Source organism: Leptodactylus fuscus, chromosome 3 (genome assembly GCF_031893055.1).
Source record: "Leptodactylus fuscus isolate aLepFus1 chromosome 3, aLepFus1.hap2, whole genome shotgun sequence".
NCBI lineage: Eukaryota > Metazoa > Chordata > Amphibia > Anura > Leptodactylidae > Leptodactylus > Leptodactylus fuscus.
In genome coordinates this window covers 20,035,273-20,107,361 of record NC_134267.1, presented here as the reverse complement: position 1 = coordinate 20,107,361, position 72,089 = coordinate 20,035,273, and the positions used below count along the sequence as shown (strand labels likewise).

Below are 72,089 nucleotides of genomic sequence, written 5' to 3'. Positions count from 1 at the left end.
TATTATTTGCTTCCCATTCGTTTTTTTGGCAACCTTGTGCAGATTCTCTACTCTGTTCCATTTAGTACATGGTGTCTGTTTATACAAGGAATTCACAACTACGTGTAATGATTTTTATGTCACCATAAAAGATGTGATGGCGTCAAATGAAGCAGATATGGCTTCTCGTTCACTCATGTGTGGACAGAAACCGCTCAATAATTGGCAACTTTTGCTGCATTTTTTTTAGCCCAGGACAAGAGTGGCTTCAAAAAGATAGGGAAGTACAGTCCTCAACACTGAAATTGTAACACCAAGGAAGAGTCTTGGAGGTTTGGAAATCCCAGAATGGATAGACATGATAATGGTATGCAAATGATAAAACAACTGAAACAAAATCTGTAGACTGGAGACTCTGCAGCCATGGTAGCACATTTAGGCTACACAGGCCGCTCACAGTAACACAAGAGGTAAGCAACCCTATACTGTCCTGGTGAAAATGTCTCCTGGGACATGGCTGTGCCGCTAGTTCAACAAACAAATCAATGTATAACACTGAGCTGTTGGTCTCACTGAAATCTAGACTAGAGGGGTCCGACTACTGCACATTAAACCATCCCACACCATAATCCCAGGAGTAGAACTGAGGTGATGTTCCATCATGAAAGCCTCTTCATGTCGATGCCTATGTGGTCTCTAGCTATCATTGCATTTGAGACAAAAGTGGGACTCACCACTGAAGAGGATAGACCTCCATTCCTGGGCTCATCACTGAAGAGGATAGGCCTCCATTCCAGGACTCATCAATGAAGAGGATAGACCTCCATTCCACGACTCATCCCTGAAGAGGATAGACCTCCATTCCAGTACACATCACTATAGAGGATAGACCTCCATTTTAGGACTCATCACTGCGGAGGATAGACCTCCATTCCAGGACTCATCACAGAAGAGGATAGACCTCCATTCCAAGACTCATCACTGAAGAGGATAGACCTCCACTTCAGGACTCACCACTGATGAGGATAAACTTCCATTCTAGAACTCACCACTAAAGAGGACAGACCTCCATTCTAGGACTCACCACTTAAGAGGATAGACCTCCATTCCAGGACTCATCACTGAAGAGGATAGACCTCCATTCCAGGACTCATCACTATAAAGGATAGACCTCCATTCCAGGACTCATCACTGAAGAGGATAGACTACCATTCAAGGACTAATTGCTATCATAGTGACACCAGCTACTTCAATTTATATTACCTTACAGCTTATCCTTCTTTTCTTGCAATTTCAATGTAGTGGACTGTAGAAAGGAAGCTTCTTACTTCTCCCTTCTGTTACATTCACTCCGAGTCCTGGATTTGGCTTCTGCATTCTTTGAGCACAGCCTATAAGTATCACTGAAGAATTATCGACACGTTTAGTCATTGGGAAGACGTCAGCTGTGGGCTTCATAAACAATTATTCTCATTGGATATGATGTGGAAGTTTCTGTTCAAATCAATGTGGAACCTAATAGTAATAATCGAATTATAGGGGAAATGATAAGGCGAAGAAATTCCCTGGAACTAGGTTTGATGATCAGGGATGGTGAAGATACAGAGATATCCTGGAGGGCTGCGTGAAACATAAACTTTCCAGTACTTGCCCTGTAGAAAGTGTAAAAAGAATACAAGCGCTGTTTACGGGAAACTGTATACTTTCTACACACTGTACACACAGGCTGTCATTGTGCCTTCGCTGCCACAGTCTGACATTGGCCACAGTCTGAGAGGCCATTGTTTTGCTTGTGGAGTGAAGACCAGTTAGGAATTGTCTATAAAATGGTTTCTGTAATCTTCTCTTGTACTTTTGTACCATTAGACGTTTGTGCTACATATAGTAGAGCTCCAGATACATCGGGGTAGAGTTTGTCGACAAACACATCCAGCATGTTAAAGGGATCCTATCACTCACACACTATTTTTTCTAGGTACCACGTCGGAATAGCCTTAAGAAAGGCTATTCGTCTCCTACCTTTCGTTGTCTTCTCAGTGCCGCCATTCGCCTACTATCCCGGTTCTTGTCGGTATGTAAATTAGCTCTCTCACAGACAGAGAACTCTCTCCAGTGCCACCTCCATCTTCGTCAGGAGAGTCCTCTTCAGCGTCTTCTTCCGGCGGTGGCTTGTAACTTCTAGGCCTCGGGCCTTGGGCAGAGCAGGCTGCGCATGGCCACAGGCCACGGGAAAATGGCCGCTTGCACAGTATTGTAAGCGGTCAAGTGGGTGGTGTCAGGCAGGAACAGGTAAGGGGGTATGATTCTGAGCTCTGACACTCCCCACGTCTGATTGGAGCTCTGAGCCACACCCTCTTGCTTGCTCCTGCCACCACCCACTTGACATTAGGGAGTCTAGTTATCATATTGAGCACCAAAATTTTCAGCCCCAATTGCTCAGGAACGGTGGGGGCTAAAGAAAAAATTCTAATAGTCCGGGAATCAGAGGAGAGGCAGCTATTGGTGGTGAAAGGTCCTCTCTAATGGCCCTTGTGTTAGACCAGTTAAATAGCAGAACATGTCATTCCTTGGCTGGCTTTCACAGATCCGTCAATAGACTCAAGTCTATAAGGGATCCGTGAAAACAGATTACAGAATGTATGTACTGAAATGTACTTCTTCACGGCCCGGGTGCGTGAATATGCCCATATATATATATATATATATATATATATATATATATATATTATCATATTTCTTTAATCAAATCAAATGTGCTAAAATCTACCACTTAAGAACCAGATGGAGCCTTTACTGCACGTGTGAACAGACCCTTATAACTTCATCTGTACTCCAAGCCATGTATGTGAAATATATTAGCTACATAAGTGGAACATCCCTGGTGGTCTAGGTGTAAGCGACTGTGCCGACTACTTCCATGACCCAACCAAAGTTTGTTTGTTTGTTGATTCCTTCACCAATATCAGTGAATAGAGTTGTGCTGCTACCCTAAGGGCGGGATCACACCTGAGCCCGATGTCCGTTATGTAGGTTTCTGTAGAAACTGGACAGGAGACGGACACCGGCAGGCAGTTTCCAAACCCATTCATTTGAATGGGTTTGAAAAGTGTCCGCCCGTGAGCGTCTTCTACTCTCCGCGGCGAAACTGGTTTTTTTTTACCGGACACAAAGTCGGACATGCAGGACTTTGTGTCCGGTTAAAAAAACCCCCAAAAAACGGTTTCGCTGCGGAGAGCAGAAGACGCTCATGGGCGCTCACGGGTGGACACTGAGTGCAGGTTTCTGTCTCCTGTCGACAGGAAACGGAAACCTACATAACGGAGATCGGGCGCTGGTGTGAACTCGCCCTAAGCCACTGCGATTTCTAGTCACAAAACGATTGAAAACTGCTGTATTTTTTAGTGACTACAATTCGCAGTCGCAGCAGCACCAGGATGGCAGTGCGACTCCATTTGCTTATGAAGGAGTCACAGGGCGACATGTCAATCGCTGCCAAAGTCCTTGTCCGGTCCTAGCTCCTTACTTACTGCGGCTGAGGATAATTCACTACATTTATTGTGGTCTGAGGGAGAAAGTTTCCATGTCATTGCGCACAGGTCCAGCACTGCCACTAGAGGGCGCTCACTACATTAGGATTTACACAGTCCCCATAGAGCTGTAGCTGTGTAATAAGTCTGTGTATGTATGGGGCTCCCTCTAGTGGCAGCTGCAGGATATCTATAACAGCAAGCATCGTTCTATCTCTCCATAGGATAACATTGAGGATAAGCTCCTCCCTGTCTTGCCCGATCATGTGACCTCCCTCTGCTCCGCCCCCCCCCCCTACATAAAGACTTGCGCTGTAGCGGGGTCGGGCAGAACGTAATGGAAGAGAGAGGAAAGCTGTCTTGTTATGTGCGTTGAGGGCGTACAGGGCGAGGGTTCAATGGGGGGAGACGGCGGAATATGTCAGGAGAGGGAAGAGAAGACGTGTTATCTATTACAACGCCTGTAAATGGCGGAACATAGAGGATAAGACAGTATATAGGAGGAGAAAGTACAAGGCGGGAAATAGTGGCGCACAGGGCAGTGTGTGAGGAGACTACGGGGAAGAGTAATGGCGGACAAGGCAGTGTATATGAGGAGAATGTAAACCGCGGGAAACGGAGACGGGGTGTGTGAGGAGAAAAGTACTTGTGAAGGAGGAATGGAGGACAAGGCAGTATATATGAGGAGTAATGGAGGACAAGGCAATATGTATGAGGAGGACAAGGCAATATGTATGAGGAGTAATGGAGGACAAGGCAATATGTATGAGGAGGAATGGAGGACAAGGCAATATGTATGAGGAGGAATGGAGGACAAGGCAATATGTATGAGGAGTAATGGAGGACAAGGCAATATGTATGAGGAGGAATGGAGGACAAGGCAATATGTATGAGGAGGAATGGAGGACAAGGCAATATGTATGAGGAGTAATGGAGGACAAGGCAATATGTATGAGGAGGAATGGAGGACAAGGCAATATGTATGAGGAGTAATGGAGGACAAGGCAATATGTATGAGGAGGAATGGAGGACAAGGCAATATGTATGAGGAGGAATGGAGGACAAGGCAATATGTATGAGGAGGAATGGAGGACAAGGCAGTATATATGAGGAGTAATGGAGGACAAGGCAATATATATGAGGAGTAATGGAGGACAAGGCAATATGTATGAGGAGGAATGGAGGACAAGGCAATATGTATGAGGAGGAATGGAGGACAAGGCAATATGTATGAGGAGGAATGGAGGACAAGGCAATATGTATGAGGAGGAATGGAGGACAAGGCAATATGTATGAGGAGGAATGGAGGACAAGGCAATATGTATGAGGAGGAATGGAGGACAAGGCAATATGTAGGAGTAATGGAGGACAAGGCAGTATATATGAGGAGTAATGGAGGACAAGGCAATATGTATGAGGAGTAATTGAGGACAAGGCAATATGTATGAGGAGTAATGGAGGACAAGGCAGTATATATGAGGAGTAATGGAGGACAAAGCAGTATATATGAGGAGTAATGGAGGACAAGGCAATATGTATGAGGAGTAATGGAGGACAAGGCAATATGTATGAGGAGTAATGGAGGACAAGGCAATATGTATGAGGAGTAATGGAGGACAAGGCAGTATATATGAGGAGTAATGGAGGACAAGGCAATATGTATGAGGAGTAATGGAGGACAAGGCAATATGTATGAGTAATGGAGGACAAGGCAGCATGTATGAGGAGTAATTGAGGACAAGTCAGTATATATGAGGAGTAATAAAGGACAAGGCAATATGTATGAGGAGTAATGGAGGACAAGGCAATATGTATGAGGAGTAATGGAGGACAAGGCAGTATATATGAGGAGTAATGGAGGACAAGGCAATATGTATGAGGAGTAATGGAGGACAAGGCAATATGTATGAGGAGTAATGGAGGACAAAGCAATATATATGAGGAGTAATGGAGGACAAGGCAATATACATGAGTAATGGAGGACAAGGCAATATGTATGAGTAATGGAGGACAAGGCAATATGTATGAGGAGTAATGGAGGACAAAGCAATATATATGAGGAGTAATGGAGGACAAAGCAATATATATGAGGCGTAATGGAGGACAAGGCAATATGTATGAGGAGTAATGGAGAACAAAGCAATATATATGAGGAGTAATGGAGGACAAGGCAATATGTATGAGGAGTAATGGAGGACAAAGCAATATATATGAGGAGTAATGGAGGACAAGGCAATATGTATGAGGAGTAATGGAGGACAAGGCAATATGTATCTGAGGAAAAATGGAGGACAGGATGGTATATATGAGGAATAATAATGGAGGACAAGGCAATATATATGAGGAATAATAATGGAGGACAAGGCAGTATATATGATGAGGACAAGGCAGTATATATGAGGAATAATGGAGGACAGGATGGTATATATGAGGAATAGTAATGGAGGACAAGGCAGTATATATATATACATCGTTTTTTTTTTTGTTTTTTTTAACAGACCATGATGTGATCTATTTTGGTCCCTTTTGCCAACCTTAAACACCCCCCCCCCAAAAAAAAAAAAAAAAAAACCCACAAGTTTATTATTCTGAGAATCATAGATTGAGCATGGAAGACGTCCCCAGGCCCAGAAAACTATAGCAAATTTTAAAACACTTGATTCATACATCACCTAAAAATGAACACGGGTCGTGTATGATGAAATGGATGTGTAAATAAGCCCCTGAATATAAGAACTACACATTATTTCATTATTTTTATCACTTATGTAGTTTTGGATCAGATAACAATTACATTTTCAGTGAAATCAAATGTGTACTTGATCCCTACGGCAGAAGTGACTTGTACCTGTGCAGAGTCAGAAAAAAAACTAAAAAATTGTGTGGGATTAACCAAACACCAGACTTGATAAAATCAAGACTTTCCTTTGCGTTTGTACAAGTGTACTTTCTGTCAAATTAATTTAGAACTGGTTAGCATATAGGTAAGATTTGTTAAATTTAACTATTAAAGGATCAACAGTACATAAATGCCCTCACTAAGAGACTTTAAGCCTTTGCCTGGCATCTTGAACCAGGGCTACGTAACCAGTGGTCGGGATTGGAGACTTCTAATCATGGACAATTAACCCCTTAAATGCTGTGGTCAAATACAACCATGACATCGGAGATGTTACATTCACTTTCAGTATCCTGTTTGGTTATGGACTACAAATCCCGTAGGTGAAACACCGGAGCTGTTCCATTACTATGGCAGTGAGGAGCCTTCTGAAGCCTTCCAATGCGAACAGGGCTCAATAGTAACACAAGGATTGTACCATAGACCATCTATGGTATGTGCAATCTAATGATGCTAGCTCAAGTCCCCTGTGGAGGCGTAAAATTAAACAAATGAAATGTCTACATAAACAAATTCGGTATCTTCACCTCTGAAATTGCCCACACTATTAAAATATAAAAATATTTATTCAATTCACTAAACACTGCAACGGGAAAGCAAATCGAAATGGCCGGCAAAAAATTTTCAACAAAACATCACACATTTTCCACAATGGAGTCACTAAAAAATACATCTTGTGTTGCAAAACAAGGTGCCATACACGGTTTTGTTCAAAGAACTATAAAAAAAATAAGTTACTGGTGTCACAATATGACTGAAAAAATGTAAAATTTTCTTAAGTTTTAAAATTCTTTGGTATTGCTGTGATCTGCAGAACATATTTGCTTTCACTGCATCGGACCGTGCACTCCATTAAAACAAAACCAGAATCAAAATCGGTCATCTGCATTTTTTTTTTTTTTTGCCCCAATTTACCACCTTGCAAATTTTTTTTTTTCAACTTTTCATGACGTTGTACAGAATAGTAATTAGTTCCATTAGAAAGTGAAACCTGTTCTGCAAAAAATAAGCCATCATACACTTCTGTGAATGGAAAAACAGTTACGTTATTTCAGAAGGAAGGACATAAAAGATGAAAACGCAAAACTGAAAAATTTCATGGTCCTTTACTGGTTTAAGGTTAAATCCAAAGTCACAAAATTTTTGCCAGTTGTTTTGAAATGTCTGTGTCCATTTGAACTTCCCCACTTCACTTCCTTGAGATACTTTTCTTATTCTGCCTCTTGACTTGTACAATTGCACCAATTTTTTGCAATGGAAAATTTGACACGTCTACCAGGTGCATACCTCTTAGGGTGTGATCTACACATAAAATATTCCTGAATGCTATAATCCAGTGGTCCCCAAACTGTTTTGCATCAGGGACCGGCTTCAAGCAAGACCATTTTTCAATGGCGGGGCAGGGATGGGGCTTTGGTCATATGGGGGGTGGGGTTATAGGCAGGCTCCACCGTATGGACATTAAGGCTCTCCACTGGCATGCTTTGTATCAAGACAATTCACTGTTGTTAAATTTCTGGGAAGGCAGAATATGTATAAGTTCCGCTTACTCAAAGTACAGAAAAACTTGAAAACTATATTAAAGCTTCTTGCAATGGCTGACTTGTATCTAAGTAGTGTCTCCAGCCTGACTGGTGAAAGTGCGGCGCTTGTGCGCCCACTTTTGTAAGTCTACAGTAGCCGCTGTTAGCCTGAAAACCCTCCAGCAACATATGTTTGAACACCCGCTGTTGTGCGACGTCACCACACACTGGAACTCAATATATCTGTTGAGCAGGGTGTGTGAGCAGCAGAGACCTTTGATGGAGTACCATCTCCAAAACCCAAGGGTTCCTCAAGGTCCGCTCCTTCAGTTTGTCAACCATGAGTGGCCATGGATGGCAGACTTATGTGAGATAATACGCGTCTTTGACCAGTTACCCTTTTGTCTAAGGTCTGCTCTACACTCAGAGCTCCAATTTGTACCAGACTTGGGCTGCAAGTTGGTCTTGCAGAGGATAAATCAATAGTCATTAAGGTCTCTGATAAGGGTGGAGATATTGTCGTTTTGGATCCTGATGGATTGTCGTGAGAATAAACCCATGTGCCAGACTAGTCTCTTGGAGAAGCAGCCGAGCTCTCAAGTAATGAAGAAAACTTTTTATTGTTTCTGAAATCTGCTTAAGTATCTCTTCTGGCCGACCCAATGTCTGTACTGACATTGCATATTCTAGCAGTCTCCCTTATTTTGTTCAATCCTCTTTGGATCTCCTGCAGACAATAGATGTGCCTTTAGAGCTTTAGACCTGATTTTCTTTTTTTTTCTTTTTTTTTAGAATGTGATTTTTTTTTTTTTTAAATTGACAAACTTTTTATTTAAATCATTAGTTCTGGGGATTGCCATGGATAGTCCAAGTGTACCTACTTGTACTGCAGATTTTTTTCTGACAGGTTTATCTTGACTATATTGACCAGAATCTTGCAGACTTTTTTGATCACAAGTTGCACCAGATACAGGCTATCCATCAGCTCTGGGGATTGTTGCCTGTCCTATCCACTCACGAAAAACTCCCCCATCGAGGCCACGTTCGATGGTGTGGAGACAGGTTTATCTTGACTATATTGACTAGAATCTTGCAGACATTTTGGTCGTAAGTCTTAGCACCAGCTACAGACGATCCATCAGCTCTGGGGATTGCAATGGGAATTCCAGCGGTCCTCATATACGAAATCCTTAACTTTCTGATGTTCTCATGGCTAAGCATGTGATGCAAAACCTACATGTTAACTTCTTGTGCCGAGTAGAAGACACGTCATATTATCTGATCTTCTGTGGATTGTAAAGCAAAATTTGTATATAGACCAACCTGTATTCACTAAGTCCTAGCACCAGCTACAGGCGACCCATCAGCTCTGGGGATTGCTGTGGGAAGTCCACCGATCCTCATATACAATAACCTGAATTCTCTGATGTTCTCATGGCTTTGACTTAGCACTAGCTTGGGGAATGTGATGTAAAACCCACGTGCTAACATTTTGTGCCAAGTAGAAGAAAAACGTAATATTCTCTGATCTTCTAACAGTTTAGTATTTTCATATATCTAGTGTGTCGGCCACTTTAATTCTATATTTGGTACCAAGATAGAATTTCTTGTATGATTTGAATGGACGATGTAGAGACTCTTCGTTATGCTTTGTAGATAATTATATCGTTTCAGCTAAATGATTTGTAGGTTTCATAAATGCCCTTGCTGGATGAGACTAATGTTAAGGTTGTCACTGAAGGTCTGGACGAGTTGTCACAGTTTATCCAATCTCTATAAGCTTTTAGTTATAAGTTAGTCTTAAAGATATAAATCAAGTCATTAAACTCGTTGATAAAGGGGTGAACATGGTGGTAATGGACACTACATAATGAAAGACTGTGCAAGGCTTTAAAACGACTTTATGTAAAAACAATTGATTACATTGTTGTTTTATCAAGTATATTATACTGTATTTCTCTCTTGCAAAAAAATTTAAATTTAGACCTGCAGTATACTGGGGGAAACTACTTGTACACCCACAATTCTTGTGTTTTTTTCCCCAATTGAGTCAAAATTGTTTTATGATTCGTACCATCAGCTCTGGGGATCACTATGGGAAGTTCATGAGGCCTCACATATACTTACCCTTTACTTTGCAAAATGTAACAACGGAATTCTCATCTAACAGGTTGCCCATGACTGTATTAAGTGTAAGGAAGTTTTTGATAATCCTAACAATGTTTGATTTTTCTTTTCCATCTCCCTGTTCAAAAATCCACTTAATATGTTGTCCCCAGAATGGGGAGGTATCAGATAGTAAACTGATTGGAACAGAGATATATATATATATTTTTTTTTGAAGAGCGCTGCTTGTAATCCCACAATAATTAGGTTCTTGAGATTTTTTTCTAATGTGTGCTCTACAACCAGGGCTGCTGTTTGTACAAGACTTGGGTTGTAAGTTGGTCTTGAAGAGGATAAATCAATAGTCATTAAGGTCTCTGATAAGGGTGGAGATGTTGTAGTATTGCACTCTGATGGATTATGATGAGAATAAACCCATGTGCCAGGCTAGTCTTTCTTGGAGAAGCAGCCAAGCTCTCAATCGCTGATCAGCCTTTGAGAAAGCATCAAGTTAAGGGGAAAAACCTTAATGTTTCTGAAATCTGCTTAATGGCCGACCCAAAGACTACAAGTGAATGATTCAACTAAAATGGGAATGTCTGTACTGACATTGCATATTCTGGCCGTCTCCCTCATTTTGTTCGATCCTCTATGGATCTTCTGCAGACTGTAGATGTGCCTTCAGAGCTTTAGATCTGATTTCTTCATAAAATCCTGGAGTCGCTGTACTTGAGCGCTACAGAAACAGAGATCCAAGCCTACAGCTTAATGCAAGGAGCTGCTTGTATACAAAAACTTTTTTTTTTTTTTTAGAATTTTGCAATCCATAATCCCTGGCTTCATGGCAACGTTAAGCAGAGTGCAGGGTACAACACTGATGAGGCCCGAGCTCTAGGAACTCCAGGAATTCTAATTTAAACCATCAGCCCCTGGACATTGCAATGGGAAATCCAGCAGTCCTTACTTATACCAACCTGAATTCGCTGTCATGGCCCTGGCTCAACACTAGCTTTGGGGACTCTGATGCAAAACACAGATGAACATCTTGTGCAAAATAGAAGACCAATGGGATATTCTCTGATCTAACAGTTTAGTATTTTCATATACCCGTATATCTCCTGTCCCAAAAATCCTTTGAATTAATGTTGTCCCCAGATTGGGGAGGTATCAGATAATTTAATTTTTTTTCCATTTGGAAGGCTAGCACTGGGCTCAGTGGGAGAGATCAAACGCAGGACAATCATCATCCGGCGTTGCCGCCACTGCCTCTTCCACTGTTTCCAGTGCTGACGCTGTCAAGGTTGTCACAGTTTATCTAATCTCTGCAAGAGTTTAGCTGTAAATTAGTCTTGTAGAAGATAAAAATCAAGTCATTGAACTTGCTGATAAAGAGCTGAACATGGTGGTAATGGACACTACATAATGAAAAGACTGTGCAAGGCTTTAAAACGACTATATAAAAACAATTAGATTACATTGTTTAATTTTTATCAAGTGTATTATACAGTATACTGCAGTATACAGGGGGAAACTACTTGTATACCCACAATTCTTGTGTTTTTTCCCAATTGAATCAAAATGGTTTTGATTTGTACCATCACCAGAGGTATTTGGGCATTGTATACTAGAAATGCGTAAGGCTAGCGCAAAGGGATGGGGGTGTGGAAATGCAGCTGCGGGTCAAGGCCACGGTCAAGCTACTGTGGATCCAATGCCTACTGGTGAGGGGCAGCCAGCATTGCGCTCATCCACAATCCCTGGCTTGATGGCAACATTAAGCAGGGTACAACACTGACGAGGCCCGAGCACCAGGAACAGGTGTTACAATGGCTAACGGATAACTCTTCCAGCGGCATTTCCACTAGCCAGTCAGCCACTATCTCCAGTCGTGTTCCTACCCAAGAGTCTGCCCCTCCTTCCTCCCAACATACCAAATCTTCCCAGCAGAGTTATCCCACCCTTGTCCCCACCCAGGTGCTGTTTTCAGGTCCTTTTCCACTTTTCGACTCTGTTCAACCCTTTCCCGAATCCCAGGAGCTAAAAGACGAATTTGTGTCCCCTGATGCCCAAACACTGGAGCATCCGCTATCTCCTGCCGATTTTGTGGTTGTGGACCCGCATTTCTCGTCCCCATCGAGACACAGTTGCCATCAGGGCAGGCTTTTGTCATGTGTGGTGTGCAGGAGGGGGAGCTGAGTGAGGAATTGGAAGAGGAGGTGATGGACGACGAGGCGACCGACCCAACCATCAGCCCCTGGACATTACAATGGGATATCCAACAGTCCTTACTTACACCAACCTGAATTCTCTGTCATGGCACTGGCTCAGCTCTAGATTGGGGACTTTGATGCAAAACACTCAATATCTTGTGCAAAGTAGAAGACCAATGTGATTTTCTCTGATCTTCTAAAAGTTTAGTATTTTCATATACTCATATCTCCTGTCCCAAAAATCCTTTTAATTATTGTTGTCCCCAGATTGGGGAGGTATCAGATAATTTTATTTTTTTTCCATTAAAAAATCCATGTACACGCAAGAGACATCAAACAAAGAAAGATCCATAACTATGACCTGGGAGATATTGGGAATGTGGATGAAACACCTATGACCTTTGATCTTCCAAGCAACAGAACTGTGGCAATATTGGGAGACAAAACAATTTTACTGAGAACATCAGGAAATGAGAAAAACCATTTCACAGTTGTTTTATCATGTTTGGCTAATGGAACCAAGCTACGGCCTGTAATTATTTTTAAAAGAAAGACCTTGCCTAAAAAGGTAAAATTTCCACCACGGATTACAGTGCGTGCACATGTTAAAGTCTGGATGGATGAAGATGGAACAAAAAAATGGCTGGAAGAAATTTGGAATGGGCGACCAGGAGCAGGCTTAAAGAAAAAAACTTCACTGCTAGTTTGGGATATGTTCAGAGGCCACACATGTGATGACGTAAAAAAATTGGCAAAGTCTTCTGAAGTTACTTTGGCCGTTATTCCAGGTGGGCTTACATCTGTATTGCTGCCCCTGGATGTGTGTCTTAATAAACCATTCAAAGACCGTGTGCAAAGGATGTGGCATGAATGGATGTCATCTGGTCAAGACCGACTGACCAAAGTTGGAAATTTTAATGAAGCCCGACACAGAGTTGATTGCAAAGTGGGTTTGTGATGCATGGGAAGAGATTCCAGAGGACATGGTGCAACGTGCCTTCAAGAAATTCGGCATTAGTAATGCTATGGATGGCAGTGAAGATGGTGCTTTGTTTGAGGACGACACCAATGATGGTGATGACAGTGAACTCAGCGATGATAATGTCTATGCTGATAACCTCACAGCAGATAATGCTGAAGCTCTGTTTGGACATACAGATGATGAGGAATCCAGTTTTGAAGGATTTTAACTCGTGTTTTAGCTTGGTTGCTAATATTGTTTTAGTTAACCCTCTTTTCCAATAGTTTACTGTTTTTTTTCTTTTAAATAACTTTTCAAAAACTTTTAACCTACTAATGTCTCAGTTAATGTAATTTTATTGGTATCTATTTTAATTTTTTTAATTTTCCAGTAGGTGCTGCATTTCCCCTTGGCTTATACGCAAGTCAATAAGGGCTAGTTCACACGTGGGCAAAGGGGAGGTTTTTGACAGCGGAATTCGCTTCAAAAACCTCTCCTTTAACATGGTGGTCTATGTAGACCACTAGCTTTTTTTTTTCCTCCTAGCGTTTTCCGCCGGAAGAATTGCATAGAAGTGAATGGGAGGCAAAAACCGCGCGGTAAAAAACCGCGCGGTTTTTTGCCTGCAGTTTCTATAGCACATATAGGAAAAAAAAACCCTAGCGAAAACTGCGTCAAAAACCTCGTCAAAAACCGCGTGGAATGCAAAAAACAGCGTCAAAAAAACTCCCCGAGGTTTTTTACCTCGCACAAATAAGCTAGGCGGTTTTCACGTGTGAACTGACCCTTAGATTTCCCAGTTTTTTGTGGTAAAATTATTGGGGTCGGCTTATATTCAGGTCGGCTTATACTCGAGTATATACGGTACTTAATGACAGGTTTATCTTGACTATATTGACCAGAATCTTGCAGACTTTTTGATCATAAGTCTTAGCACCAGCTACAGACGATCCATCAGCTCTGGGGATTGCAATGGGAAGTCCAGCAGTCCTCATATACGCCAACCTTAACGCTCTGATGTTCTCATGGCTTTACATGGGATGCAAAACCTATGTGCTAACTAGAGATGAGCGAATACTGTTTGATCGAGTAGGTATTCGATTAAATATTACGGTATTCAAGATATTTGATTCCAATCGAATACCATGCGGTAAGCGCAGTAAAAATTTTAATCCCCTCCCACCTTACCCGGCGTTTTTCTTGCACCAATAACTGTGCAGGAAAACGTAGGCATCGAAAAAAAATTGGAAGAAGTCATTGGCTGGCTAAATCAGGTGACCTCCAATTTATAAAAAAAAGTGTAAGCCATATTCGTGTCATGCGGTTTTGAGTTAGATAGGGAGAGACGTGCTGAGTGCCAGAGAGGATTTCGGTTTGGTTAGGCAGGAAAACTTTACAGCTCTTTTCGGAGCTAAACTGCAGGAAGAGTATATACACCTCTGTAAACTCAACCTTCCAAAATTTCACAAAAGCCCTTTTTAGGGCTCAAATTCTCCACCACTGCTATACATTCTAACTGTCCCATAGGAGTGAGAAGAAAGCTATATATTGTCATACAGTAGATACGGGAGTATATATGCTCAATATATCTACCCTCTGTGTATACAAAAAAACCCCGTTTGTATAAATCTCAATGCGTAAAGGCTAGCACAAGGGGACGAGGCCGGGGGCGTGGAAATGCAGCTGGGGATCAAGGTTGCGGTCAAGCTACTGCGCATAAAATGGCTACTGGTGAGGGGCAGCCAAGACTTGTGTTGTAAGTTGGTCTTGCAGAGGATAAATCTAGTCCTTAAGATCTCTGATAAGGGTGGAGATATTGTAGTATTGGATCCTGATGGATTATGGGGAGAATAAACCCATGTGCCAGGCTAGTCTCTCTTGGAGAAGCAGCTGAGCTCTCAATAGCTGATCAACCGTTGAAAAAGCTTGAAGTAATGATAACTTTTTTTTTTTTTAATGTTTCTGAAATTTGCTTCAATATCTCTTATGGCCAACCTAAAGTCTGTACTGACATTGCATATTCTGGCCGTCTCCCTTATTTTGTTTGATCCTCTTTAGATCTGCAGACAATAGATGTGCCTTTAGAGCTTTATACCTGATTTCTTCATAAAAACCTGGAGTCGCTGTACTTGTGCTCTACAGAAACACAGATCCAAGCCTACAGCTTAGTGGAAGGAGCTGCTCGTATACAAATACATTGTTTAGAATTTGTGATTTTTCAATTGACCTAAAAAATGTATTTAAACCATCAGCTCTGGGGATTGCCATGGATAGTCCAAGTGTACCTACCTGTACTGCAGATTTTTTCTGACAGGTTTGTCTTGACTATATTGACCAGAATGTTGCAGACTTTTTCATCATAAGTCTTAGCACCAGCTACAGGCGATCCATCAGCTATGGGGATTGCAATGGGAATTCCTGCGGTCCTCATATATGCCAACCTTAACTTTCTGATGTTCTCACGGCTTTGTATGTGATGCAAAATCTACATGTTAACATCTTGTGCCGAGTAGAAGGCACGTCATATTTTCTGATCTTCTGTGGATTGTAAAGCAAAATTTGTGTATAGACCAACCTGTATTCACTAAGTCCTAGCACCAGCTACAGGCGATCCATCAGCTCTGGGGATTGCTGTGGGAAGTCCACCGATCCTCATATACAATAACCTGAATTCTCTGATGTTCTCATGGCTTTGACTTAGCACTAGCTTGGTGAATGTGAAGTAAAACCCACGTGCTAACATCTTGTGCCAAGTAGAAGAAAAACGTAATATTCTCTGATCTTCTAACAGTTTAGTATTTTCATATATCTAGTGTTCCGGCCACTTAAATTCTATATTTGGTACCAAAAAAGAATTACTTGTATGATCTGAATGGACGTTGTAGAGACTGTTATGCTTTGTAGACAATTATATTGTTTTCAGCTAAATGATTCGTAGGTTTCATAAATGCCCTTGCTGGATGAGACTAATGTTAAGGTTGTCACTGAAGGCCTGGACGAGTTGTCACAGTATCTAATCTCTACAAGCTTTTAGTTATACGTTAGTCTTGAAGATATAAATCAAGTCATTAAACTCGTTGATAAAGGGGTGAACATGGTGGTAATGGACACTACATAATGAAAAGACTGTGCAAGGCTTTAAACAACTTTATGTAAAAACAATATTACATTGCTTAACTTTTGTATTATCAAGTGTATTATACCGTATTTCTCTTTTGCAAAAAAAAATTAAAATTTAGACCTGCAGTATACTTAAGTCAAAATTGTTTTATGATTTGTACCATCAGCTCTGGGGATCACTATGGGAAGTTCATGAAGACTCATGAACTTACTTACCCTTTACTTTGCAATATGTAACAATAAAATTCTCATCTAACAGGTTGTCCATGACTGTATTACGTGTAAGGAAGTTTTTGATGATCCTAACAATGTTTGATTTTTTTTTTTTTCCATCTCCCTGTTCCAAATATCCATTGAATTAATATGCTGTCTCCAGAATGGGGAGGTATCACATATTAAACTGATTGGAACAGAGCTGCTTGTAATCCTACAATAATTTGTTTTTTGAGATTTTGAGATTTTTTTGGGTTTGCTCTACACCCAGCGCTGCTATTTGTAAGACTTGGGTTGTAAGTTGGTCTTGCAGAGGATGAATCAATAGTCATTAAGGTCTCTGATAAGGGTGGAGATGTTGTAGTATTGGATCCTGATGGATTGTGGTGAGAATAAACCCATGTGCCAGGCTAGTCTATCTTGGAGAAGCAGCTGAGCACTCAATAGCTGATCAACCCTTGAGAAAGCGTCATGTTATGAGGAAATCCTTAATGTTTTTGAAATCTGCTTAGTGGCCGACCCAAAGTCCATAATAATTCAACTAAAATGGAAATATCTGTACTGACATTAACTGTTCTGGCCGTTTCCCTCATTATGTTTGATCCTCTATGGATCTTCTGCAGACAATAGATGTTTGTTTATGAGCTTTAGACCTGATTTCTTGATAAAACCCTGGAGTCGCTGTACTTGAGCACTACAGAAACACAGATCCAAGCCTACAGCTTAGTGGAAGGAACTGCTTGTGAACAAAAGTTTTTAGAATTTGTGATTTTTTTATTTTTTTTTTTAAATTCTAATTTTAACCATCAGCCCTTGGAGCCCCACGAGGCTAGCGGGGAAGTTTGGTGTATCCCATTGCTTCAGCATGTATGGGGCAAAGGGGAAGAGGAAATGGAGAGTGACCCTTCCGGTGGGGGCAGCGAAGTCATGCCGAGTAACACTCTGGCACACATGGCTTATGTCAATTTGGGCTGCTGGCATGCTCTGTATCAAAACACTTCACTGTTGTTAAATTTCTGGGAAGGCAGAATATGTATAAGTTCCGCTTACTCAAAGTACAGAAAAGCTTAAAAACTATATTAAACCTTCTTGCAATGGCTGACATGTATCTAAGTGGTGTCTCCAGCCTGACTGAACAAGTGAATAGCAAGACCTGATGGGGACCAGTAACCTTTTGTCTAAGGTCTGCTCTACACTCAGAGCTCCGATTTGTACAAGACTTGCACTGCAAGTTGGTCTTGCAGAGAATAAATCAATAGTCATTAAGGTCTCTGATAAGGGTGGAGATATTGTAGTGGAGTCGCTGTACTTGAGCTTTACAGAAACACCGATCCAAGCCTACAGCTTAGCGGAAGGAGCTGCTTATGAAGAACAAATAAAAGTTTTTAGAATTAATTTTTTTTTTTTTTTTTTAAATTCTAATTTAAACCATCAGCTTCTGGACATTACAATGGGAAATTCAGCATTCCTTACTTACACCAACCTGAATTCTCAGTCATGGCACTGGCTCAGCTCTAGATTGGGGAATGTGATGCAAAACACAGATTAACATCTTGTGCAAAGCAGAAGACCAATGTGATATTCTCTGATCTTCTAACAGTTTAGTATTTTCATATACTCATTTCTCCTGTCCCAAAAATCCTTTTAATTAATGTTGTCCCCTAGAGATGAGTGAGTAGTATTCGATCAAGTAGGTATTCGATGGAATACTACGGTATTCAAAACACTGGTACTCTGTCGAATACCACGCGTAAAAATTCGATTCCCCTCCCTCCTTCCCTGGTGCTTTTTTTTTTTTTTACACCAAAACTATGCAGGGGAGGTGGGACAGGAACTAGGACAACGTAGGCATTGAAAAAATAAACGTATACAGTCATTGGCTGGCTAAATCAGGTGACCTCTACTCTATAAGAATAGTGGGTGTCAGATTCAGTTCAGATTCGACTGTGAATTAGACAGGGACAGACGTTCTGCCAGGGTTAGCTAGCGATTAGAATTAGGTAGGAATCTGACACCAACAGTTCTTATAAGAGCTAAACTTAGATCTACCACTGCTGAAGATTGTATATACACCATCTGTATATATACACCATCTGTATATACAATCTTTTTGCAACTAATTTTCCCAAAAGCCCTTGTTACGGCTCCAATTCCGTACCACCTTTTCCTCCAATCTACCTCTCCCATCTCCTGTCCTATAACTGTTGTAAGCTAGGTGTATACTTGCTAAACATAAGTTTGTTTGCCCAATATACCGTTCCCATCTCCTGTTATATACCTGTTTTGAGCTCAGTATATATTTCTAACATACAGAGGTGCATTTTATACCTTGGCCATCTCCTAGAAATGCGTAGGGCTAGCGCAAAGGGATGAGGATGGGGGCGTAGAAATGCAGCTGGGGGCCATGTCCGCGGTCAAGCTATTAGGGATCCAATGCCTACTGGTATCCAGGCTGACTGAAGAAGTCATCAGCAAGACCATTAACCCTTTTGTTTAAGTTCTACTCTATAAAACAATAGTCATTAAGGTCTCTGATAAAGGAGGTGATGTAGTATACAAGACTTGGGTTGTAAGTTGGTCTTGCAGAGGATAAAATAATAGTCATTAAGGTCTCTAATAATGGTGGAGATATTGTAGTATTGCACTCTGATGGATTATGGTGAGAACAAACCCATGTACCAGACTAGTCTCTCTTGGAGAAGGAGCCGTGCGCTCAATAGCTGATCCACCCTTTAGAAAGCTTCAACTAATGAAGAAAACCTTAATGTTTCTGGAATCTCCTTAAATATCCGCCTTTTATGGTCTACCCAAAAGTGAATGATTCAACTAAATTGGGAATGTCTGTACTGACCTTGAATATTCTGGTCGTCTCCCTCATTTTGTTTGATACTCTATGCATCTTCAGTCCATGTGTACCTGTACTGGCCAACCTGTATTAGCTGATTTATTTATTTTTATCTTGGGGAGTATGTTGACCAGAATCTTGTAGACTTCTTGACCGCACCAGCTACAGGCGAGATCCATCAGCTCTGGGAATTGCAATGGGAAGTCAATTGGTCTTTGCGTGCACCAACCTGAGTTCTCTGATGTTCTCATTGCTTTGGCTTGGCACTAGCTTGGGGAATATAATGTAAAACACACAAATGCTAACATCTTGTGCCAAGAAGAAGGCACATGATTATCTTCTTGGGATTGCTATGGGAGATTCATGTATAGTAGAATAGACCCACCTGTATTTGCCAGTTTTCTGACTGGTTTCTCTTGACGCTATGAATCAGAATCTTGCAAACTTTTATTAATGTAAGTCTTAAGCACAAGCTACAGACGATCCATCAGCCCTGGACATTACTATGGGAAGTCCTTTGGTCGTTGCATACGCCAATATGAATTCTCTGATTTTCTCATGACTTTGGCTTAGCAGTAGCTGCGGGATTTTTATCAAAACCTAAGTGCTAACGTCTTGTGTTAAGAAGACACACGTGGTATTCTATATGTGGGATACAGTCTGAGCAATCTTCTGGAGTGCCTTTGTGATTAACTTGAGTCATTTGGGACTGTGGTGCACCTTCTCTACAGCACTTGACTATAGGCAGGATGAGTGGGCATCCATTTGCCATATTTTACTTTTTTTTTTCTTAAGTCCACAATGATAAATCAATGAATATTAGATCTCCTCAAGGTATAGCCAAGTTTGTTAGTACTAAAGGTTCTTCAATCTGCGTTAAATTACTCTTTAATCTCAGATCTTACTAACAGGTCAGGAGATGGTAATAGGAATCTGTCTCTGACGTATAAAACCTGCATATGTTGAATGTAAGACTCAATAATAGTCTGATATTGTGAGTTTTGGATTTTTAACCCCTTCCCGACCCATGTGGTACTATTACCACATGGATGTCTAGTGCTTCACGACCAATGTGGTAATAGTACCACATGGATGTAAACAATCCCTGCAGCGCAGTGCGGGTGTTCTTGGAGCGGGTGTTAGTTGTTTCTGACAACTAACAGCCTGCTCCATCCCCCTCCATCGGACATGAGTGCCGATTTTGGGTTTTAACCCGTTGATTGCCGTGATCAAACATGATCACGGCAAACAACGGGTTGCCCGATCTTGTAGGGATCCCCGGCACCCCCCGCTGCGAGATCGGGGGGTGCTGGTATCCCTACCATGTAGCCAGGGGTCTGATTAGTCACCCCTGGCAGCCCTGAGTCCCACTTACTTCTTGTATCCTAGCCGGGATCTCCTGGAGATAAGATGTCCCGTCCGCACGAGCCGACAGCCTCACTTCCTGTTTACAGAGTGAGACATGCAGGCTCTTACTGCAGCCTGTGACTCACTCTGTAACAGAGGAGTAGGTGATGCAATCATCACTCATCTAAGTGTCCCATAGGGACACATGAAAAAGTAAAAAAAAAAAAAGTGGAAAAAAAAGTTTGCAAACAATTAATAAAGTTATCAAGCCCCAAAAACCCTTTTTTTCTATAGAAAATGAATTATATAAAAAAACCCCTAAAAATTAATAAAAACAATACATATTTGGTATCGCAGTGTCCGTAACAATCTGTACAATAAAACAAACAATATTTAATGTACACGGTGAATGACGGAAAAAAAAAAAAAAAACGGAAAAAACACGCCGGAAGTAGTGATTTTTCGCCATCTCACCTTACAGAATGTGCTATAAAAAGTGATCAAAAAGTCAAATGCACCTCACAACAGTACCAATAAAAAGCACACATTGTCCCGCAAAAAATAAGCCCCCAACCAACACTGTCAACAAAAAAATAAAAATGTTACGCCTCTCAGAAGATGGCGATGCAAAAAACATTGATTTATGTCTCCAAATGTGTTTTTGTTCTGCAGAATTAGTATCGCATAAAAAAATAATATAAATGAGGTATCGCCGTAACCGTACCGACCCACAGAATAAAGATATGTTACTTATACTGTACGCTGCATGGCGAAAAATTTACAAGGTAAAACACAATACCGGAATTGATTTTTTTTTTTATTTAAATCCAGCAAAAAAAGAGTTAATAAAATGTATTCAGTAAGTTGTAGGCACCCAAAAATGGTGTCATTACAAAATACATCTCATCCCGCAAACAACAAGCCCTTATATGGCCGCGTCACCAGAAAAATAAAGAAAATATAGCATCTAGTAATGCAAGAACAAAAGCCCGCAAAAATCGCCAAATTATTAGAACTCAACTGGCGGCGTCAGGAAGGGAATATATAAGCTGTGCGAGCGAATATCAGGGGACACCCCATATTTACAGCTTATGAGCGAAAAGACACCAGAAGTGACCCCCAGAGTGACTCGACCAATTATAGGAGCTACTGGGACATAGTAGGAAATTCGGTGTTTGCAATGTGCTCCGCACAGCTTATATATTCACTCTTTGCCATCCGCTGTGCAGTCACGTCTGGGATACTAATACTCACTACACCCCCTGATAAATTCTTTGAGGGGTGCAGTTTTCAAACTGGGGTCACACCTTTGGGGAATACACTTTTCTGGTACCTTATAGGCTCTACAAACATGACATGGCGTCCAGATACTAAACATCTGACTCTGCGCTCCAAAAGCCACAGAGCGCTCCTTCCCTTCTGCGCCTTGCTGTGTGCCCAAACTGCATTTTATGCCACATGTATGACACATGTATGATACTGGTGTACCCCGGATAATGCACATAGTCATATGTGGGTATAAATTGATATTAGGGCACAGCCAGACACAGAAGGGAAGAAGGGTTATTGGGTTTTTGTAGCACAGACTTAGACGGTTTGGGTTTTTTTTTTTTGGGATGCCATGACACTTTTGCAGAGACCCTAAAATTGCCCTTACAGAATGGGGTCACTTCTTGGGGAATTCCAGTTCACTGGCACCTCCAGGGCTCTGCAAAAACATCATGGCACCTAGAAAGTCCCTCTAAATCTGTACCCCAAAAGCTAAAAAGCACAGTGCTCCTTCCCTTCTGAGCCCTGCTGTGTGCCCAAGCAGCAGTTTATACCCACATATATAATTTTTTGCCCCTCAGGATGGCCCACTTAATAGTTTTAGGAGTGCAGGTCTCTGACAACACGAAGTGGGTGCAACGTATTGGGCACCGAAATGACATATTTCTTTAAAAATTAAAATTTTCATTTTGTACATTAATTTTTGGGAAGCATTTTTAGGCTCAAAATGATAATACCCCTTTATTCATTCCTTGACGGGTGTATTTTCTAAAATGGGGTCACTTTTGAGGGGTTTCCATTGTATTGGTACTTTAGGGGCTCTGCAAATGCGACATGGCACCAGAAAACTGCCCTCAAAAGCCAAATAGCCATCTTTCCATTCTGAGCCCCGCCATGTTCCCATACAGCAGATTATGGCCACATATGGGGTATTGCCGTGTTCAGGAGACATTGTGTGACAAACTGTGGGGTGGGGGCTTTTAATTCTCTAACTACTTGTAAAAATTAAAAATATGGCGCTAAATGGATGATTTATTGGAAAAAAGTAATTTTTCATTTTCACATCTCAATGGTAAAAAAAATCTGTGAAACACCTGTAGGGTCCAAGTGCTCACTAAACCCCTTGATAAATTCCTTGAGGGGTCTAGTTTTCAAAATGGGGTCATTTGGGGGGTTCCACTGTTCTAGCACTTCAGGGGCTCTCCAAATGCAACATGGTGCCTGAAACAGATTTCAGCTAAATTTTGCCCTCCAAAATCCCAATAGCGATCCTTCAGCTCTGGACCTCACAGCGTGCCCATACATCACTTTACATCCACATATGGGGCATTTCTGTAGTTGGGAGAAAATGCTTGACAATTTTTGGGGTGCATTTTCCCTTGTGGAAATGCAAAATTTGGGGTTAAAGCAACATTTTATAGCAAAAAATGTCACTTTTCCTTTTGTTGGGCCAATTCTGTTACACTCCTGTAGGGTCAAAGGGCTCACTATACCCCTTAGTAAATTCTTTGAGGGGTATAGTTTCCAAAATGGGGTCACATTTGGGGGTTTCCACTGTTTTGGCACCTTGGGAGCTCTGCAAACGGGACATGGTGCCTGAAAAGTATTGTAACAAAATCTGGCCTACGAAATCCAATTAGCACTCCATCCACTCTGAGAGCAACCGTGTGCCCGTACATTAGGGTACCAGCACATATTGGGTATTGTCGTGTTCGGGAGAAATTTTGTAACAAAATGTGGGGTGCAATTTTTCCTTTAACCCCTTGTGAAGATGAAAAATTTGGGGCTACAGTGACATTTTATTATAAAAAAAGTAATTTTTCATTTTCACATCTCAATGGTAAAAAAATCTGTGAAACACCTGTAGCGTCCAAGGGCTCACTATACCCCTTGATAAACTCCTTGAGGGGTCTAGTTTCCAAAATGGGGTGACATTTTGGGGGTTTCCACTGTTTTGGCACCTTGGGGGCTTTGCAAACGGGACATGGCGCCTGAAAAGTATTGTAGCAAAATCTGGCCTACAAAATCCAATTAGCGCTCCATCCGTTCTGAGAGCGATCGTGTGCCCGTACATTAGGGTACCAGCACATATGGGGTATTGTCGTGTTCGGGAGAAATTTTGTAACAAAATGTGGGGTGCAGTTTCTCCTTTAACCCTTAGTAAATGTGTAATTTCTAGGGCTAAATGAATATATTAGTGACAGAAATTGAAAAATGTAAATTTGACCTCCATTTTGTTGTAATTGTTGTGAAATGCTGAAAGGGTTAAGAAACTTTCTAACTGCTGTTTTGGATTCTTTCAAGAGTGCAGTTTTTAGAATGGAGTGACTTTCGGGGGGTTTTATTAGAGAGGCCTTTCAAGTACCCTTCAGAACTGAACTGGTCCCTTGAAAAATGTGTTGGAAATTTTCTTGAAAATTTGGAAAATTACTGCTTGACTTGTAAGCCTTATAATATCTGAAAAAAATGAAAGGGTGATTAAAATTTGATTGCTACATAAATCAGAGACATGGTTAATTATATTTATGAAAAAATTTGGGTAGTATGGATTTCTATTTGAAAGGCTTGCAATTTCAAAGTTTGAAAACTGCATTTTTTTCAAAATTTTCACCAAATTTCCTATTTTTTCATAATGAAAGAAAACATATTGACTAAAATTTACTACTGACATGAAGTACAATGTGTTACGAAAAAACAATCTCAGAATCGCTTGTGTAAGTTAAAGCGTCTCAAAGTTATTGCCATTTAAAGTGACACATGTCAGTTTTGAAAAAAGAGGCCTGGTCCTCAAGTCACTTTTGAGCTGTGTCTCTATAGGGTTAATATTTCCCGTTGGGCAAATAAATAGATGATATTTTCTGTTTGGGATTAAGGAGGATCTGTTTATGGTGGAGCTTTTTTGTTATATAAAAATAACTTAGATAATCTTTATTCATTTCCAGGAATTTCAAAAGTAAATTGCCGTTTCCTTGTTTGGTGTGTGCACAGCCGCTAATATCCTTTAGAGAGGAGACCTGGCATTCCCTCGGGTTAGCAGCTTATGCTATGCCATTAATATTTCTAAATTTACAACCTGAAATCTGATGACCTTCCTAAAGTACTTTCCTAAGAGATTGTCCTTGTATCGTCAGGATGACATCATTGGAGTCAAAATTAGAATATCTTCATTGAGGTTTTTTTTGTTGTTGTTGTAATTTTCGATTAAATTACTGAACGTAAAATTGTGTGACTTGCTGTTAGGATTGGGTCCCGCAGGGTTCTCTCTCAGCGCACTGCGCCACCTGCGGATCAATCTAACTCTGGCCCTCGGCCTCGGGTAGTGAGGTGTCTGGATAAGTCCAGCTTGTGGCCTACTGAGCATGCTCAGATTTTTTGGAGCCGCTCAGAGGCTAAGTCCTGTTTTGCCCGTACTGAGCATGATCGGTGAGGTCATGGCCACCGCCCTGTTGGGCGGGGACTAGCCTTTATATGGTGTGAGCCGATGCTTACACTTTGATTAAGTACCTTAAGACAGGAGGTTAGGGACAGGTTCCAGTTAATGGTAGGAGCAGTCTCTAGGGATCTAGGTAGGATTCCTTGGCTCTGCCAATGGGAATCAGTAGCCCATTTAACGGTCTACTCACTTTGTAGCTCCTAGCTGTTGCAGGAGCATGTTTTGTTGCTGACCTGGGGTGACGGTTAACCCTTGGCAGCCTTGCTTTTTCAGCTGTACTGTGCACCTGTCCAGTGAGGTTGTTCACAGTGTACCGCACCACATGACTGCCACTGCAGTTTAACTGGTAGCACGCTGTTCAGACTTATAGCCGTCCATCTCGGCCTGTGGACCTTGCTGCAGTGTCTGCAGACTAGTGGTTCTGTAGTTAAAGTTTAATATATATATATATATATATATATATATATATATATATATATATACACACACACACACACACGTAACACTTGCTAAAGATAGGGAATCACTACGGACTTCTGTATGTACCTGGTCGTACTAGTGCCATTTTGGAGGGTGGAGGGATATGTTCATTAGACAGTGACCACCCACTGTCCTCTATTATTATTCTCCTAGCAATAGTCTCTGTTTTTTACAGGAATCTGGTGAATTTAGCACGCTAATACCCCTATGAACCACCAAAATTGAGTGGGGAAATGCGTAGGTGATGAGCGAGTAGTACACTGGAACATCCGCCATCTCCTGGCCATTTTGTGTTTGTGGACCTGCAATCCTTTCTCAGTCATGATGACGAGACACAGTTGCCATCAGGGCAGCCTGTTGCCTTGTGCGGTGTGCAGGACGAGGAGCAGAGTGAGGAATTGGAAGAGGAGGTGGTGGACGATGAGGAGTGATGTCTAGCGGTGAAAGCAGTGTAGATGCAGAGGCAAGCGCAGCAGTAAAGAAGGTAACTAGAGGCAGAAAACAGCTGCTTCAAAGAAGCCAGGCCATAGCCAGCAAGGCCTAAGATGTTTCCTGTTCTAGCCACTCACGAAAAACTTCCCCACGTTCCTCGATGGTGTGGAGATTTTTCAACGTATGCGTAGAGGACAAACTAAGTGCAGTTTGCACACTGCATCTCAAAACTGAGTAGGGGCTCAGAAGAGCAACCATACCACCTCAGCCATGTGCCATCATTTGGAAGGCGAGCACTGGGCTCAGTGGGAGAGAGCAAATGTAGGACAATCGTCGTCCGGCGTTGCCGCCACTTCCTGTTCCACTGTTTCCAGTGCTGGCGTTGTTAAGGTTATTACATCTTATCTAATCTCTACAAGAGTTTAGTTGTAAGATAGTCTTGTAGAAGATATAAATCAAGTCATTAAACTCGTTGCTAAAGGGGTGAACATGGTGGTAATGAACACTACATAATGAAAAGACTGTGCATGGCTTTTCACAACTTTATGTAAAAACAATTACATTGTTTAATTTTTGTTTTATCAAGTGTATTATACTATATTAGTTACTTATAACATTTTAAACCTGCAGCATACTGGGGGAAACTACTTTTATACCCACAATTCTTGTGTTTTTTCCCAATTAAATTAAGTCTAGCGGGGAAAGCAGTGTAGATGTGGAGGCAAGTGCAGCACCACAAAATGTGGCTAGAGGCAGAGGCCTGTCCAGAGGCACAGGACAGCTGCTTCACAGAAGCCAGGCCAGAGCTAGCAAGGCACAAGATGTTCCCTGTCCTATCCATTCGCGAAAAACTCCCCCATCGAGGCCACGTTCGATGGTGTGGAGACAGGTTTATCTTGACTAGAATCTTGCAGACTTTTTGATCGTAAGTCTTAGCCCCAGCTACAGACGATCCATCAGCTCTGGGGATTGCAATGGGAATTCCAGTGGTCCTCATATATGACATCCTTAACTTTCTGATGTTCTCATGGCTAAGCATGTGATGCAAATCCTACATGTTAACTTCTTGTGGTGGGTAGAAGACACTCGTCATATTCTCTGATCTTCTGTGGATTGTAAAGCGAAATCTGTTTATAGACTAACCTGTATTCACTAATTTCCGGACAGGTTTACCTAGACTATATTGATCAGTATCTTGTAGACATTTTGACATCAGCTTCTGACGATGAGACACCCAAGTGATGATTACTGTACATTAAAGTCTGATACAGGAGGAAATATAGTTATAATGGACACTATTGCATTACATTGTGTGCCAGATTCTTACCTTGGAGAACTGACTGAGATCCCTCAGTACCTGGAAAGTCCTTGAACAGTTTTTAACCTAAGATGACTTTTTTTGTCCTAAATTTAAATCCTATTTTTTTTTTCAATTGACCTAAAAAAAAACAACAAAAAAAACCTGTTAAACCATCAGCCCTGGGCATTGCAATGGGAATTCCTGTGGTCCTCACATACACCCACCTGAATTCTCAGATAATATCTTAGCTTTGCATGTGATGCAAAACCCACATGCTAACATCTTGTGGCAAGTAGAAGACAAAAGTGATATTCTCTGATCTTCTAACAGTTTGGTTTTCAATTATCTAGTGTGCCATTTTAATTCTATATTTGATAGCAAAAAAGAATTACTTGTTTGATCTGGATGGATGACGTAGAGATTTTTCATTATTCTTTGTTGACAATGTTGTTTTGGAGAAATGTTTCATATGGTTCATGTTGGGCGAGACTAATGTTAAGTGTCACCGAAAAACTGGAGGAGTTGTCATAGTTTTTGTAAGATCTTTTGTAGAAGATATAAACCAAGACATTAATCCACAATAATTTGTCAGGATACGGAGTCGCCGCAGGTCTCCTTGCTGCGCGGCGTCTCCCTGGGAGACGTGTTAGGAGTTCTATTGGGTGTGCTTAGGTCATTAAGGGTTAATCTTTTCCTTGCTCTCAGTCTCCATGCTGTTAGCCATCAGGTGTGTTTTCTGCTGCTGTTTAATCCCCACCCAGGCATGGATCCTTGCCAGCCATTCACTTTGTGTTTCCTGGTTCCCCTGCTCAGTCTGATTCCCTGTCTGTTTCTTGGTTTGTATACCCGGCTTTTATTTTTGACACTCCCTTGTCTTTTGATTTGGTACCTTTTTATATCTCCTGGCTTGACCTCTTGCTCGTCTGACCTCGCCTTCTCTTCTGTGTTTTTCTGGGACTTGTGGTCCTCCCTGGTTCCATGCTGTTTAGCCTTTTGGATTTGCATTGCATTTACACTGTACTTTCTGTTTAGGTGTGACCCCGTTACTCCAGTCCCTAGGACTTTCAGGGCCTCCTCTTCTCTTATCCTAGCCGCCGGATAGAAGTGTAGGAGCCGTGGTAGGCGCACTTCAATTAGGAAGTGCATGAGTCTGCCTCATCTCAGATATTACAGCATAGTTATAGCTGCAGGGCCTGCGACCCCTTTTGTCATTAGTTGCACAGTGTTGCTTTCCCAGCTGTGTCACTTTGCCTGCCTGACCGACTCCAATCCTTACAATTTGATTCTTGATTTTTTTTTCTAAGGTTTGCTCTACACCTAGAGCTCCTGTTTGTACAGACCAGCCGTATTGACCACCTCACCCAAAACACCCTTCCCCTCCACCTAGCCCGTGTGTAACCTCAACACATAATTACAGACAAGTCAATTTTACGGATAAGTGGGGCTGGCCACAGTTTTATATACTAGCAGTTACCCGCGACTTCGTCTGCGGGTTGGCGGTGGGGCTGAACCGCTTATATTTCTTGTCCCCCTATCTGTGCCCCCAGTCTAGTTCATCTGCCCCCAGTTTCTTGTCACCCCATCTCTGCCCCCAGTATCTTCTCACCCCATCTCTGCTCCCAGTATCTTGTCCCCCCATCTCTGCCCCCAGTTTCTTCTCACCCCATCTCTGCCCCCAGCTTCATTTCCCCCCTTCTCTGCCCCCAGTCCACTTCATTTGCCCCCAGTTTCTTCCCCCCAGTCTCATGGCCCCCCATCTCTGCCCCCAGTTTCTTCACACACACCCCTATCTCTGCCCCCCAGTCTCATGCCCCCCCATCTGTGCCCCCAGCTTCATGCCCCCACATCTGTGCCCCCAGCTTCATGCCCCCCCCCTCTCCACATCGGCCCCTGTATAGTAGTACTCACCTTGGCCTATGTCCTCCACTGCTCTCACTGCTGGCTGAGTGCAGACAGTTCTGTGTCGTTTATGAAGCAGAGCAGGCCTGGCGTCATAGCAATCAGACGCCAGAGCTTGCTGTGCTTCATATAGGACACAGACAGCTGGCCGAGAAGTGTATGCAACGAGGAGACACAGGAGAGGAGGAGAGGCCGAGGTGAATGCTACTACACAGGGGCAGATGTAGTGGGGGTACTGAAGCTGGGGACCTGGGGACACTGACCTGGGAACACCCCCTGAGTGCCAGCCACCTCGTCCTGGTGGGCGCATGTTGGATTTGTCTCCAGGCGATGCGTCCTTTGCCCTCTATATCACTGAAAAAGGGGCCAGGGTCCTGCTATATGCCACCGGATCTTAGTGTAAGTGTTCTGTCCTCCCTATGTGTGTGGGGTATAGGTTGACAGGCAGCTAAACTCCTTCCCAGTAACTCATGCACTCTGGAGAGGTGTCCGAACTTTGCTTTTATTACAAGGGATAGGGTGAAACTGGGGAACAGAAAACAGTACATTGCAGTTACAATGGGCATGTGGCAATCTTCCATGACACAAACTGTGTATGTATTACTGTGGCAGACATACATGTGACAATCTTCTATGACATGGCTATGCAGGCATTACTATTACATAACAGCACACTATGACACAAACTATACATGTATCTTGCTGGAAGGTACATCAGATATGTAACATTGTGGTAATGGGGAGGTAATAGACATTTATGAGGCGTGTGGTTACATGTGGTCTGAAATGGGAGCGGGGTATGGCTCAATGAGCATGGTCTACTAGCTAGAACAACTACATATAGAAATTATGCTAGGGAGTGTGGAAACATAACAATATACAGTATGTAATACATGAAGGTATAATGCTGGGTATAGCTATTACATACCAACGATGCTACTTAAGGCCCAAGTCTTGGAGAAGGTATAAGATGATGTGGCAGGGTCCATGCCTGAAGTGAAAAAGACTAACTACAGTGTAGCCTGGTGACAACACCAAGTTGTGGGCGGGAACTACGGTGACTCTAGTGGGACACATAAAAAAGGTATGGTAGTTTGTAATTTGCACAATGGCCACTAGATGGAGCTATGACAGGTAATATGAGATACCTGCTGGAGGCATAACACTCCCCGCCTGGTACCCGAGGGTACCACACTAAGATGTCTCTGGGGAGAACCGTGAGATTGAATCAGTCACTGATCTGAAGAGAGGTCTAGGTTCACTTTGCCTGTAATCCTCGGGTTCCATTTTCTGGGCTTTCCCGCCTTCACTTGGGAACATTCTGGTCGCCAGTCCCAGAGGCTCTTCATTTCTCTTGGACTGAGAGTCTTTTGGAAGATCCATGTTGTCAACTCTCGTGTTGGGTTGGCTGGCTTGCGACTTGTTCCTTGCCTGTAAAGTACGGGTATATTGTAGCCCCCACTTTTTCCAGAAGGTAACTGCCAAGTTCTGCACTCGCCGCCATAGGTTTTTGCATAACAACTTCCAGACAGGGAGCTTGGTAGGGCGTTTGGGCCCAAGCGGCACATTGGAAACTGTCGTGATGACTCTGAAAACTTGAGGCCGAATCTTTGAGTCGGATTCTGGCTCTAGTTGTCCGCGTGGGTCTTCATAAGGAGGGCTATTCGTTGGGTCGTGAAAGACTGTTGACTCTCTACCTCTTTGGGGTCTATCGTTCGCGTAGGCGTAAGGTCTCATAGTCTCGTTGTGGCTGTAGCCTGATGTCATTTCTGTTGGGGGTGAAGTCACCTCTGTGCGGCCGTGCTCTAGTTGCTGGTTCATGGATGAGGGGAGACGTCCCTTCCTTTCTGATTTCTTTTGAGAATTGGATCCGGGTGAAGGAGAACACTTTGGTGCCTGATCTCTATGGTTGGGGAGATGGCCTCCCCATGGCCTGAGAGGTGGCGGTGCGGCTCTACTATTTGTTTCACGTTTGAAGGAAGCTTCTTCCATTATCTTTAAGAAGGTTTTGTCTCTATTGGAGGGCATTACCTTGTCATCTTCTTTAGTCTCTTGGGGGATCATACACCCCAAGTGGCCCGTACCTTTGTTGCGGGAACAGTTTGTGACTTCTGTTGGTTCAGAGTGAGTTATGCTAGCGGGCTCCTCTTTTATGAGGCACCTATTGGGGCATGGTTGGGAAGGAGGTGGGGGTCCGACCTCCAATAAGTTTGTGTAGAGAGCGTTCACTGTAGTTGATGCGTGCGCAGCTTCTAGGCAAACGTTGCCCGTAATGACCCACCCTAGGTCAAGCTTCTGAGCATATGGGGAATCGTGAGGGCCGTTTATTTGTTCTCTCGCAAGTCTTACCACCAGCTACAGGCGAGATCCATCAGCTCTGGGAATTGCAATGGGAAGCCCATATGTCCTTGCGTGCACCAACCTGAGTTCTCTGATGTTCTCATTGCTTTGGCTTGGCACTAGCTTGGGGAATATAATGTAAAACACACAAATGCTAACATCTTGTGCCAAGAAAAAGGCACGTGATTATCTTCTGGGGTTTGCTATGGGAGATTCATGCATAGTAGAATAGACCCACCGTTGCCTATTTTCTGACTGGTTTCTCCTGACTCTCTAAATCAGAATTTTGGAGACTTTTATTAATGTAAGTCTTAGCACAAGCCACAGACGATCCATCAGCCCTGGACATTACAATGGGAAGTCCTTTGGTCGTTGCATACGCCAACATGAATTCTCTGATTTTCTCATGACTTTGGCTTAGCACTAGCTGCGGGATTTTTATCAAATCCTAAGTGCTAACGTCTTATGTTAAGAAGACACACGTGGTATTCTATATGTGGGATACAGTCTGAGTAATCTTCTGGAGCGCCTTTGTGTTACCTTGAGTCATTTGGGGCTGTGGTGCACCTTCTCTGGAGTACTTGACTATGGGCAGGATGAGTGGTTATCCACTTGCTATATATTGTTCTTTTTTTCTTAAGTCCACAATTATAAATCAAAGAATTTTAAATCTAATCAAGGTATACCCAAGATTGATAGTACTAAAGATTCTTCTATCTGCGTTAATGTAAATTACTCTTTGATCTCACATCTTACCAGCAGGTCAGGGGACGGCAATAGGAATCTCTGTACTGACGTATAAAACCTGCATATGTTGAATGGAAGACACAATCATAATCTGATATTGTGATTTTTGGATTTTTAATAATTCCTGTTGGGCAGATACATAGATGATATTTTCTGTTCTGGTTTCAGGAGGATCTGTTAATGTTGGAGCTTAATTAGAATATCTTCATTAATTTATTTTTTTGTAATTTAGACAAATTGCTGAATGTAAAATTGTGACTTGCTAAAGATAGGGAATCACTACGGACTTCCGTATACACCTAGTCATCCAGGTCGTACTAGTGCTGTTTTGGAGGGCAGAGAGGTGAGTACATTAAACGATGACCACCCGCCGTCCTCTACTATTATTCTTCTAGCAATAGTCTGTTTTTTACAGGAATCTGGTGAATTTAGCACTCTAATACCTTGATGAACCACCAAAATAGAGCGGGGAAATGCGTAGGTGACCATGCTGACCAAGTGCGTTCAGATTCTTTAGGAGACAGATTAGCAGGCATAAGCTGTGGATATTATAAAGCTTAATTTCCTTTCTGTGTTTTTTTTTGTTTTTGGCTTATTCAAACATCAACCCATGATTTTGTCTATACCTTGACTTCAAAGGAATCTGAAACTCAGAAGAAAGAGTGCATCCCGAAAAAAGTTGACTTAGTAGGTCCATCATAACTAATAGAAGAGAACGCTTAACAAAAATTCTACTTGTTCCTAGCCAAAACAATCAGGACCACAGCCGCTCTGAAAAATAGAACTATTAATTGTGACCCAACATAATGCCACAAGTTAAAGCTTATACTGGGAAATCCTTCCATATAGTAATGTCATTCTCATGTTATGGATCTGTCCATATGTGGCTTATGATATTGGTACGACAGCACAGACTTGACATCGCAATTAAAAATTCACTTACCATTAACAAATACACGGAATAGTCATTGTATCACTGAGCCCGATAAATGTTATTCCTAATCAACCGATTCCTCCATTCACATTTGAGATTGCAAATCCTAAGGAAGGATGAAATGTTCTGGATTTTCAAGTTGCACACCTTAACCTCAAGAGAACCCTAGAATGTATCAGAAGCATGACCAGACAACTTCATCAGAATATCTGATGGACTTTATACAGATGAACAGATCTGTCTTGTTTGTTGTTTCTACCAAGTTTGTGTGAGCAGTCACGAACATTTTGTCTATGGAAACAAGTTTGTTTATGGTCAGAAACATAATTGCCAAACTATACAGAAGGTATACGGCTATACAGAAGGTATACGGCTATACAGAAAGTATATAGTAGACCAGTAAATTACCGTATATACTCGAGTATAAGCCGAGTTTTTCAGCACAGTTTTTGGTGCAGAAAAAGTCCTCCTCGGCTTATACTTGTAACACTCAGGAGGACCAGGGCTGGTATCACGGGTAATATATTAGATGTGGCCGGCTTGTAGGTAGTCCCTGGGTCCCAAAATGTGCACCAAATCTCCTTTTTGATGTCCCCGACTACCCACCTCCACGTGGTACCTGACAATGACGACAGACAACCAGGTCTCGGGGGTAGTCGTTGCTCTTTTACTACGTAGGGCCGCCCAATAAGCAAGAGTGTCCCAACACAAGAACAACTGGGTCACGATGATCTGCAAAAGAGGAAACGCAAAAACATTAACTCCGGTCTAATGTAACGAGTTTAACAGCCAGATTTCCACTGACCAAGGTGCATGACATCCTCCTCCGGCAGACCAGCGCAAGCCGCCTCTGCGCAGCCCCTATCTTAAACGATAATAATCAGCAGCTGACAGACCAATAAAAACTAAACCTAAGCAAGGTTTCAAACTGAAAAGGAGACGGGGTGATACAAACATGAAATACCAACAGTGTTACTATATACAAAATTATCACGTTTCTGATGTTCAAGATATACTTGCATATACATCATAACAATCCGTGGGTAATGCATTCCTGGTGCGGACTTGCAGAATGTAGAAATACAAAATCACAGAAATAGCATTTAGAAATAACATCTCATCATGGAGGTCCTTGGTCTTGGACTGTGGTTTATGGAAGCAGTTAAATCCGTTTAGTAAAAGTCCCAACATCACAATGGCTAGATAATCAGTAGATTTGTGATGATCTACTAGTATATACACCCCTATAGAGTGCCAGTGGAGGCTGGGGAGTAAATAGTTAAGGAAAAGTTGATAAGACTTACCATTGCATCTATATTGTTGAAAGCGACAGTAGAGTGTCTAGGACAGCAACATACAGGAGTGATAAGCCCTGTGTGCTGGCTCTAGTAATATAGAATGAAGGGGGAGGAAACTCTTTACCTTATATGCAAATGTCCATACCATCTCGGTCTGCAAGGACTATTAAAGGGAATTGGACGAGCAGCACCGGGACATTACACACAGCTGTCGCGTGATGTCTCGCGTGGTATCGCGAAAACACGCCCCTTATGCTGCTAGGGATGCCGAGGCTGGTCGGAGGATGATAGGGTCACGTGGGACGCTGTACACATGCGTCACCCGTTCTCTAGGTAACCCAGTGTTATAGTAATTGTGCTAATCTGTATGTCAAATAAGGATTATGGAATCTATTATGTAGATATCTGAACGAGAATTGTGTGAATGGGGATTAACCATTCAATGTAAAAAAACTGGGTGGTGATATAGCCTCTATACATGTGGATGGCAAGTGTATAAAGGGTAGGGGCCTGTGATTGAATAGGCATCAGCAGATGTAGGTGTGGCTTGTACAGAAGAGACCAATGTATGTGTAAAATGTACACTTGGTGAGAGTATTAATGAGAGGATGAAAAGAAAGGGACAGCATAGACAGAAAAACGTGTATTGTTATGGCCGCAATACACGTATACCACAGACCAAGGATACCTGTTCCACGATGTTACAGACTCTGCGCGTTGTTTTCTAGTGTCGATTCTGGAGTAAAGCAAAGTTTGTTTTAATAAACGTATATCATAAAAAAAGCTGATATTTTGTATTCTCTGTTGAGGCCTAAGGGTTCCATCGTCTGCAGGGTAAAAATCCAGTACGCCTCCCTTCTTTTTAGGAGGCGTACCCTATCGCCCCCTCTTCTGGGGGCTTCCACCTGTTCAAGGACCTGGTACCTTAGTTTGGTAATAGTGTGGCCCTTGTCTATAAAGTGTGCAGGTACAGGCAAATGGGTCAGTCCACATCTAATATTCGACTTATGTTGCCGTATGCAGTCTCGCACACGCTGGGTGGTCTCCCCAACCGCACGGGCACTTGATCACATACACAACGTGGGTGGATTCACATGTAAAAAAACCGGACGCCAAGATGCGGCCTGACAGGGGATGATACATTTTCTCTCCTTTTAAGATGTTGGAACATTGAAGACAACCCAGACAGGGGAAGGTCCCCCTTCTGGGTGTGTCTAAAAATGTTTGTTTAGGTAGTCTCAAGTCAGTGCCCAAATCTGCCCTAACTATTGCATCCCGCAGATTTCTGGGTCTACGGTAGCAGGGCATGAACCCATTCTGAAATTCCTCTACATTCGGGAAAGTTTCTTTGTAGTATTCCCCAATGTTTCCTTATAACGTGGTGTATTTTATACGCGAAGGGATGGTAAGTATGGATAAATGGTAGTCGCTTCGCCCTGTTACGATTAACGGTCTGGTTTGTTTGGTTAGGTGTTGGATCCTGCAAGATGTGTTCCGGATACCCTCTGTCTCTAAATTTCTGACTCATTTCGCGGATTCTGGAAGTACGTTTAATGGGGTCATCGACTATCCTACTGACTCTCACATATTGAGATAAGGGAAGAGACTTTTTAGTTGCTGGTAGGTGGAAGCTCGAGTAATGTAAAAGGCTATTTCTATCTGTACTCTGTATGAACAGGTCTGTTGTTAAATTACCCAGCTTTAATGATTTGAGTCCAGAAAATTAATTCAATTCTCGCTGTGTGATAGTGTGAACTGTAATTCAGGCCAAACATTGTTTATATGGTTCCTGAATTCCAGTAATGAGTCAATCCCCCCCATCCATAGACAAAAAATATCATCTATGAATCTTTTCCACAAGATGCAATGATCGTGGAAATGGGGGAAGCTATATATGCCATATATGCGTTAGCGCATGGAGGGGCCACATTGGACCCCATGGCGGTCCCTTGCTTCTGTTTATAAAATCTGTCCTGAAACAGGAAATAATTTTCCTCTAAAACGAAGGTAAGTAGGTCCACCGTTTAGAGCTACCACTTCTTGGCTCAAATTAGAGTTTTCCATTAGTTTTTTGGTAGCATGGATACCCTTAGTATGTGTAATGGACGTATATAAACTTACTACGTCAAATGTGACCAAGATGGTGTCAGTGGGGACCGGACTGATTTGGCGGATGAAGTTCAAGAACATAGATGTGTCTAGTAAAAATGAGGGTGTGTTCTTGATTAGGGGGGTAAATATTTTCTTGATGAAGATGGCTAATGGTGAAAGGATTGAATCAGTGGATGCCACTATGGGTCTACCTGGTGGTTTCTGTAGTCTCTTGTGTATCTTTGGCAACGTATAAAAAATGGGTGTCAACACGTTCCTTCAAGAGTCATCACGTTCCTGGTCTGCGCACGGCCATTTTGCCAGGAGGGGTAACCCCTTGCACAGTGGCCCCAGGCTGAAACGGCAAAGATGGCTTCTGTGCCATCATCAGCTTGATCCATACGTCCGTGGCTTGTACCGCCCAACCTAGCCTAGGCTGCAAAGATAGATGGCGCCTAAAATCTTCATTGTAGTGCCACCAGGCGCTACCACCATAAGATTTATCCGCGCAATAAATGGTATCCATATAAATGAACAATTCGGAACAGCGCTCATTGTGGCGCTGTCCCATCACACAGCAAAGGCTTGGATCCAATTATTGATTGTTTTCGCAACAGAGGGGCGCCTGTCAACAAAACGCTCCGTAACCACGCGCCTCTCCCTTTCCGAAACAACCGGATCGTATAAGGCAGTGGCTTCAGCAAGCAACTGATCATTTCCCAAATCTTGAGGAAATGGGTTCAAAGAATATTCAATAGCAAAAAAAAAAATCAAAACAACCATCGATTGTGTTCAAAGCACTTCAATTATGTTTGCTATGAATATGGTAGAAATAAATCTGTGGTTTGATGCCTTGCCAACGATATTTCCAAGTATTACAAAACCTACAGAAAGGAAGGGGCCTATGTTGCAACAAAGGCTTATGCCTCACCAAATCTGATCTCTTCCAAATACTCCCTCTCTGATAATATAGCTAAATCCTGTTGGGGAAACTAGTGAGTGTTGTGCTATCGTGTAGACGGTGGATGGAGGCGTCCAGATACAAAATAGCTTGATAGTAGGCAACTTTGTATCATAAATAATCACTCAGTTACGCCACCACCTCAAATTAATGAATGAAATGAAAGCCTTTGGGCTGTATTCTGAATGATAACATTCTCTACACCAACACTAACCTCTAATGATATAACAACAAGCTATCAGATGTCTCCACTGTAGTTGTTACTAAGTGTCTATGGATAGCTAGATCATGTATTCTCCCTATGCTGATTCAATATATATTACTGCTAGGGAGATCAAGTATTATTCGTTAATAGTGGTTGAGACTGGGCGCCGTCATTCATTCCTAGTCGCCTCTCCTGGTCTCCTCTACGCGTTTCCCTAACTTTGGTTAGTTCATAAGTAGTGCTGCTGAACAATAAGTAGATGCGGTAACAACCACTGACCCTGATGGTGGGTCCGGGTACTTGTATAGAGCAGACCCCGTTGTCTGGCTAACCCCGTTCATATATAGGCTGAGTGAGGCTCCGCCTCTAACACACACCCCTATAAGGGCACCAATCGAATCTATCACATGCCTCTTTACGTCATGAGGTGGGCGTGGTAGAAGATCGGAGCATCGTCATTAGTCTATGGCAAAAATAAAGCCTGTAGTTCACTCAGAGCGCGTGTTGAAGAATCAATAGTTAGTATAGGAGCGCAGAAACTCAAGGATATTCTTAAAGTTGTCTTGTGAAGATTGTCTGGAATGTGATTCCAGCAGTTTTGAGCAAATGTGAGAGCCAACGATTTAGAGCTAATATAAGATCCCTCACTGGGTGTTTGTGAAAGTTCCGGACTTGGAGATAAAACACATATTGACACACATCTGATGTAGTAATGATTCAGATGTTAAATAGATATGTTCCTTGAACTGGACCATGACATTGTACAATCACGGACATCCTATTTCTATACAGTATATAATCCTAAGGGGTCAAATAATAAAAAGACTGTTGAAAAAAAACCTCACTGGGCACCATATCCCATATAGAGAGTCCTGCTTATAAACAACAATCACACATTGTCCGTCAGTACAAATCTGAGTGGTATCAGACATGCCTCAATATATTCAATCTATCAAGGGGGGGATCTCAAAACTGGAGATACTCAGTGATATTGATACCACCCCAGGATTCACTTATGATTGTGGTCCTGGCCCAGATAAAAAGCAATAGATGGTTTACACTGAGCAGTGTCTATCCCAAGCTTGATCCTTAAAATCTAAATTTTATAAAACGATGTTCCCTCGCCAAAGTTAGTAGGTTGGTACAAAACCCACAGTTGTTCAAGTATAGCAATTGACCTCACACAAAAAGAACAGATATAAAATTATCTCCACTATCCCAGACGGATATCCCTTGCACACTATGGGGGTCTCCACTCCCAAGTCACTTAGAAGTAACACGAAGGGTAGAAAGGAAATATTGTCATTCAATCCCTGAGGTTTGACGGATGCAAACCTGAAGATCCATTTGGCCTCCTTACGGAGGATGGCGTTGTCCCAGTCACCCCCTCTATTGACCTTGGAACATGTTCCACGGCTTGAAATTTCAGAGAGAATGGGTCACCCCCATGTACTTCCCAGACATGTGTAGCGACTGGGGTCTCAGCCTATGTTACCACATCTCTCACGTGTTCCAAAATTTGCTTCCTAAACTGTCTGTGTGTCTTGCTCACGTAGTTTATAGGGCAGGGCCAGGTGATAACATATATTACACCCTCTGTTCTACAGTTCATAAAGTCTAGAATTTGGAACCGTTTCCCATTGGAGTAGGCTAGAACTTCCGACCCTCTAAGAATGTACCCGCAGGCTCTGCAGAACCCACATTTGAGTGTCAGGATTAGATGTTTTGCCAAGCCAGTTTGTTTCCACCCTAGTTGGTCTCAGGAGGCTGTGGGTCATTTTATCTCCTAAATTCCTTCCTCTCCTGATGGTCAAGGAGGGTTTCTGGGTTATCACCTTGCGGGAATTTGGGTCTTGTCTCAAGATGTTCCAGTACATCCTAATTCTAGAACCTCTCCAGAGTACTGGTCATAGGTTCCGATGACCCTGATAGGTTGAGCTGTTACGCTTTTCTTCTTTGGGACTAGTAATGATGTTCCAGGGGTGGCTCTAGCTGAATCTCGAGCACTGGTCAACAGTGATCTGGGATAACCTCTGTCAACAAAGCGTTGTAACAGTTCGCTTTGTAAATCAAACTGCTGATCAGTTGTGCAGTTCCTTTGTATCCGGAGGAACTGTCCTTTAGGAATGCCACGTTTATGTGGCTGGGGGTGGTGACTGTCCTACCTAAGGAGTGAGTTTGTAGCTGTTTTTTTTCTGAATAGACTAGTAGTAAAAGTACCTGTTTCAGTAACCGTAGTCTTATGGATGAAGGAAGTGAAGTGTGAATTCAAGTTGTTTTGATTAAGAGCCTTCACAAAGTCATGGAAGGTGCTCATGGACCCTGTCCAAATGATATCATCAATATATCTGAGACACACAATGTACTGGGCCCACATCTCATATATTGATCTCCGAACACATATAGTTCCTCCCACCACCCCAAATATATATTGGCGTAGGTGGGGCACTCCATTCATGGTGCCCCGCCGCTGATGGTACACCCTCCCATCAAACAAAAACGAGTTATGTGTCAAGATGAATCTAAAGAGTTCCAATATGAAGTGATTTTGCTGTCCGAATTGTGTCCCCCGAGTCCATAGAAAGTGCTCTACAGCGTCACACCCCTTGTCATGGGGGATGGAGCTGTAGAACGCCTCCACGTCCAGGATAGCAAGGACCGCCCCTGATGGTACTTGGACACCTTCCGGTTGCCTAAGGACGTCCATTGTGTCCTGGACATAGGATGGGAGAGAGAGAACAAAGGGACGTAGAACCTGGTCCTACATAGTTACTGACTCCCTCCATTACTCCACCTATGCCCAAGACAATGGGGCGGCCCTTGAGAGGTGTATACCCTTTGTGGACTTTCGGGAAGCTATAAAAAGTGGGGACCTGGGGATGGTCAGGGCACATGTACTGGTACTCGTGAACAGAAATAAGTCCATCATTACGTGCTTGGTCTAAGATCACCTTAAGAGCATCATAGTAGGAGGCAGTAGGATCTGAGGGGAGGACTTCATAGTTAACGTGGTCATCTAGAATATTTCTACACACAGATATATTCTGTTCATGATGATCACTTTTTCACCCTTGTCTGAAACTTTAATAATGATTGAATCATCCGACATTCATCATTCTTTAGGGCGGACAATTGGGCAGTGGTCAAATTTACTCCTCCTAGGGGACAGCCCTTTTGGATAAGGCTTCAAGACTATCCACCATGACTTTTTCAAATATATCTTTACCCTTAGTCACAAAAAGGCTTTGTATAGTCCTGAGGCCCTCTTAAGTCCTCCACCTCAACCCCCAGTTCTTTAGCTCTTCTATTCTCTGTGACAGACATATAAATGTGACCATAAGTTTGCGTGCAAATAGTGAAATATCCTTCACCCATTCCAAGTGCTTAAATCGATTGATGGGTACATATGATAGACCTTTTTCCAGTACACAACACTCAATGTTGGAGAGGGATCTTGAAGACAAATTGATGATCTGAAGTGTATCTACTTTAGTAGTATCGGCTATCTTGGGGGAAGCTCCTTTCTGCCCCTGAGGAGGTTCTGTGTTCTAGGCGGTGCCTGGGTTAAAAAGTAATAAAAACACTTTTGACTGAAAATATTTCACCAAGTCATGACATAGAGGAGGAAGAGGACGCACAGGATGACAGTTTCCTACTTGTGGATTCTTAGGAAGAAGATGATATAGAAGCCTTCCTGGATGATCTTGAAGAAGAGAGAGGTTCTGACGACCTACTTTATACAGCCGATGAAAATGTTTAACAAATTAACGCCGACACCATGGATCCAGTGAATGAATCAAAATTTTTTTTTTTTTTTTTTAGATTTCTCTAGTACCATGCCAGTATAGAAAAAATGTGTGCGCCAAAATTGATTGAGATTCCTATCCGATGACTAGGGTCGGCAATCAATGTCAAATGTGTCAAGGGATCAAGAACTGTGGACTAGTCAGCCTAGAGTAAAGCGGATTCCCATTGGAAACCTTATGCTCTCGAGTTCCATAGTATTAAGCGGCAGTGACTTTATGAAAATATAAAAGCTCTTAACAATTATCAAAAAATACAAAACACAAGTTAGTCGGAAAAAATCAGCTTTGGAAAGTGGAAGGTCACAGTAGTATTGAAAACCTGTGTATTTTCCATTTGGATCAGGGAATGTCTGTCGTATTTGAAGCACCACACATGCGGGAATTGGCTTACGATTGTGTTTTCCTAGGATGCCATAGACCCATGTAGTAAATGAACGGTGGGCTGCAAGTCTTAGATATTTGCAAAAAAACATTAAACCAAAGTTTGCTGTTCTACCAAAGCTCAACTGCATTCAATCATATCTGATGTACTAAAAGAGTGTGTAAGTTGACGTTCTTGCTAAAAGGGAATAGGTACAAACAGCTGACCAATGGGGGTCCAGGATTTGGGAAAACCACTGATCACATATAGATGATTTAGTCCTCAATATCTTAGTAGAAAACACCTTATTGTTTTAGTCGATAGGTTTGGTCTACTGAAATGTTAGATTTCTATGCAGTGTAGCACTACTAAATGAGAACGTACCTGTGGTCAGTGGAATCCATAGAACGTCTGTGCTGCGTATCATCACCATCAAGGCAAACAGACTGAAAAGTTGAATGCTGAGTTATGTATTCTAGGCTGTTCACCATTAGATGTTCTATCTCCTCAATTTCAGTGCAGCATAAACATTGTTACTATTTTCATCAATTGCAATGACACCAGTGTAGCTCAGTCAATCGATTTTCAGGATCTGGTTCAGGACCTGGGCGTCTTCTCCTGGTGTCCATTTTGGATCGTTCTGGAAGCAATAATCCTGTCCAGGACGTTCTTCTCTAACTCTTTGTTTGAGCGGCTGAATAAGTTGTTGGAGTTCCTAAGTATTGAACGACACAATATGTAGATGATGTATTCTACTACCTGCATTTTTTTTTTTACCTGAATTGGTATTCCCATATCAGACGTGTATGTAAATGTAAGCAAACTTAAAGATGAATTTCCATCACTCCAATAGATCCAAATGTAGATAGGGTTAAAACATAACTTTTATTTAAGAAGAATCACAGCTTTGTGGTAAAATCCATGTGCAGAAATTATACAGGTCTAAAGCCTACGCGTTTTGGGGTTCAAAGTACCACTTAGTCGTGGCCCAAGGAAGACAGCAGGCTGCTGCACTTATATAGAGTCTAAACAAAGTTAAGAGGCCTCTCCAGTCTGCACTAGGACGGAGAGTGTAATCAAGGGTTAATTAGTCGTCATATGAGGGAAACAAGGAATACAGTACATAGCCATCTATCATGAGCAATAGCATTGGATGAGCACACTATTTTTGTTCCATGTCAGCCAGTGGATACGAAATATAAAAAAAACCTTGAGTCTTCAGTAGTTGATATCAGATAACTAATAATGATGGCAGGTTACAAGCTTTCGAGGCTCTAGGCCTCTTCCTCAGGTATGAGAACACAAAGCAATGATGCCGTCGTAGAATAACATTTGAAGACCATGAGTGTTCATAAACAAGTAATACATTGTTTTAAATATCAATCAGATGAGTTAGTATTGTTGCGGTTCTATTCTCCGAATTGTATATGCCCTTATTAAAGATAGCCGTTAGAGCATCTAGAGCATGCGCAGTTCAGGTTTCCCTGACTAAAGATGGTCCTTATACACTGCGCATGCGTGATTTATCCTCCAGCAATCCATCCAATGGTGGTGAAGAGGGGCAGCACGAGATTACCACTTGTAAGGGATCGCTACATCATAGGAATACCAAGTTATCAAGTAGTTCTCACTATAGCTTCAAAGTGGAAAAATACGGTCCGCACTCTGGGATTTCTTCATTTAAAACATAGCTTTTAATCTATTAAGAGCAATGAACAAAAATGCGTACAGAAAATGAAAAAGATCACAGAAAAACCAATAAAGTGATTTAAAAATCGCTCATTGCTGACGCGTTTCAGGACTTCTCCTGTCCCTTCCTTATAGCATATTGGATATATAAACACTGAGACAAACCAACCTATGTAAGAAGGAACTCCCAGGGATTTCACACATGAATTCAATAACTGAATTATTCTCGTTTGCCTTTCACAAACCCCCAACTCGGGTTTTTAACTACATGTATTTGTAAACCAACACATGATTGTATCTCCTCTGTGTATGAGATTGAAACCAAATACTGCCACGACATTCACCCTCTATTTTACACTTTCACATAAGGCAATAACCCGATCCATTTCATTAGGAAATGAACATACATACATTTGCATCATGATCAGCCAAAATGATCTTTAACCCATGGTAAACCCAGAGAACCTTTGACTCTAGGTTTTATATATAAAAACAAGGTCTGTCTTGATGTTTAGACCTTGCGCTGTCTCGCATTGACTCTCATAATCCACAGAGCCTCCTGTTTGCAAAGCAATCTTTTTTCATCTCCTCTAGGATGTGTGTTCACTTCCTCTAATCCCCAAAATTGCATTGATTTTACAGATCCTTCATGGAATTGGGCAAAATGCCGGGCCGCTCCCGAGATATTATCCATGGAAGATTTTGAACGGTCTCTATGTTCCTGTATTCTTATTTTTAAATCTCTGGTGGTGCGTCCTATGTAGTCCTGTCTACAATCCAAACATCTTATACAGTACACCACATAGTTTGTATTACAATTAATGTGGGACTTGTAATGTACATTCCAGTCTGATGCACAAATCAGATGTGAATTTACAGACTTTACATTTGGGCTGACCACATTTAAACAATCCTCTCATTTTTGGGGCCAACATTTCCTTATTCGATTGGTCAAAAAAACAACTTGGTGACAGTAAGTTACCTAATGTAGTGCCTCTTCGGGGAACATATCTGACCCTTTCCTTCAAAATTTCATTCGTGATTTCATCAAGTTGTAGAACGGGAAGGTTCTTTTTAATGATACTCTTGATTCTATTAAATTCTGGGCTAAAGGGTGTTGAAAATGTAACATTTTCTTCTGCTTTCTTAAGTTTGTGTTCTACAGACAAAAGATCTTCCCTGTTCCTTAATTTCACTTTGGACAATGCCTCATCCAAAATCCAACCAGGATCATTTCTGTCTTTCAACCTATTAATTTCCCCACTTTTGACCTCATGATCTACCGTACTAGTACAGGCTCTTTTTGCTCGAACCAACTCCCCCACAGGGATGCTCCGGATAGTATGTTTTGGATGGCAACTATTTGCCCTTAATATAGTGTTACCAGAAATTTATTTCCTGTATAATGATGTCATAACTTTCTTATCTTCCACGGAGCCCACCAGCGTAACATCAAGAAAATTCATTATTGTGGGGTGATTTTGAAATGTAAACCGTAAATTAAAATAATTCGTAAAGTATAAAATCTGGTATTACACAGTATTAACCCCTATAGTGTCCCCTGCACACAGTATTAACCCCTATAGTGTCCCCTGCACACACAGTATTAACCCCTATAGTGTCCAATGCACACACAGTATTAACCCCAATAGTGTCCCCTGCACACAGTATTAACCCCTATAGTGTCCCCTGCACACACAGTATTAACCCCTATAGTGTCCAATGCACACAGTATTATTAACCCCTATAGTGCCCCTGCACACACAGTATTATCCCCAATAGTGTCCCCATATGTCCCACTGTGGACACCTATAAACATTTATTATACTCTGGGGTCTGAAAAGACCCCAGAGTATAACAATCGGAGACCCGAGGGATTAAAACCATTAAAAGAACAGAGACAGTTGCTTACCTGTTCCTGTCGGCCGCCACTCTTGTCCAGCTTTAATGACGTCAGACGTCACATGACCCAGGAAGCTGGCCTGGGTCATGTGACGTCAGACACGAATGACGGAGGCCTGGCAGGATCGTGGAGAGGTAAGTAACACTGTTTTTTATGTTACCTTACCTCTCCGGTCCGCCGATCATTATACTCGGGGGTCTGCAAAGACCCCCCCGAGTATAATGATAGCCTCTGTGGGCCCCGCGGTGTCACTTGCCGATCCCGGCCCAGCCAGGATCGGCAAGTGAATAGGGCCCGTAGCGGACTTAAAAAAAAAAAAAAAAACCGCAGCGGTAGCGGCTGTCACCGGGCCCCCTAATGGCCCGGGCCCTGTGGCAGCTGCTACTGCTGCTACCACGGTAGTTACGCCCCTGCCAACAGCCTATTGTTGATGGAGATATTAGATGTATAAGGATTGTTGGGGGAGAATATATAATATTCCTCCCACCAGGCCATTGTCAAATTTGCCAGAGAAGGTGAAAATCTGGCCCCCCTGGGAACCCCACAGGACTGCAAAAAATGTTGTCCATTAAACATAAAATAGTTGTAGTTCAATAGATATTCAACCACTGAAATATGTTCACAAAATTCCTCCGAGTATTGAGTAAGACTAAAGATGGTATGCTAGAGCCTCTATGGCAATAGGGTCAGGAATTTTGGAACATAGGAAACATACATCACACGTTAGTCAACTATTTTCTGGACTCCATTTGAAATTCTCAAATATGCGTAGTAATTCCTTTGTATCCGTAATGTATCCTGGTATGCGTGTGACTAATGGTTGAAGTATCGTATCTATCCAGGCACACACATGTTCATTGAGGGAACCAATTCCAGAGACGATAGGTCTGAGAGGGAACGGAAATTTCTTTATGGATTTTGGGTAGACCATGAAAGATCGGTGTTATTGGTTGTTCTACATGTAAAAAAAATCATTTCTTTTTCTGTTATGATACCAAGGTCTTTCTCTTCCTTCAATATTTTGTATAGGACCTTTGAGAAAATGTCAGTGGGATCCGATGCTAACTTCCTGTAGGTGCTAGCATCGCCCAAGATTTCCACGACACTACTGTGCTGTTTCATCTAGATGTAGTCATACCGTTCATACATGGATTGTATTCTTTGTAATCCATGCTGCCACCTGCTGTCCTTTTTTCGTATGACAGCCTGTAGTTAATTAATTCTGTACATGCCTTCGCTTCCTGGTTCAAGGGTAGCTGTTTCCTGTTTTCACTTATTACTAGTCTCCATTTTCTCTGGGAGAGCACACTTGGACTGAGCAGCAGAAGGCATCAGTTTTCGACCACATACTTATCACAAACTACACTTCTAAGTAGTTGCTCACACTTGCTGTACCATCCTGCTTGTTACACCTGTATTCCTGGAGAAGTGCTGCATTACCATCACATGCTGTATGTCCAGTCTTCCAAATAAACAAGCCTGAACTTCACCATTCCTGATGTGCATCATCTCTCCGGACGCTGAGCAACATGGTTCTGTCTGCCCTGCATTGAGGAAGCGAAGGTCGGACCTCTCCCAGCCCCTATATACCTGCCACATCTTCATTCGCCTCATGTGGGGACAGAACAACTACTTTTATAATCTTCGCTATTGAGGATAACAACTTTTCCTCCTTTATCAGCTGTATGGTGATATGTTTGTCCTCATGTAGTAACTTTAGAAATCTCTTGCCAAATCTCCTTGGTCGGACTGGGCATCACTATGGGTGGCAAGTGCTGCCATATCAGATGGCATGTTCTCCTCACAACTCCAGATATGGTGGATTCACCCACCCGGAATTAGAGGTGCAGGGATAGCAGACACTATTGTTAAGTATATAGGGACACATTTTGCACACTATGGAAACTGGAAGGACACATTTCTATGTGTTCCTCTTTGACCATTTTTGGAATTGACGTTTGGACAGTGGCATTTTTGCAAAAAAAAAAAAAAAAGTCATTTTAAACACTGTAATAAGTTTAAACTATAATAAATACCGCAACGTGATGAGCAGCCTATCCGTGGGACTGAGGGCCTTTCTCATGATGGTGTCTAAGGGCTGGAGATGCTGCGCCAAGTGCTCAAGGAGCAGGTCAAAGACGTTTGGAGGTATGCTTCAAATTTGGATGGATCTTTTGTTAACCCCTTCCCGACATGCGCCGTAATAGTACGGCGCATGTCGGGTCTGTAACTATGGCGAACGCCCGGGAGCCGGGCGGCCGCCATAGCCGCCAGGTGTCTACTGCTTTAAGCAGTAGACAACCGGTTCTAATACCTATTAGAGAGTCTGTTACAGAGTCTGTTAAGAGTTAGGTCCTGCCATCATTTTAAAATAGGTACATGTGTAGCTTAGGGCAGTTTGCAAATCCCATGATCCCCCTATTATGTCACATTATGTCCCTGTTTACCTATGTAGACCGTGTCCTACTACTGTAGCTCTATAGTTTGGCCTAGTAGTCCACAGTGTAGCTTGGTAAACCGAGGGGTAGAAAGAAGAGGGGGAGCATGATATTTGGAAACTGCAGGAACATACCTAGCACAAATATATTTTTGCACAAATACATGGACAAGAGATTTGAAACTGATATTTACTTGTCTCCAAAAAAAGGAAATAAACAAGAAATAAAGCATTGTTCAGCCCCCAAAATCCCCCCCACATCTTCCAGGACAGCACGATGAGGAAGGTCTTCAGTCCTGGTCAGGCTGCTCAGCACTGAGGCGAGAAAACTGCCAAGGCACGGCACCTTTGGGACTCATGAAGTAGTCCGTGAAGGCATCTCTCAGCTGTACTGCTGTACCCGAGCTCCTAGAGCAGTGATGGCAAACCTTTAGAAGACTTAGTGCCCAAACTGCAACGCAAAACCCGATAATGTATTGCAAATGCACACACAACTGAAAGAAGCGGCGATCGCTCACTAATGGGGAATCCTGTGCCCTCTCTAGCATGCGTGCCGTAGGTTCGCCCTCACTGTCCTAGAGGTGAATAGTGGGTCACCCAAATCTGCCTTTGGCTGCACTATAATGTTGACTATCATAGTCACAAACAAAGTTGGAAAGCACACAGGCAGCTTTGATGATCACGTCTACTGTATTGGGAGCCAACTGCAGCGCACCAGTTGAAGAACCTCGACTTACTAACCTTGATCCCGAAGGTGCACTCCACGAAACGTCGTGCCCGCCTCAGCATCATGTTGAAGACCCTCTTCCTGGCATATACAGTAGTCTCCTCCGTGGGTATGGACGCAGCAGGTTTTCACTGAGGGAAAAAGCCTTATCCTCTACCATGACGAAGGGGACTGGATGTGTGGTATCCAGAAGCGGGCTTGGTGGATGTAGTCACCTGATCTCCAAGTACTCTGTGACTCAAAACTGATGTCAGTAGCACCCAGGAGTCCCCAGTACTACCATAAGCACCGACGTCGATAGCAAGAAATTGGTACGTGGCATCAACCACCGCCATCAGGACCACCGTGAAAAGTACTTCTTGTAGTTGAAGTACAGCGATCATGAGTGCGCTGGCTTCTGCACACGTACATGCTTCCCATCGACGGCACCTATGCAGTTGGGGAAATTGGCCACAGACTGAAAGCGTGCTGCTGCCTGCAACCAAATCTCCTGGGTTGGACTAAGCATCGCTATGGGTTGCAAGTGCTGCCAGATCAGAAGGCATGTGCTCCTCACAACTCCAGATAAGGTGGATAGGCCCAACCTTGAATTGGAGGTGCAGGGATGCATAACATTTTTGAGGTAGTTAGAAGAAATTACAAGGAAAACATAAATACCGCAACGTGATGGGCAGCCTTTCGGTGGGACTGAGGGCCTCATCAAGGATCGCCAGGTATGTGCCTGGTTCACAAATGATCCCCTCGATCTTGAGCAATACATCCGTGGTGTCTCTAATGTATGATGGTAGCCCAGCCACGAATGGGCACAGGACCTGGTTGCAATACTGGCTGGCATGATGGTGTCCTCATGCTGGAGAAGCTCCGCCAGGATAAGTAGTAGTCTATCAAATGTCTCTGGTGGCTTCCGAACAAACACAATGAATTTAGAAGGGTATCTGGAAAACAAACAAACAAAAAAGTTTACACAGTCTAATGTTCACCGTTTGCCCCTCCACACAGTGAAATGTCCATAATGGCCCCTCAAAACAATATAATGTACCAGATTACATTATCCATTAAATTACTGTACATACTTGGACATCATTTACAAAAACGTGCAAAAACTCCCCTCTGGCCGAAGTAGATTTATGGATTGCAACCCAATAGCGCCGACGTCGCTTGGGGCTAGAGTGAGGTTCTTTGTCCTCCTGCTATAAACAAAGAACATTTTATTTGCAACAGAACTTCATTACATCAATACATCTCAAACGTGTATCTATTTCTGAACTTACCTCCTGTTGCAGTCTACGTTGCTGCACCATGCTGACCACCACCGACACCAGTAGAGTCCTATTTTACCGGCGAACAGGAATGTCCGGTTCAGCAACAGTTGTCTGTGATGTTGTGTGGCGGCTGTATTTTCTGTCATATCTAAGCCGTCTGTGATGCTGGTAGCCACGGTCAAACTCTCTCCACTCCATCTTCATATGTGTCCTGATTAAATAATGGGATATCCTTTTTGGCCCTGCCCAGTGGGTTGGCTGTGTTAAATACGCCACGCCAAAAAACACCTGGCAGTTTAAAAATACCACGCCAAATTCGGCACCATTTTCCTCCGGGTGAATGCATCCTAAGACCCTCTCCATATCTAATTTGTGGCCATTCTCCTGCCAAATGACCAATATCGGGATCTGTCTTTAGGATACCCCAAAACATATTTAAGATGTTCCGTACCTCCTGGTTAGCTCAGTCATAGGTACCAATAATGCGTGTATCCAAAGAGTCCTCCCTAGACCTAGGGATCAGTAACTCTTGTCTGTCCTGAACTCTCACCTGATGATAGGCTTACCTCACAACATTGTCTGGATAACCCCGAGCCAGGAACCTTCATCTGAGATCATCTGCAGCTACTTTGAAATCACATGAGAACAGTTTCTATGGACACGCAAATGTTGTCCGTTTAGGAATACCCCTGCGGAGCGGATGCCAGCTTGACCATTTTTACGGATTACGCTGGGTTCACACCAGCATCTGGACTCCGTTATCAGGTTTCCGTCTTATGCATGCAGAAGATGGAAACCTGTCCGGCCGTGAGCGTTTTCAGCTCTCTGCGGCGAAAGTTTTTTTAAAAACCGGACACAGAGTACTGCATGTAGTATAGACTCTACTAATTCCGCAAACCTTGCAGGGGTATCTTGCCATATGATGAACACATCATCAATGTATCAGACTTAATTTGTGACTCCAGATGTTCCAAGAACACACCAGCCCAGGTAGAGGTTGGCATATGTTGGTGCACAGGGATTATCCATGGCCACTCCTCTGAGCTGGTGGAAGAACTTGCATTCAGAAAATGAAGTAATTATGCTCAAGAACGAATCACAACAGGGTGATCATGAAACTATTGTGTCCGGCATATTGTGTGCCTCGCTGTTATGGTTCTGTGTGCAAATACAAAAATAATAATAAACGCAACAGAACCGCTAAGCCGCAGAGCACTGCGGCGAGGTCCACAGACCCAGATGGGCGGCCGTGTGCCAGTACCAGGCAGCAGTGTGTCTGAACAGGGAGTAAAGTAAATGCACCAGTTCACTTCACTGGATGAATGCGTCAGGGCTGCAGCAGTGTGAACGGGGCTGCGGCAAGGTTGTACCAGTTGACTGCACTGGGCAACCGTGTTACACAATGGAGATTTACTCCAGTTATCCTCACTGGGTAAATAGCTATTTGCAGCTTCAGAGATTAACAGGCTGCAAACAAGTTTACACCAGTTCACTGCACTGGGTAATAGTTATGTGCAGCTTCAGGTGGACCAGCTGCAACAAGACTGCCAGGGGTTAACGTCACCCCTGTCAGCAACACAAATGGCTCCGCACAGCTTGGAGCTATAACACACACAGACAGGGACAGATAGCCTAGCTAAAGAGACAAAGCCTGCTGCCAGTCCACCGGCTGGTACAGAGTCCACTGCACCGAGCCGTAGTGTGGAGCTGTCAGTACATTCAGGACTTATAGGTCTTGCTAACAGCACTAGATGAAACCTGCCTAGCTACTGGAAGCAGCCTGGAGCTCCTGTCATACCCTCCTGTCTTACGTGTTTTTTAGATAAAGTGTGAGCACCGGGCGGGCGTCCGCTCACACCTTTTAAAGGCTAATCCCCGCCCAACAGGGGCGGTGGCATAACATCACCGAACATGCCCAGTAAGGCCAAACTGGGACTTAGCCTCAGAGCGGACCCAGTATGCCTGAGCATGCTCAGTGGGGAGAGAACGGCACTTAGCCTCTGAGCGGCTCCAAAATGCCTGAGCATGCTCAGAGGACCGAAAATTGGACTTAGACTCCAGACATCCTATTACACAACGCCGAGGGCAAGGTTCGGATTGGCCCGCAGGTGGCGCTGTGCGCCGTGATGGAACCCTGCGAGGCCCGATCCTAACACTCGCATGCCGAGGAACTCCCCCACAGCTTCACATCCCCTATCATGGGGGATGGAGCTGTAGAGGGCCTCGACATCAAGGCTCGCCAGGTATGTGCCTGGTTCACAAATGATCCCCTCGATCATGAACAATACATCCGTGGTGTCTCTAATGTATGATGGTAACCCAGCCACGAATGGGCACAGGACCTGGTTGCAATACTGGCTGGCATTTTGTGTCAGACTGTGTATCCTGAATACGATGGGACAAGCTTTAAGTGCACTACAGGTACAGCAAAAAACGTAGTGATCCTGAGGATGTGTGGGTAGGAGGAAGAAAAATGCTGACTCCGTGATCAATTTGTCATTTTTTGCAGCAATAAGTTCACCAATGCAAGCCTTCATGGGATTGTGAGGGAGTAATCGATAACCACTTGTATCATAGAGGATTCTTTTACATAGTTGGACGTAGTGGTCCCTATCTAGGACAGTACTATCCTTGCGTATGACATTGATTTTGTTTCAATTGATTTCTCATGTTTCTGATCAGAGATGTCTTGGGTGTTTGGTTTACACCTAGTATATCTGGTATTTTTAATAGAGGGTATGCAAAATAAAATATTGTAATGTTTTAGCTTCTAAGTTTCTTTATTTGGCCCATTTCAGACCTGAAAATAAAAAATAAAATGACACTTTAGCCTCAAATTTTTAATTTTCACAAGGAATTAGAGAGGTAGCATTCCACGATTTGTTACACGTTTCTTCCTGAGTATAGAAATCAACCACACGTTTCTTCCCGAGTATAGAGATGCCCTAAGCAAAATCAGAGAAAATACGTAATAGCTCATTTGTATCTTTAATGTATCCTGGAGTTCTTCTAACCAGTGGTTGTAATAAGGTGTCTACCCAGGTACAAACATGTTCATTAAGGGAACCTATCCCAGAAATGATAGGTCATAGGGGCGGAAGGAATTGATTCTTGTGGATTTTTGGTAACCCGTGAAAGTTGGGTATTATGGGATGTTCACAAACAGAAATTCCACCTCTTTCTCAGTGATTATGCCTAAGTCAACACCTTCTCTTAATAACTTAAAGATTCAGAAAAGATATGAGTGGGCTCTGTTGTAAGTTGTCTGTAGATACTATCATTGCCTAATATATCCATGACACTCTTCTAGTCCTCCTTACTGAGGATGACAACTTTACCATTTTTATCCGCCATACGTATTGTAATCCGATTATCCTCATGTAAATGTCTTAGACACTCCCTCTCCTGATGTGTAAGATTGTGTGTAGATGTATTGATAACTATTTGTGATGTAAATTGATCAGGTATATTTCTATGGCTAATCAAAGAGATGAAGATCAGCATCACTCCGTGAAAAATGTTGAAAAAAGTTCTTTAATCCATATTAACCGTAAAAAACATACAACAATAAAGAAAAAGTAATGACAAAAAACACATTTAAAAAACGCCGTTTATTAAATGTGTTTTTTGTCATCACTTTTTCTTTATTGTATGTTTTTTACGGTTAATATGGATTAAAGAACTTTTTTCAACATTTTCCACGGAGTGATGCTGATCTTCATCTCTTTGATTATCCATTTCACTTGCCTTTCTGCCCGGAAAGCTGATCGTGCACCCCGGTTGGAATATCAGAACACACACGGTGAGCTCCAAACCTTTCTTTTTTGGACTTTATATATTTCTATGGCTGTCTGAAACTGATCAATTACTGGGACTAGTTTAAAACAAGAAAATACATTTTGGGTTGCTGTGTTGGGAGTTAATGGTATAAGTGTAGCATACCCCACGTGGCAAAGCCTTCCCTTCCTGTAGAAATGTTATTGGTTTCAGTGAGAAAAAGACTTGGTGATAAATTATCACCCAATGACTCTCCTCTTTTAGCAACGAATTGTACGCCAGGTTCAAGGATCTTTTTAGAAATAGAATCTGTTTGGAGAATGGCAAGATTTTTAATAAAATTATATTAACAATGCCTTTATATTGTGGGCTATAGCCGTTGAAAAAAGATTTTATTCACATTAATTTTTTTTCTAAGTAAGGAGCTTCTAGTTCTATTATTTATTATAGTAGTTGCCCTTTTTAGACTCCACTCTGGGTATTGCCTGCTTCAAAATCTTATCTAAAGTTTTAACTGAATGTTGTTGAAAATCCTCAATTTTTGGACATGCCCTCTTGGTCCTTACCAACTCCTCCCTTGGGACCAGCCTTAATCGTATGCTTCGGATGACAACTGTCCGCTCGCAGAATGGTATTGCCCGCAGAGGGCCTTAAAGTGATGACTTAAGCATACTCCAGATCTCCTAGTGACATAATGTCCCAAAAAAAAAAAAAAAAATTTTTGTGGAGGTCAAAAGAATGAGTAAATTTGAGTGCAAGTAAATTTTTATTTAAATAAAACAAAAAATCTGGTATGGACGCTACATTGCCTGACCACACAATAAATATGTCGTCAATGTAGCGTCCATACCAGTAGAAACTAAAAAATGGATTCTGTAAAGTGAATATAAATTTTTCTTCCCATAATGACATGTAAAGAATGGCTAGGGATGGAGAAAAGCACATACCTGTAAATATCAGCCATTGAATGTAAAAAAAAAAATTGAGTAAACAAAAAAAATAGTTACTGATGTAATGTATTCACATGTGTAAGCACTCTAGTTATACAGATGATGTGCGAGTGCGTCAATGGCCAGTTCATGAGGGATGCAGGAGTAAAGTGAGTAGACGTCACCTGTCAACCATGCGAAGTCCGCTCGCCACTCAAAGTTTTTGAAAAAAATTAAGACCTCTTTGCGTTCCTTCATGAACCCTGGGGTTCTAAAAACTAATGGATGAAGGATATTATCCAGCCAGGAAGTAAGTTTCTCATTAATGGAACCTGTGCTGGATATGATGGGACGTAAAGGAGGCGGTGAAATGTTTATATGGATTTTCGGTAATCTGTAGAATATGGGAGTGATACTGTCGAGAAGAGTCTGACAGAGGTGGCTTTAAGGTAGGGATAGCAGGTTACGAAACCATTGAACCATTCTTGTATCCCTGAAGATGCCAAAATCGGCCATGGCCCCATGGTCTCCAATATCTATAATCACAAAATGGTATTTGTTTCGATTAAAGGCTGATCACTCCACCGAGAAACTCTCTCATTGTAGATTGTCTGATTTCGTTGGTTTCTTCGCACAGATGTGATCTCTGTCCAGAGCCCCCAATATGGCGTCCTGAAAGCCATCAGCAATTTTCTGCCATTCTTTTGGGGTGAGGGTAGTCTTCACAATATCCAGACTGGCTGGTGGATGATCTATAGTACTGTGTCCTACCATCTGGGTCACGGGAATTACTCTTTCATCAGTTATTACCCTAAATCTGCCTCAAACCACAACAGACCGGTCTCAAATGAACAGTTGATCCATAAACACACTGCAAACCTTAAGACTAAAGATTCTACAAACCCAATTGAGCAAAACAATCTAGCTCTAAAAAATATTCACACCTTTTCCTGGTGCCAAACAAACAGCATCTTTTATTATTACTGACCATTAACATCAATAGCATCAAAAGGATCTTCACCTGACAACAAAACATCTGCACTTGTGCTCCTCTGACTGTGAGGACAACTCTTGTCCTAGTGACTCTTCTATGACTAGCGATCTTGAGGACTCATGAATCACAATTTACAATACCCCGTTATCAAACACTCAAATAGTAAGAGCTCTTTCCACTGAAAACACCACCTCCGACGGAAACATCTCAACACATTGGTTTCTTTTTTAGGTCTACCCCCGGCAATTACCTTGATACCTACATATCACACACGAGACCCCTTTACTAACCAAAATATCACTTTCAGACATTTTATTCCCTAGTAGATCTTAGAATCCAATCAGATCATATCACTACCAAAAACAACCTCACTTACAAAGAAAGGAAGGCTTTAAAATCATAACTACATAACACTGACATAGTGATTTGAAGTGCAGACAAAGGAGGAGGTGTAGTAGTACAAAATAGGGAACCTAACGCATACTGTCCGACATTGGTTACTACCAAACTGTATCCCAAGACCCCACCAAAAACCACACTTTGGAATATGAACATCTCATACCAGACGAATATACGATCACTAACCTCTCCATGGCCCTCTTTAACATCTACCAAAAATACATAAGGATCAAGTCAAATCCCCCAGGTAAACCAATAAACTCTGGAATTAATTGACTTCCCCGGGACATAGATGTTTTATTACAGTGATACGTCACTCAGCTCCCATCCTATCTAAGAGATTCTTCTGACCTTATTAAACCCCTCTTACCAATACCATAGAAAAATAGTTATAGATGGGCCACATTATTAGATGCGAGTTCCCTTTATAGTAATATACAACATGAACAAGGATTACCCGCAGTCCACGTCCTATCTGAGAGGGATCAAAACCTCCCAACTCATTGGGAATTTATACTCAAAGGCATGAAGTTTTATTCTAGAACACCACAACATTTTTTCAGTTTGAATCAAAAATTTCTATACAAACTAAGGGCACAGCGATGGGTACAAGGTTCGCGCCAAGTTACGTTAACCTTTTTATGGGCCATTTTGAGAAGACCCTCCTCTGTGATAAATACCCCTGGACACAATTAAATTTTTTACAAAGGTTACATAGATGATTTACTTTTCATTTGGGAGGGCCCCAAAAACTCTTACATTATTTACTCAATATCTCAACAGTAATAAGTTAAGTATTGAACGAACAGGAAAATCTAACGGCATAAGACCAACGTACCTTATGGTCCATTCCGGAGGATTCCGAAAAATTGCACTATGGGTGACAGTGACAATTTACAAAGCCACGTTCTAACCTAAAAGTTCAAAGAAAAAATATTCTCCAAATCAAATCATTACTTCAGCCAAGGCAGCCAAATCTAGCCCAACAGGATTACCTAAACCCAAGTAATCCTAGTACCAATGGTAACTATCAATATAACTTCATCACATAACTAGATTAGAAACACACTGCAAAAACACCCTTTCCTTAAAAAAAAAATTATTACGAAAAAACCAGGACTAACATTCAGGAGGCCAAAAACCTTGCTCCTAGTAGACTGAGATCCAATATACAGTCAACACTCAGGTCACCGAACCAATGGTTCTACCAGCAACTCTACAGGCCTTTTCTTAACTGTTCATCCTCCTATGTGGTTTACCTGTTAGTGTCCATGTGAATCACTATGACCTTACGTGAACGCCTAAATAAGCATCGCCCCAATGTCCTTAATGGGCACACCAAGCACAGTGGGTCTAGGCGCACTTCCTGTTACCATGGTTGTAAATTTGAAGGCTTCAAAGTCCCACCAATAGAGAACATTCCAGTCAATACACCCAGAGCGGTACACCGCATGTGCCCCAGAGGGTCAAAGGTCCTCTTTATAAAAAGGACCTTTGCACACTGGGGGCACATCCTTCTACAGACGAGCTTTGACCCTCTGGGACACATGCGGTTAATAATAAAAAGCCAGGCAGCAGACAGTTCGCTGAATTCAGTGCTCTGTCTGCTTCCTAGCGGTGTATTAACCACATGTGTCCCAGAGGGTGAAGGGTCCTCTTCAAAGTGAAATACCACCCCTTTTTTTAAAAAAATACTCGAGTATAAGCCGACTTTTCCAGCACATTTTTCATGCTGATAAAGCTCTCCTCGGCTTATACACGAGTCCGGGTCCACGGAGCACAGACTGGAAGGACTTGGAAGGGGGAGGTCCTTTTGTGCTACTGCTCTGTGATTGGCTTGTCATGAGGTCATGTGACTGATGTCATCAAAGGTCCTGTAGTCACTGGTATGTAACATCTGCAGATAAAGTGGAGTCTAAATCCTAGTAGCTCCGCCCACACCAGAGTCCGATCACATGGTCATGACGTCATCAGAGGTCCTTTAGCACACTAGGATTTAGCATCTACCCTGCAGATGAGTGGCCAGGATTCATTGTGTCTTATGGAAGATGTCTGTTGTATGGAGGAGAGGAAGCTACAGTAACGTGACACACAGGGACCTTCCTTTAGTTACTCAAATTAATTTCGTTTCAGTAACTCCATGTGCCTCACATAACAGTTAACCCCATCATGTCCCTCGTATTAACCCTGTGTGCCCCATATAAGGGTTACTAACATGTGAGACATGAGAGTACTAATGAAGGACCTTAATTATGAAGATACCTAATTATTACCTCCATATGTCCCACATATCAGTAACTCTTATGTGAGGTACACAGGGGGTTAATGTGAGGGACATGATGGGGTTAACTTTCATTACTATGATCCCCATGGAATTACTAAGCTGCAATGCACATGACCAGACTTGTTATCTGCAATGGTGGACTCTTCCCCCCCCCCCTCCCCCCTCCCTCGGCTTATACTCGAGTCAATAAGTTTTCCCAGTTTTTTGTGGTAAAGTTAGGGGCCTCGGCTTATATTCGGGTCGGCTTATACTTGAGTATATATAGTATGTTCTTTTTTTTAAAAATCGAGTTTGGTTCAAAATGTCTCCCAATAAGTCCTCAAGTGCTCTAGGGGCGGGGCCTGGCTTGCCATATTTACCTACAGACGGCTTTGTGACACAGAGGCTAAATGGGCAGGGATTCCAGAGACGAGATGGAACACTTGCAATTGTTTTTAGGAAAATCTAGTAAATCGGGCCCCGCCCCTAGTGCACTTGCAGTCTAATTTGCATATTTAGAAAATGATTATTTCTACATTGCGTCATCAATTTATGGACACACAGGTTGTTTCTGCACCTATGAAGGCTCTAACATTGAAAAATTATTGATTTGAAACTGAGCCCAACAACCCTGAAATTTTTGGAATTGACAAACTCAATATTTTACAATTTGATTTGATTTTAATTTCTTAATTTAATAAATATTGATGAAAGTTTTATTTTTAGAAACCTGATGCAGATACTGAATTCCAGGTCTGAAATTGGTCAATGATCATTAGTGATCTGCACAAACGAATCTTTATCTTGTCCTTTATTAAATGAATAAAATTAATAAAACTATGTTCTTATAAATTATGGCTAAAAATATAAGTTCTGGCAATGAATTCAACCAGACTTGACTGTCAACAACCAAAATGTCCAGCTCTGTGCAGTAAAGGGGTTCCCATCGGAAAGATTGTCAGGTGTGTAGACCATGGATGACCAAACAGGTAATCAAACCAATTACGACATACAAGACCCATCAGTGGAGCAGATATAGGCTTCAGGCCACCCCATGTGTTACCGCAGGGTGTCTCATTGAGGCAATGGATTCTTCCATTGTTGGTTTCTTTTATACTATGATGAGCACTTTCCTTTGTTCTCTGTGACATTATTACAAGAGATACAATATCAGTCATCTAAGACGTCCATCGACTTGAGGTTAAAAAGTTTGCAAAGAGACCAGCTCCACTCTTTGGAGTTTGCAGACGGAGTCAATGGCTGGACTGAAGGATCTCCGAGTCCACCTGATACTCATCTCTGGATTCCGGAATATTGTCCGCTTCCTGAATACTTCCGTATTCCATGCTCTGCATCTGTAAGTGATGTCTTTCGTCAGGAGAGGTTTTATCTTCTGTTACTTTCACACCTTCACCCTCCTCTTCATCATCTTCATCGCTGTCCTGTAAGATCAATGAAATTGCTTTTATCAGAAATATTGCTATTTCTATTATACTTCTACGTTGGCCAGTGGCAAAATTCACCACTATCCAAATTTAAATCACAATTGTATTTTTTTAATTTAAGAATTTTTATTTTAGTCTGATTTTTATCGAAACCATCAACATTAGACAACAGAAAATACAAACACAACACAGGACTTATCACAGTTAGAATAAGGAAAAGGCAGTATATTTTAAGAATTTTTGGTGCTTTTTTTTTTCCTAAAAATTTTTGCAGTTCAAAATCTTGCCACAAAGCCTAAAATCATTTGGGACTTCCTGCCACTAGGAGATGGACCCATGGGTCATAAAACAATAATATGGAGCACAGACTATTGACACTTATATAAAAGTTAGGCTGCTTTCACACGGAGTAACGCTCCACTCATTCTGACACGTAGACACTAGTGATGAGCGAACACTAAAATGTCCGAGGTTCGAAATCCGATTCGAACAGCCGCACACTGTTCGACTGGATTTCGAACCCCATTATAGTCTATGGGGGGAAATGCTTGTTTGAGGGGTATGCAAAATTCGATAAAATTGTACTTACCAAGTCCACGAGTGATGGTCAGGCTGGATTCTCCTTGAAGTCTTCTCCCGGCGCAGCGCCTCCGCGGCGTCTTCCGACTGGAATTCACTCTGCCTAGGCATCGGGGCCTAGGCAGAGCCGATTGCGCATGCAGAGTGAATTCCAGCCGGAAGACGCCGCGGGGACGCTGCACGGAGAAGACTTCTAAAGGTAAGAGAAGAACCAGCGTTGATTGGCAGAATGTATAGCATTCTGCCAATCAACGCTGGTTCTGCATCGAACCACAGCTAGTAAGGGTCAGTTCACACGTGAAAACCGCCTAGCTTATTTGTGCGAGGTAAAAAACCTCGAGGAGTTTTTTTGACGCTGTTTTTTGCATTCCACGCGGTTTTTGACGAGGTTTTTGACGCGGTTTTCGCTAGCGGTTTTCGCTAGGGTTTTTTTTTCCTATATGTGCTATAGAAACTGCAGGCGAAAACCGCGCGTTTTTTTGCAAAAAACCGCGCGGTTTTGTGTGCAAAAAACCGCGCGTTTTTTTACCGTGCGGTTTTCGCCTCCCATTCACTTCTATGCAATTCTTCAGGCGTTTTCCGCCTGAAGAAAGGTCATGTCGCTTCTTCAGGCGGAAAACGCTAGGAGGAAAAAAAAAGCTAGTGGTCTACATAGACCACCATGTTAAAGGAGAGGTTTTTGAAGCGAATTCCGCTGTCAAAAACCTCCCCTTTGCCCACGTGTGAACTAGCCCTAAGTGTTCAATGTAGTACGAGTATTTTGAATACCGTAGTATTCGATCAAACACTACTTGCTCATCTCTAGTAGACACGTGTCAGAGCGAGGCGCTTCAAAACAGATTCCATTGACTTCAATGGGTGCCGTCTTATGCTCGCTACACATTGAAATTTATTGAGCGCGTAAGGGGGCATTTACGCGGAGTAACGTGCCGCGTGTTGTGGCACGTATACGGCGTGTGAGAGTTTGCGCGCCATATACGCTCCTATTGATTTCAATGGGAGTTAGGATCGTATACGCCGCGTTATTTTGCAGCCGCAAAATCATGGCCGCAAAATAATGCAGCGTATACGATCCTAACTCCCATTGAAATCAATGGAAGCGTATACGGCGTGCAAACACATCGCGCGACACGTTACTCTGTGTGAACGCACCCTAAGACGGCACCCATTAAAGTCAGTGGGATCTGTTTTGAAGCGCCGCACTGACATGTATTTACGTGTCTAAATGAGCGGTGCATTACTCCTTAACCCCTTAACGACCCTTGACGTAACTGTACGTCATGGGTCGCATGGGGATGTATGGAGCGAGCTCACACGCTGAGCTCGCTCCATACACGGCAGATGCCGGCTGTATAATACAGCCAGGACCTGCCACTAACAGCAGCGGTCGGTGCCCGAGCCGATCGCTGCTGTTAACCCTTTACACACTGCGGTCAAACGTGACCGCAGTGTGTAAACCGTGCCGGCGGCACGGGCGCCGCCATGTTTCCCTGATCGCCGCCCTCCTGAACGTCACATGAGGGCGGTGATCGGTTGCTATGACAGCCGGAAGCCTATTGAAGGCTTCCAGGCTTGTCTCTGCACTAGATCTATTAGACGATGCCAGAGGCAGCCTCTAATACAAGTGCTGCGATTTTCCTATTCACTGCAATACTGTAGTATTGCAGTGAATAGTATGAGCGATCAGACCCCCTAGGTTTCAAGGTACCTAAGGGGTCTGATCATAAATGTAACAGAAGAAAAAAAAAAGTTTTTAAAAGTATTAAAAAAATAAAAAAAATATAAAAGTTCAAATGACCCCCCTTTCCCTAGATCAGCTATAAAAGTAATTAAAGAACATTAAACATAAACATATTAGGTATCCCCGCGCTCCAAAATGCCCGAACTATTAGAATATTAAAACATTTATCCCGTACTGCGAATGGCGTAGCGGCAAAAAAAATACAAACAGCCAAAAAGCGTTTTTTTCAACACTTTGCCTCCTATAAAAAATTGAATAAAAAGTGATCAAACATCAGATCTTTCCCCAAATGGTATCAATAGAAACGTCATCTTGTCCCGCATAAAAAGACACCACAACCAGCTCCATACATGGAAATATGAAAAAGTTACAGGTGTTAGAACATGATGAGACAATTTTTTTTTTCTATTTTGCAAAGTTTATCATTTTTTTTAAAAGTATCAAAACATTTCAAATACTATATAAATTTGGTATCGCCGTGTTCGTACTGACGCGTAGAACACAGGTAACATGTCATTTGTACCAAACAGTGAACGCTGTAAAAATTAAACCCATAAGAAAATGGCGCAAATGCATTTTTTCTCCAATTGCACCTCATTCTGAATTTTTTTCCAGCTTCCCAGTACATTGCACAGCATATTGAATGGTGCCATTACAAAGAACAATTTGTCCCGCAAACAATAAGCCATCATGTGACTCTGTGAACTGAAAAATGAAAAAGTTATGGCTCTTGAAATGTGAGGAGGGAAAAACGAAAATGCGAAACCAAAAAATGGCCTGGTCCTTAAGGGGTTAACTAGGTATCCTCTGTGCCTGTAGAGAATGGAGTAGATTAGTTGTGACATCACCTATTGTGACTGGCAAATTTTGAGTCTTATCTACATATACATGATAGCTGTGACTATCCGTGGGTGCTGTGAGGTGACTGCTGCAAAGAAATCTACAGAAAATGGGAAGTCTCAGCATATAATTTGGCTTGGTGGCCAGAGTTAGAAATGCAGGTTTTTTTAGGAGTTTCTTGAAATATAGATAACATGATTTTTTTTTTTTTTTTTTAAAACACCAAAAATTCTTTTAAGAAATGATCAAGTTTAATACTGATTTTTAAAGAAAAGTTTATTTTCTGGTGATATATTCCCCAAGTATATTGTTTTTTCTCTTACCAATTCCTGTGCCTGTTGGTATTCATCAATGGCGTACTGATATTTAGGAACATTAAGGCCAAATAAAGTTGCCAACTGCCCACCGAGGTAGTCACAGGCTGAAATGAGAATGCAGGACAGTCTAGTATTACGTTCTAAGAAATAGATATTATTTGCCCATAGTAATTCTGATTTTCATGTTATTTTATAGAACCAACTTTAGGATTTTTATAGAATTTTATGTTAGAGGGTCAGACTACATCTGACATCAACATTACATGTGATATGACTAAGTTATTACTGATTTTTATGGATTCTTTGTATAACTGGACCCCTTACTTTTTTCACTCTTCCCATTTCTCTCCCCATATTTGGGGACACTCAACTTTTCTCTCCTCTACCTATTACATGTACTCTAAGGCCTCATTCAATCTGCGTTGGTATTCTGTCCGGGGGAGCCCACATGAGGACCTCCCCGATCCATGTGCCAGTGAAAGCACATGGATCCCATAGACTATAATGGGGTCCGTGTGCTTGTCGCCAGATTTCTGCAGGGATTAGGCGGATAGGAAAGTAGTTCACAATCTACCTTCCTGTCCGCATGATTCATGCAGGCAGTGTGTGTGGCAAGCACACGGACCCCATTATAGTCTATGGGATCCGTGTGCTTTTACTGCACGCCGCTTGCAGTTGCTTTCGGTATTCCGTTCTTTCCCTATACAGACTCCCCGAATGGAATACTGAATGTGAACGGAGGGTAAGAGTAAATTAATATGACAGAGATACAAATATATACATTGTAATTGATCTTGTTCAGCCTGGAGAACCATCAATTATTAACTCGTAATATCCCAGTAGAATATTTGAGATTTCACTTTCTAACCCAAAAACCATCAATAAAAACATAGTAACAATCAAACCAGTGTTCCGAAATGTTGGACGGATATTTTGCAATTAGGATTATTTTTGCATGTTTAATTTTTTGTCTAGTCGTTGTTGTAGGCATGCCGCCCACCAGATAACATAGTGGCAATTTTTATTGTAATTGTTAGAACTTACTGAAAAAGGCGGTTGTCGCTATTCGGAGAATCCAAAACTGCACGTAGGTCCTCCAGCTCATCTGCTTCTGTTAACAAATGCAAGAAACAGATTTGTCTGAGTATACCGGCCCAGAGTTACTAAGTTAGACAGTGTAATCTTAGTCTGAAAATACGCTTGTGAACATTTTATACATTGTCTAGTCTCTTTTATATCACTTTTTTAGTTGACTTTCCTTGGGTGAGAGTTTTATAACACTGTTGTTGCCTTTAAGCCACAACTTCTTCTTTCTGAGAATCCTCGCCCACATGTCTAGGAAGTCGAAAATTATTTAGCCCAACTAGATGCGTGAGGATGTTCCATATTGTGCCACGTTTATGTCACTGTCTAGTTGTGACCACGTTTAGTAAATCTGTGCCAATGCGTATAATATGGGGTAATGACTAGTGCGTTTTTTTTGGCCAAGGAATTAGACCATACCGTGTCTACATTCCGAAAGTCAATTGTCTGTTCTTGTTGTTCTTCATCATCCTCTTCTTCTGTACTGTACTCCTCCATGGTTTCTCCATTTGCAAAGTGGATTATCCTTCTGGGAACCCTTTTTTCGGCATCACCAAGTTCAACTTCTTTCTGGAGAGCAGAGGAACCTGTTAAGAACCTTGGAAATATACAAAAACCTAATGCAAAGGAAGAGGTTGCCCTCACCACCTAGTGAGATTCCACCACGACCCACAGAATAATATCTGCGTCCATCTCCTGTGACTTATAGTATTTCATTAGAACTGGAGTAAACAATGTATGGTAACCTTTCGTAACTCAACTCTCCGGGGGATAAGGGATACTCGGTGAATAACCAAATTCGCCCAACAATTGAGGATCAGGTAACTGGAAATTTTATCTAGAGAGTCCAGGATTTAACCCTCAATGTATTGAGTAGACTATTTTCAGAGCTTGTAGGTCCTCTACCCTCTTCCTATGAATTGCAACACCTTCCGCCATGTAGATTTCCAATTCATCCTTACCATGGGGACAGTAGGGATCATTTTTTAACCTATTTACACAAGTTTTCTGGCACAGATGGGTACAGTCCTATGAAAAAGTTTGGGCACCCCTATTAATCTTAATCATTTTTAGTTCTAAATATTTTGGTGTTTGCAACAGCCCTTTCAGTTTGATATATCTAATAACTGATGGACACAGTAATATTTCAGGATTGAAATGAGGTTTATTGTACTAAGAGAAAATGCGCAATATGCATTAAACCAAAATTTGACCGGTGCAAAAGTATGGGCACCTCAACAGAAAAGTGACATTAATATTTAGTAGATCCTCCTTTTGCAAAGATAACAGCCTCTAGTCGCTTCCTGTAGCTTTTAATCAGTTCCTGGATCCTGGATGAAGGTATTTTGGACCATTTCTTTCTACAAAACAATTCAAGTTCAGTTAAGTTTGATGGTCGCCGAGCATGGACAGCCCGCTCTCAAATGATCTGAAAACAAAGATTGTTTAACATAGTTGTTCAGGGGAAGGATACAAAACGTTGTCTCAGAGATTTAACCTGTCAGTTTCCACTGTGAGGAACATAGTAAGGAAATGGAAGACCACAGGGACAGTTCTTGTTAAGCCCAGAAGTGGCAGGCCAAGAAAAATATCAGAAAGGCAGAGAAGAAGAATGGTGAGAACAGTCAAGGACAATCCACAGACCACCTCCAAAGAGCTGCAGCATCATCTTGCTGCAGATGGTGTCACTGTGCATCAGTCAGCAATACAGTGCACTTTGCACAAGGAGAAGCTGTATGGGAGAGTGATGAGAAAGAAGCCGTTTCTGCACGTACGCCACAAATAGAGTTGCCTGAGGTATGAAAAAGCACATGTGGACAAGTCAGCTTCATTTTGGAAACAAAGATTGAGTTGTTTGGTTATAAAAAAAGGCGTTATGCATGGCGTCCAAAAAGAAACAGCATTCCAAGAAAAGCACTTGCTACCCACTGTAATATTTGGTGGAGGTTCCATCATGCTTTGGGGCTGTGTGGCCAATGCCGGCACCGGGAATCTTGTTAAAGTTGAGGGTCGCATGGATTCCACTCAGTATCAGCAGATTCTTGAGAATAATGTTCAAGAATCAGTGACGAAGTTGAAGTTATGCCGGGGATGGAGATTTCAGCAATACAATGTCCAAACACCGCTCCAAATCGACTCAGGCATTCATGCAGAGGAACAATTACAATGTTCTGGAATGGCCATCCCAGTCCCCAGACCTGAATATCATTGAACATCTGTGGGATGATTTGAAGCGGGCTGTCCATGCTCGGCGACCATCTAACTTAACTGAACTTGAATTGTTTGTCCAAAATACCTTTATCCAGGATCCAGGAACTGATTAAAACCTACAGGAAGCGACTAGAGACTGATATCTTTGCAAAAGGAGGATCTACTAAATATTAATGTCACTTTTCTGTTGAGGTGCCCATACTTTTGCACTGGTCAAATTTTGGTTTAATGCATATTGCACATTCTCTGTTAGTACAATAAACCTCATTTCAATCCTGAAATATTACTGTGTCCATCAGTTATTAGATATATCAAAATGAAATGGCTGCTGCAAACACCAAAATATTTAGAACTAAAAATGATTAAGAGGGGTGCCCAAACTTTTTCATGGGACTGTATATTTGTGGTTGTTCTTGTAACCAACTATGGAGTAAAGCCAAAGGGGTAAATTTATTAAAATTGTGAAATTTTACAACAGTTTGACTTGTCTAAAGCTGAGCAAAATTCAAAAAGTGGCTTGAAAAATTTTGCTCTCGTTATTCAGTTTCGTTCTCCACGGTTCTGAAATTTTGATGGTTCTTCACCTGCTGATGCACTAAAAAGTTGGTCCATGTTCTAAATACAAAAATATCAAAACCTTTTCAAACACAGACAGAAATCCAAAATGCTGAGCCCTATAAGAAAATCTTTAAAAAAAATTTGGGCAAAAACAGAAGAACACGCCAGTAATTTAATGCAAAAAATTCAGACTCTAAAAAATTTGACTTGATTAAATCTTCCCATGGCCACAATTTTATGTGGATGTTTTGTTTGATTCCATATGAGCCCAACAGATACAAAATAGAGACAGCATCTCGTTGTGTTAACCCCTGTTACTTCCCTAATACCCCTACTGATCAAAATAAGGAAGTGGCTGCAAAACAACATTTCTTAAGGATTTTTGTCTGCAGATTCAAGACTTAAAGATGAGCAGTTGTATGGTAACTCCAGAGATCACCCTTGATGAGAATATTCCCCGACTTTCCACAAATATCTATGGAGCTCTATGTAACTCACCAGTGCTGCCTCTCCGTCCTCCATGTCCCCTTTCACCTTCTTTCTGGAAAACAAGAAATTCAAGATGCGAGTGTTACAAGTTGTACAGCTCCTGTGCCGTCCTCATGTGGGTGGGACACAGGCAGTACGGGATAGTATCAGGATCTGCTCGGTAAGTGTGACAAGGCTGGAATACAAGTGACTGACTGAAGTCTAGCTTTACAGTGCTTGGCAGTGTCCGCTTTTAAAGGGCCAGTACCAACAGGTCCGTATACTGTAGAGCTTAAAAATGTCACGATTGATGCATTCAGAATAAAGAAATCCATTTGTGGGGGTGGAGGGAGTCATGTTGCGGTGCTATTTACATTAAAGACTTTTTTTTACCATCAGTTTTTCCATATGAGATCTTGTTTTTTGCAGGACAAGTTATTTTTTTAAATTTTAATTTATCGAGCACAGGAAGCCGTTACATTGTGTGCAAGTAAAGAATATTCTCATTTTTGCATATTTATGCAGTATTTTCATGAGACTGTATAATGGGAATACCATGGTTCATAAGTAAAATGTGGTGATCACCCAGCTTTCCCAGAGATCAGCAGCAAGGTATTGTTCATACGGTATCTATCATAAAATCCCAGCACTTGCCTGTTACTGATCACCTCTACCAGGATGTTCAGAAAAGGTTAGGTGTGAGTGATTTGTGATAAATGGATACATTGGAGACTCTGCACACAGCATGCTCAGATTGTATACAAGGCAGATTTGAGCCAGGGAGTTTTATAACTTTATAGCTATACGTAAAACAGACTATCCTATAATATTACCGCACCCTGGTCCCTTGTGGTAGAAATGATACAATGATACACTGGAAATTCTGCAAACAGCACACAAAGGTAGTTTAGCCAGTAAAAGTGTGTCAGGAAATTTTACAACTACAGCTGATGTTCCCCCATATCTGGATCAATTCTCTATACATGTGGACACAGAAAAGAACATGGAACTGAATGGGGAGGGCGAGGAGATGAATGGCACAGGCTATGTTCTTTACCCTGGTCCATTCATGTGGCATAAATGTATGACAAGAACGTATGCAAAATCTGAAGCAAGAAAAGCTGTTTCTGAAACATGGGGCCTCAGCTTTAAAGTGTAAATTGTACTGGAATTTACAGCTTATCCAATGTCTCAAAGTTTTACTTACTTTCACGCAGCTGCTTCCAATCTGTGTGCCACTCCAGTCTGGTTTCAGTCTAGTGACGGCTGAGCAGTGGTGTCATCATCTGCCAGGGAGGCTGTATAGTAAATACGCCCTGACTGTATATGGAGCATGACCCAGGGGTGGGAGCGCCCTATACAGACTTCATCTAGCCAGGGGAGGTTTTTCCAAGCATTAAAAATACACGTGTCAGGTCTCCTTTTAAGACTGAATGCATGGTGTGACAAAGTACAAGAATCTTGTGATGTATAAGGAAATACATGGCTGCAGGATGTAGGCTGTCAGTCTTTCCCTATGTCACCTGTATTTAGTTTTAGGGCAGGTCTGCATGTATCAGATTGCTGTCTTGGCCCAGTGACAAGGGAGTTGTACACATTCGGCACACACTGGCATTGTTGACACAGCTCAGTAATGGAAGGCTTAAAGATATTAAGTCTGAATTATTCTGAAAAGGCCTCTAGAGTCCGGTTGTTTGCAGCCCTTGCTGAGCAGCTCTATTGTTCTCTGTTGTCATTCACATTCATTTAGGCTGCGGAGTTTATATAGCTATATGCATCCTTCTCTCTGGCCTAGCAATTCTTGTAGTCCATTATTTTTGTTTTTTCAGGTCATTTGTCCTATTCCTGGCATCATGGCGGCTTCTGTCCCTGAGTAATAAGGCACGTGACCATTGGCTGCAGCAGTCAAATCCCATATGTATTGATATAAATATTGTTTAAATATTGGAGAAGTCATCATATTTAAAGGGATTATCCAGCTTCCAAAAATACATCCACACCAGTGCCAAATCCTCACTGTTCCCTTGTGTACCCTTTTGCATGGCTTTATTTACTTGCTGATCCATATATCACTTACAGTGGACAAACTACATTTCCCATGATTCATCTGCCTTCCCTCACTCTCTGTGTACCCCTCCCGTCTCCACTCTTCCCCCACAGGTCACATGCTGCTGTGATGTTTTGTTTGCTGCCTGAACTGCTCACAGGGAGGGGTAGTGAGCTTGCAAACAAAACATCACAACTGAGGTCAATGACCTGAAACAAACTAAATCAGATAATCAGATAAATGGTGCTGAATTTAAACAGGATATATGTTAGGAAGTTTATTTGTATCCTATTTGTCCCATATTGTTAAAAAACAAAAACTGGATAACCCCTTTAAGAACCAGCACACCTTTTTAAATTAAGGAGGTTTTCGGACCTCCATAAGCTTTTTTCACACTGATAACCTAACCTCAAGATAGTACAAAGAAGGTCATTGTTTCCAATAGCAAACTAATTTATTACAACAAAATGTAGTTTTGATGCATTATAATATGTTTTTAGTATCACAACTCTGAAGCAATGTCATTGACAGCTTGATACATTATATCATGTTTATGGTATTACGCCCATGCACTTTTGCTTACAGGAGCAGAAGTAGTGGTGCAGATCTAAGGCAACCTTCCAGACAAGCAAAGACCTTCTTCAGGCCCAGGGAATGATAAAGCCTCATTAGTTATAGCATAATAACAGTGGGCACTGCAAGTAAAATGGTTACTTGTATGGAAAGACTATATCTAGGAGTGTAGAGGGTGACGAAATACAGGTAAACAATAAACGGCATAAAAAATTTGTGGAAGGAGGGTTGTGGGGGAAAGCAGAGTAATTAAGGATATGACTGCTGTGACAAGAAAAGAAACCATTAAACTTCTCTATACATAAATCATGAGACTCGTATAACGTTGTGGTTAAGTGGACTTTCACCTTTGCACAACATTCCATACCCAAGCACAGTTATCTTCAAGGGGGCATGGAAACTCCCACCATGGAGGAGACTGTGTTTTCGCCTACATCTGGCTCCAATCAAACCCATGCTTTCTGAGCATGCGTATTTTTAACATTGAAGTCTATGGGCCAGTGGACTTATAACGGATAGTAACTGATTGCAAGTTACTGATTGCAGTTACTGTCCGTTATTTTGTGTCCATTTTTTTTCTGCGCATGCTCAGAAAGCAGAAACAAAATAAAGAAGTACGGACAGTATAAAAAAAGGACACTAACTGATGCTAGTGTGTCTGTTTTTTTAAAAAAAAAATTGATCCATTTAATGTATCAGTTAAAAAAATCGTTCACATTAACATCAGTTAGGGCGAGTTCACACCTGCACCTCCACTTTGCAGGTTTCCGTCTTCTGCCCGAGAAACTGGACAGGAGACAGAAACAAGCAGTCTCTTTTCAAACCCATTCTTCTGGTCTCTGTTTTTTTGTTTTTTTTTTAACCGGACACAAAGAGATGCAGGACTTTGTGTCTGATAAAAAAAAAAAAAAAAAAAAAAAAAAACGGTTTCACCGCAGAGACCACACAAAACGCTCACGTGCGGACACTGACTGCCGGGTTTCTGTCTCCTGTCGGAAGAATACGGAACCCCACAAAGCGTAGACCTTCATAACAGAATTCAACCGTAGTGTGAACCCAGCCTAATGCCAAGTTACTGAACTGCAGGTACTGAACTGCCAAAGCAGAACAACCAGTCTTTGCAGACTTTGTGCCCACTCCAAGTGGACAGGGTATCTGGTCACCGAATCAACTGCATCAGATCCTCTCTCTACCAGCCTCCATAAGAATTCTGGGCACTTACCGGTATGCTAATCTCTTGTCTCGCAGCGATTGGGGCGGCCCCCAGCGCAGGAGATGTGATGGGGGCGTCCGCATTGCTGCTGGAAAACCGACTCCAGCGCCGCCTCTGTCTTCTTCTGCATCCGGCCCTTCCTTCTTTGGCTTGATGTCGCACGCCTGCGCAGTACGCTTTGATCGGCAAAGTTCGCCGAACGTACTGTGTACACCTGCGGCGACACCACAATTTCGCGCATGCGCAGTACGTTCGGCGTAACACATTGGACCGAAGATTCCGAATTTTTGATTTCGAAAGAAAAACTCTGCCCTGACGGGTATCCAAAACCATCCCCAGAAATTCCAT

General features: G+C 42.2%; 1 protein-coding gene across 2 annotated transcripts; it reads right to left on the bottom strand.

Moving 5' to 3' along the window:
- Window positions 1-59,615: 59,615 nt before the first annotated feature.
- On the bottom strand, window positions 59,616-69,204 carry FAM177B (family with sequence similarity 177 member B). Of its 2 annotated transcripts, XM_075266499.1 has the most exons (6): window positions 69,116-69,204; window positions 67,939-67,981; window positions 65,092-65,241; window positions 64,633-64,699; window positions 63,595-63,692; window positions 59,616-60,108 (listed from the first exon to the last, which is right to left on the bottom strand). In XM_075266499.1, the coding sequence occupies exons 2-6, from the start codon at window positions 67,960-67,962 to the stop codon at window positions 59,920-59,922; spliced, it is 528 nt and encodes a 175-aa protein (XP_075122600.1). In that variant the 5' UTR covers window positions 67,963-67,981; window positions 69,116-69,204; the 3' UTR covers window positions 59,616-59,919. The 2 variants fall into 2 exon arrangements, with proteins under 2 accessions (XP_075122600.1, XP_075122601.1); XM_075266500.1 differs by lacking the exon at window positions 69,116-69,204 and having other exon boundaries at window positions 67,939-68,082.
- Window positions 69,205-72,089: the final 2,885 nt, after the last annotated feature.

Bases quoted from the DNA above. Each gene is read 5' to 3' on its own strand.
- FAM177B (XM_075266499.1), bottom strand. From the start codon at position 67,962: ATGGAGGACGGAGAGGCAGCACTG. The intron at 64,700-65,091 runs GTATGGTCTAAT...ATTTGTTAACAG, and splicing joins ACTTTCGGAATGTAGACACG to AAGCAGATGAGCTGGAGGAC. The intron at 63,693-64,632 runs GTAAGTTCTAAC...TTCTCATTTCAG, and splicing joins AGCGACAACCGCCTTTTTCA to CCTGTGACTACCTCGGTGGG.